Source organism: Coptis chinensis, chromosome 7 (assembly GCF_015680905.1).
Source record: "Coptis chinensis isolate HL-2020 chromosome 7, ASM1568090v1, whole genome shotgun sequence".
Lineage (NCBI taxonomy): Eukaryota > Viridiplantae > Streptophyta > Magnoliopsida > Ranunculales > Ranunculaceae > Coptis > Coptis chinensis.
Genome location: NC_141462.1, coordinates 26,933,836 through 27,004,578, shown reverse-complemented (window position 1 = coordinate 27,004,578; position 70,743 = coordinate 26,933,836). Strand labels below are relative to the sequence as shown.

The 70,743-nt window shown below is 36.9% G+C and overlaps 5 protein-coding genes, 1 long non-coding RNA gene and 1 pseudogene across 27 annotated transcripts; 3 read left to right on the top strand and 4 right to left on the bottom strand.

Moving 5' to 3' along the window:
• Window positions 1-20,083: 20,083 nt before the first annotated feature.
• LOC147486876 (E3 ubiquitin-protein ligase SP1-like) lies at window positions 20,084-26,226 on the top strand (annotated as a pseudogene). The gene is made up of 10 exons (XR_015200807.1): window positions 20,084-20,664; window positions 20,760-20,810; window positions 20,948-21,075; window positions 21,146-21,261; window positions 22,099-22,142; window positions 22,214-22,322; window positions 22,966-23,029; window positions 24,165-24,308; window positions 24,508-24,828; window positions 24,936-26,226. The product of XR_015200807.1 is annotated as an E3 ubiquitin-protein ligase SP1-like (transcript).
• Window positions 26,227-26,513: 287 nt separating this feature from the next.
• LOC147486875 (protein HEAT INTOLERANT 4-like) lies at window positions 26,514-32,712 on the bottom strand. Of its 10 annotated transcripts, none has more exons than XR_015200805.1 (13): window positions 32,520-32,712; window positions 31,556-31,856; window positions 30,690-31,338; window positions 30,374-30,565; window positions 29,855-30,235; window positions 29,434-29,609; window positions 29,245-29,297; window positions 29,109-29,162; window positions 28,946-29,009; window positions 28,742-28,800; window positions 27,696-27,820; window positions 27,487-27,574; window positions 26,514-27,150 (listed from the first exon to the last, which is right to left on the bottom strand). XR_015200805.1 is itself a non-coding variant. In XM_086570066.1 (13 exons), exons 6-12 carry the CDS (start codon window positions 29,434-29,436, stop codon window positions 27,502-27,504), a joined length of 417 nt encoding a protein of 138 aa, XP_086426192.1. In that variant the 5' UTR covers window positions 29,437-29,609; window positions 29,855-30,230; window positions 30,374-30,565; window positions 30,690-31,338; window positions 31,556-31,856; window positions 32,520-32,673; the 3' UTR covers window positions 26,514-27,150; window positions 27,487-27,501. The 10 variants fall into 10 exon arrangements, 6 of the variants coding, with proteins under 6 accessions (XP_086426192.1, XP_086426196.1, XP_086426193.1 ...); XR_015200806.1 differs by having other exon boundaries at window positions 29,855-30,230; XM_086570066.1 differs by having other exon boundaries at window positions 29,245-29,283; window positions 29,855-30,230; window positions 32,520-32,673.
• A 3,503-nt stretch (window positions 32,713-36,215) lies between these two features.
• On the top strand, window positions 36,216-42,005 carry LOC147486874 (uncharacterized). 10 transcript variants are annotated; one of them, XR_015201215.1, is made up of 11 exons: window positions 36,222-36,472; window positions 37,215-37,468; window positions 38,452-38,657; window positions 38,750-38,829; window positions 39,141-39,270; window positions 39,380-39,462; window positions 39,791-39,882; window positions 40,037-40,170; window positions 40,352-40,469; window positions 40,944-41,566; window positions 41,664-42,005. XR_015201215.1 is itself a non-coding variant. In XM_086571068.1 (3 exons), the coding sequence occupies exons 1-3, from the start codon at window positions 36,346-36,348 to the stop codon at window positions 38,192-38,194; spliced, it is 1,026 nt and encodes a 341-aa protein (XP_086427194.1). In that variant the 5' UTR covers window positions 36,216-36,345; the 3' UTR covers window positions 38,195-38,394. The 10 variants fall into 10 exon arrangements, 1 of the variants encoding a protein (XP_086427194.1); XR_015201213.1 differs by having other exon boundaries at window positions 40,352-40,823; XR_015201212.1 differs by having other exon boundaries at window positions 40,277-40,823.
• On the bottom strand, window positions 41,961-46,730 carry LOC147486873 (uncharacterized). 2 transcript variants are annotated; one of them, XR_015201217.1, is made up of 8 exons: window positions 46,444-46,730; window positions 46,290-46,365; window positions 45,983-46,149; window positions 45,580-45,890; window positions 45,284-45,436; window positions 44,705-44,753; window positions 42,731-42,861; window positions 41,961-42,629 (listed from the first exon to the last, which is right to left on the bottom strand). It is a non-coding gene; the product is annotated as an uncharacterized LOC147486873 (long non-coding RNA). The 2 variants fall into 2 exon arrangements; XR_015201216.1 differs by having other exon boundaries at window positions 45,284-45,890.
• A 2,186-nt stretch (window positions 46,731-48,916) lies between these two features.
• Window positions 48,917-49,900, bottom strand: LOC147486872 (protein FAR1-RELATED SEQUENCE 5-like). The gene has a single exon (XM_086573879.1). The coding sequence runs from the start codon at window positions 49,898-49,900 to the stop codon at window positions 48,917-48,919; it is 984 nt and encodes a 327-aa protein (XP_086430005.1).
• Window positions 49,901-54,008: 4,108 nt separating this feature from the next.
• On the top strand, window positions 54,009-56,172 carry LOC147486871 (heat shock protein sti1 homolog). Of its 2 annotated transcripts, XM_086571675.1 has the most exons (4): window positions 54,009-54,379; window positions 54,681-54,782; window positions 55,077-55,247; window positions 55,743-56,172. In XM_086571675.1, the coding sequence occupies exons 1-4, from the start codon at window positions 54,263-54,265 to the stop codon at window positions 55,926-55,928; spliced, it is 576 nt and encodes a 191-aa protein (XP_086427801.1). In that variant the 5' UTR covers window positions 54,009-54,262; the 3' UTR covers window positions 55,929-56,172. The 2 variants fall into 2 exon arrangements, with proteins under 2 accessions (XP_086427801.1, XP_086427802.1); XM_086571676.1 differs by lacking the exon at window positions 54,681-54,782.
• Window positions 56,173-56,462: 290 nt separating this feature from the next.
• LOC147486870 (uncharacterized) lies at window positions 56,463-62,177 on the bottom strand. The gene is made up of 6 exons (XM_086573878.1): window positions 62,039-62,177; window positions 58,444-58,508; window positions 58,302-58,353; window positions 58,152-58,210; window positions 57,910-57,955; window positions 56,463-57,737 (listed from the first exon to the last, which is right to left on the bottom strand). The coding sequence occupies exons 1-6, from the start codon at window positions 62,175-62,177 to the stop codon at window positions 57,706-57,708; spliced, it is 393 nt and encodes a 130-aa protein (XP_086430004.1). The 3' UTR covers window positions 56,463-57,705.
• Window positions 62,178-70,743: the final 8,566 nt, after the last annotated feature.

Sequence of the window (70,743 nt, the reverse complement as noted above, 5' to 3'; positions counted from 1 at the left end):
CATTAGCTCTTATATTAGAATAGTTTTTAGAAATTTAGGTTAATATATAGGTAATAATCATTGCATCTTTCTATAAATATATTGCATGAGTATCTATGATTGTTTGGCAGTAAGTTTCTGAAATCTAGGCTAGAGTACTTATTCTACAAATCTTATGAGAATATAGCCTAAAGTCTTATATGAGTGAAATATTTGAGAAATAACACAAGGGAGAAGTAAATTCCGAATAGAGAAATCACACGTCCACTTGTTTGATCACTATACCATATCCTAAGCGAGAATATATGCCCTCTTTGGATCGATATAGCCAGAAATTCAAACCTATATGAAATTATTTCTGCTAGTCGCCCCTCCCGAGCCTTTCTTTAGCATTTCATAAACCGTAAATCCTTTACCCTTTTATAAAACAAAATAAAAATAAAAATCAGCCTACCCATTTTTGAATGAGTCTGAGAATAGAGATGAAATGAAGAATGAAAATAAAAACCTTTGAAACCAATAATTTGTTAGTTGTTTCAAATAAGAAAAGAAAGTTTCCATCCAAAGAAAAATAATAATAAAAGAAAATAAAAAGTTAGAACTTCAAAAACATAATCAAAGGAGTCAAAAGCCAAAAGAAAAAAAAAAAAAAAAAAATGGCTAAGGATGGAAACAAAGTATAGAAGCAAAGTAAAGAACAAAGTTTTCTCTAGTTACATAATATGAAGACTGTATTATCTTAGACTGGTTCATTTTGAATATCCATTTCCTTCATTCTTAAACCATCTCCTAATCCCTGCAATACCTAATAAAGACCTCTAACTCAATTAGGAATAGGATAGTGTGATAGTAAGTGGCAGATGTGTTTGATCAAATAGGAAGTGCTACAGGCGTACAGTGGCAGTTCAAAGAAGAAATCGGTGATCTATCAGGAACTGCTAGCTGTTCTAAAGGGGCTGGAATGTGCGGAGCAGCTGAGGATAACACGAGTTAAAGTGCAATCAGACTTTATGCAGGGGGTACAGATTTTAACAAAGCAAGGTAAGCCACCGTGGTATCAGAGGAACCTCAGTAGCACCAGATTCAAACAGTGAGCTCAAAGTTTGACATAGTATCCTTTGTCCATGTCTTCAGGGAAGGTAATCAAGTAGCTGACTACTTATCGAAATTAAATAGAGACGAGTGTAATGGATTGGTACTCTTTATTCCCCCGATGGATCAAAAAATGCATGTACTGATCACGAGGGATAAGGAAGGCACTATGTACTTGAGAAGTTGAAGTTAATAAAGTTTGGGGGCTGACCCCTAGTTATTTCAAAAAAAAAAAAAAAAAAAAAAAAAACTTCGGCTTCCTTTTGTGTCATTGAGATTGTAAGGTAAAGTGTGCCCACTGCACACTGGAGTGAGCGAAACTTGATTGGAAAAATCAGAGTGGTTTTTATCTTGACATATATGTGAAGACCTATTTAAGGACGTTATTCCAAAGTTTCAGAAACGGACCTGTTATTGCATTTCATAGTATAGTTCATTATATATATGTTTATTCGTAGATGATTGATTATTATGCACGTATTAGCTTAGATTTCGACTTGATTATTCTGTATTCATTGCTAGTGAGATGTATAGATATCTGAGAATAAAGTTGGAAACAGTAATTTTATTTCTTAGTCGTTGTAGTATAGATGAAGTTTGTGAGTACCTTCTCTGGAAAACTCTCATGAGGCTATAACTCGTCCACTAGGGAATTCCTAGTGGTTTAAGACCTTGTTGCATATGGTTAATGCAATCGCACTCGATGAAAAGAGATTAGTTATAACTACATTTTTGGTCACTTATATTAATTTCTCATATTTGTTTGAGGACAAGCAAAATGTTGTTTGGGGGAGGTTTGCTAAAAGCCCAAAATTGTAGTTTTAATCCCTTAATATCATTACATTTAGACCAATTATGTGTATAATAAATATGAGTTAGTACTGTTTACGTGCGTTTATGTATTTCAAGCATTGGAGTCAAATATGTGAAGAAACATGTCACTTTTACGAGATAAAGGAGCAAAGGTTGGTTACTAAGAAGTTCTATGATTAAAGGCCAAGATTCCAGGAGAAAAAGTCTTTTTAAAGTCCGGTCAAAGCTGAAAAGTCAAGGTCAACGCGGGCAGAAATAGGACAGAAAAGTCAACAGAACTTCCGCAGGCCGTATCTTTGGACTCAAACCTCGGAATTGGGCCTATTATATGTCAAAACGACCGAATCGGAAAGAGCTTTCTAACGGTCTAGGCCTTGATCCAATAAAAGGAGAAAAAGTGGACGAAAAGGCTATTGTAGTAATTTCCAACAGAAAAACCCTTTTTGGACTTGTGTAATTAGGTTTTTAGCTTGATTTAAAGGCCCAAAACATGGCTCCAAATTTCATGCACGAAATTGTAAACCTAGCCTCTCTTATATAAAGAGAACTAAGGCATAACTCTCCATATACTTAGACTTAGATAGATATAATTAATTAGAGATCGATAGTTAGAACTTAGATTTAGTTATTAGTTTAAACTCAAGTTAGTTATTGTTTTTTAGTATTCATTAGATTAATAAAATAAAGTTATTGTTTTTCATTATGTCTTCTTCTTATTTATATGTTCATGATAATCTAATGACTTCTAGCTAAACCTCCATTAGAGGGGTTTGATGAAGCTTGATGAAGACTTGATGTGTTAGTTAGGATTATTGCTTTTAAGAGTTTCACTCTAGTAGGATAGTTGATTCGCCATGAGAATGGGTTGAACTTCCTCACATGCTAATTATTAGTTGGCAGAGATTGCCATGAGTAATTAGGGATCAACACTTAATCTTATTTTATTAGGATTGTAATAATCTATGCTAGTATATTAGGAGCACATCAAGTGGATTCAAATCCCCCTAATTCCTTCTCCATATTCACATCTTAGTATTGAATTATCGTAGTATAAATTAGAACATTTTAATTAGTATTCAATCACCATATTAGTATACTTTCATTTCATTATCCTCATTCGTTTTGTTAAGATCGATTAAACTAGTGGAAACTTACGTTTAAAGGACTAGGAGTGGAACGAATTCTCTACTCCATATATTGCATGATTCACGAGAGTAGAACTTTGATAGTTTAGAGTAAATTAGTATGTTTTACTTTTGTTTAAGTTTAATTAGTTAAGTAGGAGTAAACCATACTTTTTACATTTATCAGGTATTTATATTCATTACAGGATGAGGGGTTTGGTCTTTTTGTTTGGTTGTGAGGGCATCTATCTTTCTTGTGAGGGTTTCGATTAAAGTTTTGATTTCTGGATCGGATTTCATTTAAAAAATACCACTAGCCTTAGATGTACTAGGTTGGGTTGTTCTGGAATTGTTAATGTCGCCCCAATGGGTACTCTGTTCAACTTGGTTTTCAAGAAAGGTTAAGGCTTCGGTTGCACCTTTATCCAAAAAATTATCATTACTCATGATGTCGAGGGTGACTTTATGTTCTTAGAAAAGACCTTTGAAGAAAAATTGGACAAGAGTGGATTTTTCTGGTTTATGGTGAGGACATGAAGGGAGTAGGTCAGAGAATCTATCCCATGCTTCGGAAAATGCCTCACTTGTACTCTGTTTGAAGAACTGTATCTTACTTCTTATCTCTTCTATTTTCTTCGGCAGAAAATACTTCTTCATGAAGGAGAACACAACTTTGTCCCATCTATTAAAAGAATCGGGCTTCTGAGAAAGAAGTCATGCGTAACACTTACCAGCTAGACTGAAAGGAAACACTCGTAGCTTAACTTAATCGTTGGTGACGCTCGGATGGTGGAAAGTATTACATACTTCATGTACCCGACATAGATGCTCGTACGGTAACTCGTGTTCTAACTCGTGGAAAATGGGTAGCAGATTGAACACGTTCAATGAAATTCGAAAGTCGCTTGTGAGCAGTGTGAGTTATATACAAGATGGATGCACATCTTGCAATAGTGTGTAGAATTTGGAGAGAGGCTCTTTAGCTTGCACTACTTCGCCGGCAATCTTAGTAGATGGAGGACTAGAAATAGGAGATAGTCTGGGATGACATACTCTCCTACGTGAGTAAGTTTTATTCTTGCTAATACTTGTAGTGCCTGAACGCAGTATCATGCACTTTTAGCAAGACCACAAAACTATCATAACATGCGCAAACTATGCAAAGTATGCTCAAGAAATCGAAATTCATTTTTGCAAGTATAGAGTTTTGAAAACTTTACTTTTGTCTATACTTTACTATGCTCTGTTCAAGGGAACAATTGGGCGTGAGACTAGGATGGCTCTACTACACGTCTTAGAAGAGTAGGCAGTCACTTCACCAAGTGGTGTGCTACCAAGAATCTCACTCACGATGAATCTGGGGGAGGGGAGTGAAGAAGGTAGTTGGTCCACCGGAATCTAGTAACTGATTACTCTAAATCCTCGTGGCTATATTTTTGTCATTTTTTGGAGGAGCGTGACTACTTTGGGCTCTAGTTGATTGATTTTAATTCATTTTTTTGTCTAGGGCTTCAAGAAACAAGCAACGTTCAATTTATCTACATTGGGGAATGAGTTCCCAATGGTTGTTATTTGGCTCGGGTTCAGCCTTATACGTGAATGTATATTGCAGTGCAGAAATAAAATTTCAAACAATCACTGACATTTGCCTCTTTTTGTCTGTTGATGAGATATGGGATATGGATAGATGATGGTCGTTGAACAAAATAGAAGCGTATCAAAACCTAATTATCCCTCAATAAGTAAAGGATGAGTAGGGTATCGTTCCACTTTTAAGTGTATGTTTATATGAAGGACAGGACTGGAAAAGGGGCTTGAGGGATTAAAAACTATTATTATAGATATTGTAGATTATAATGTTAAACTAAACTAAACTAAACTATTAAGAATTTATAAGAGAGAGAATTCAAGAGATTAGAATCCACCAATACTTTTGATTCAATGACCTTTTACTTCATGGTTGTTCTCACAAGTAGATTACAATTAGGCAATCGAGCGAGTGTCGATGCCCTCTTGGATGAAACATCGTTAACAAATAACTCTACTTAAGGTTGTTCCTATGTTCATGTTACTAGTATCTTCTTTCCTTTTATGTGAGCTTGTGCAGCTATTCAATAAATCGCCATCTAAGGCAAACACAATGAATACTTCCCTTACTCTAAAACACTACACAACTAGAAGAAAAGTAGAGAATAATAATATAATATTCAATTACAATAAATAAAATCCTATTCTAGCATGATATTCGATTTCAATAAATAAAAGCATGTCACTAGCAAATATTCAATTGCAATAAATAAAATCCTAAACTAGCATGATATTCGATTGTAATAAATAAAAACTTTAATCTATACTTATATCCCCTGGTCTGGGCAATGGAACTAATAACTAAAAACATAAAGAACTAACCTGATTGAAGAACACCATGAACCAGAAGAATCATTAAACCTTAAGCACTGGCTTCATCTCCTCCCTTGAAGAAGATGATTAGCCTTCCATAAAGAAGGAAGAACACGAAGAATGAGAAGAAGAAGAGTCGAAGAACATAAGACTAGAAAGACTAATTTATTAAGACTCAGCTAGTTAAAACCGATCTTTTATTATTAATCTCTCTCTGCCTCAAGTTCTGGAGACAAGAGTATAAGTGAATTGGCAAATTACATGAGGCACTTAGGTCCTCTATTTATAGAGGTTACAATGAGCTCTAGAGGCATTCCAAACCATCATTTGTTTCCTAATACAAATAGACTTCTTTCAGAGTTCAACTTCATCTCCAAAACTAAGAAGAAATTGGCTACAGTGTCGATCCATGCATCTAGACACACTATTCATGCATCTCAGACGCGATCAATGCGTCTGGACACTTTATCCATGCGTCCCAGATGCATTAGCCGATTTTGTCTCTTCTGCTTTACCCTTCTATCCTCTTTTGCGGGATTTAGTCCAAGCAAAGAATCATTTGGCCTTGGGCTTCCAAATAGGCTTTAAAATAGGTCCAAGTCGCATTTTTAATAGCTCCAATTCCTCGGCCTTCTCCATGATTGTCCACGGGCTTCCCATGTGATCCGTAATGCTCCGAATTGCTCAGTTTTACCCCTTTTTCTCTAATATTCTACAAAACTCTCTTTCACCTGTAGAATCATAAAATATAACTTACAAACACTATTAGTCCACTAAGATGGCTAAACAAGTGGCATAATCGAGGGTTAAATAACACTTTTTGAGGAATTATCACAACTCCCAACTAGCCTTTTGCTAGTCTCTTAGCAAATAAGATAAAAAAAAATAGATAAGTGATCAAAATCACATCCTAATAACAAAAATAAAATCTTAACTCACTTTCGCAGGCATCGCGATTGCATTTACCATATGCAACAAGGCTTTAAACCTTTAAGTTCTCCAAAAAGGACGAGTTATAGTCTCGTGAGGGTTTTCAGGTGATATACCCACAAAATCAATCAATAGCATGTTCAAGAATGATAGTATTTTTCAGAGAGAAAATTTCCTTACCCACTTAGTGCTTACTCCAATAGACAGTCTCCATTGCTAACTACATTACTACAAAGACTCATAAATTATGATGGGAGATAGTAAAAATTGACAAAATTCTCAATCAAGGCTTATGTGTGTACTTAGTCAATCTCCTATACTCTCCTATCCAAGAAACGGAATCCCTAGTTTACCATTGGTAGATAATCTCGACTTTCAATCCTCACCGGTCATACTCTCAGAAAAGAATCTCTCTGAAGATGGTCTACTATTTTACCTCATGTATGTGGGGAAAAGAATAATGCATACGAACATCCCACATACTACCTTGAAAAACAGACTTCTGAATAAAAGTAGTCTCATGGAAAGAATGTCAATCACATATGAAGTGTCGGGTCCTTCACTTTAGCATCCTTTCACCTATTCTAGACTTTGTACCATACTGTAGTGATAAGTCATGGGTTGTAACTTGGCTTGGGTATTAGTTTATGAAGGAAAAGTAAAAAGGATTCTAAGGTTGTTTCTGAAAAACACTAAGGGTTTTGGTTCATTCTTTAGAAGATTTCTTCAAATTCTGTATTACAGAGAAAATTCTTCCTTTGTCTTAGCTTTTCCATCCATTCTGTTCAACATTTTTTTTTATTATTATTTTTTATATTAGCTCAGTGGTATATCCTTGATTAGTACTGGATATGCTTGTTTTCCACTAGCTTCTTTCACTTAGAACAAAATGATGGTCTTCATTGTATCTCTCTGGTATTTCTTTGTAATCTTCCTTTTGTGCTCTTTCTTCCTCTTTATGCCCCTCGTATTCTCAGAAACATATTGGTATGGCTGATAAATATTTCGGCTATACTCCTTGTCTGGAGTTGGGTAAAGGGTAAAGGGTTTTATGAAAGAAAATGGCTTATTGTAAGGCTCAAAAGGGTCTAACATGATGGTCCTACTAGGTGGGATAAAGGCTGAATGGGTTCACTACTTGACTTATCAGTATGATACTCTATTTTAAATAGACTACAAGACCTAATGGCTATCTTCCCAGTTGATGTCACTTCGTGATTAACCATATCAACGAATAATGAGACTATATTATAATGACATAAAGAACGGAAAGATGTTGAGTCACTAAGACTCGGATTTTTCATAAGAACTCTCCAAAGAATGGGTATAAATCTTAAGTCTCACGAGCTAAGTCTAAAAATTCTACTTCCAGTTTACTAGGGGTTTAAATCTCTCTTCTAGCAAAAGTACACAAAACTGACCAAGTATTATGGTGGTGGTGCCTTGATAAAGAATTCTATCAACAAGAACTATGTCCGAGCATAATAAATAGTCTAAGCGGTAATGAAATCAATAATATCAACTATCTATCAAACTCAACACTAAGCAGTATAGAATCTATATCCCAGACTCATTATTAAAATTCATTTTTCTCATGCTACTGATATAGAAACAAAAATATTTTTGTTTTTGAAAACTAATTTTCGAAATTCATTTCTCAAGTATTTCTCAAGTACACCCTCCCCCAACTTAACATATGTATTATCCTCAATGTATAGAAATTAAGTAAATGAAATGAATGAGAAAAAGGGAAAATGTTACAATTGATGCCGAATATCAAAATTAATCCCAAAAATAAGAACATTTCCTTTTACCAAGATTTTTTTTTTTTGTTAGGTATTTTTAAGTCAGATCCCTAAGACTATATATCATGCATTATTAATTTGGAGTGAGGAGATCAGATTTTCTTACCCAAATCTGACGAATGTTTGGAGGACGAGGAGGTCTCACCTTGTGGGTTGTCAAAAATACTCCTTGATATGCTAGAAAGATTGCTAGTGAAGTTACTTCTCTACCTTGAACTATTTTAGGTCTGATGATTGTGTGATAGGCCTTGTGGTTCCTCTGTGTAGAAGATTGATGAAAATCTTTCTTTCTAACAGGACAATAGTATCTGATGTGCCCTTTACCACCACAGTAATGATAATGGATGTCTGGCTGACTGCGCTCAAGGTGGGCGGTAGACTGGTTCACATACTTCTCTCGTTCAAACTTCAACAGTGCAATGCTTCTTATCAATATGGTCCACTTTCTACTTCAGAAGACTCATTTCAATTTCTAGATTCTGTTGTTTTTCCAAAACTTCTTTAAGCTGATTCTCTAGTAACTGATTTTTCTGGGCAGAAGTCTGTTGTTCATCTTGAAATGTAAAGTTCATCTTCTCAAGGTATGATACTCTCTCTGTCAATTTTCCATTTTGCTCACTTTAAATCCTGAATTTTCTGTAGAGATTCCAAGAACATGGCTAGCAACGTCTCTGTGGTGGGGTTCTCAGGTTCATCACAGTTTTCTATAGATTGAGCACTTACAATTGTATCTTCGAATGGGACGAATTCTTGTATCCTGCTATCAAGGAAGTACACCGCTCCACCTTCGGTGTCATCACAATCCTTATGCAACAAGTGAAAGATATTTATGTCCATGGACATCTTACTAAAGTTGATCTTCATTTCACCGTTGTGACAATTTATCAAAGCTTTTGCGGTAGCGAGGAAAGGTCGGCCTAGAATAATTGGAATTTTATCAAAGGCCTCCTGGGTGTCTATCACAATGTAATCCACTGGATAGTAAAAATCGGCTACTTGAACAAGAACATCCTCAACTATGCCTCTGGGAATCTTGGTAGAATGGTCAGGTAACTTCAATTTGACTTTGGTAGGCTTTAGGTTCTCCAGGCCCAACACTTGGTAGACATGATATGGCAAGAGATTAACACTAGCACCAAGGTCTAAAAGAGCATTACCCGTGAATTTTTCTCCTATCTTGCATGATATTGTAGGACTTCCTAGATCTTTGAGCTTGACTGGAGCTTGCTGATGGATAATAGATGTTGTTTGTCCAGCTAGAAACGCTTGCTTTGGAACATGAGTATTTCTCTTTATGTTGCATGCATCCTTTAAAAATTTGGCATATGATGGCAACTGCTTGATTGCTTTGAGAAAGGGGATATTGATGTTATCTTTCTCAAATGCCTCCTTCATCTCTAAAAATTGCTTGTCCGTTTTGCTTTGAGTAAAAAACATAAGAAAAGATGCTTTTGGTACAAACACATCAGCATATGTCTGCTCTTCTTTCTCTTTGGCATTCTTGCATATCTTGTCTTGGTCATCTTGAAAAATGGGAGTGGAAAGGATTTCCCCCACTTCATTTGAAATCTTGATCGATTGCTCTATAGCAATGTCATCATGAGAAGGTAAGTCAACCTTGCTGTCTATCTTCAATCCTGATCTGAGAGTAGTAACTAAGCTGACATAATCATGGAGGTGATCAGTACTAGAAGTTGTCCCAATGTGGCATACATCTTCACTCATCAATATTGGTTCCAATAAGCTAGGTTGAGTGGCTTGTGTCTTTAAAGACAAAGCAGTAGTGAGTTGGTCGACCTTAGCCTCTAGAGACTCCATTCTAGAACATTGACTTGCCTAAGATTGCTGGAGATTGAGCTGAGACCGTGCAAGAAGCTCTAGAACACTTTCAAACTTCTGATTTTTCTGTGATAGCAAAGTAATTGCATTATCCAGGTTTGCAGGTGCAGCATAATTTCTCCTAGGATCAAGCACTAACTCTCCACTTGTATTGGAATTCTGTTGAGAGTATAATTGTTGTTGAGGGACCAACTGTGAAGCTTGACTTGTCTGTGGAATATAACTTTGATCTTGAGAACTTGGGGGTCTAGCGTTCTGTCTCCAATAATTGCCTTGAAAGTTATTACCACCTTGGTTGGGCCTTTGAAATGGGTTCACATTGTACCCTCCAACTGATGCCTGTTGACAGTAACCAGGACATTCTAGAGTTGCATGGGAAGTGTCTGAACAGACTTCATAGTATTGGCTAGCTTGCATGATTGGGAGAGATTTAGCTTGAGACTTGTTAATCTTAGAGGGATTCATAAAGAACTGGTTAAATTTCTTACTCAGAGTTTCAATGCTGGTGGCCAGGCTGGCCAATGTAGACTTCAGTTCTTGATCTGATTGTTCATGTGCTTGGTAACCAAATTGCTTTGGCTCCCCCTCCATTCTAGCTACATCCTCGTTGCTAGTAGTCTATTGTTGTGTTTCTTTAGCTAAATTCTCGAGAAAGTTGTAAGCTTCCTCTCCATCCATTGATGTAAACTTGCCTTTGTGCATTGATTGTATCATCTGCTTGTTTATCATCGAGAGTCCTCGATAGAAAAAATGAGCCAGTGTGCTCTTGTCATATCCATGATGTGGACATGAGACTAGCAGATTATTGAATTTCTCCCAGCTTTGATGATATTCTTCAGTCACTTTTCCTTTGAAATTGCTGATAGCTTGCTGCATGGCATATGTTTTCTAGGGTGGGTAGAACTTGTTCATAAACTTTGTTCTCAACTTCTCCCAGTTATCTATAGAATTGATCGGCTGTGCAGTTAACCATTCAGAGGCTTTACCTTCGAGTGAGAGCAGAAAAAGAATCAACTTGATACTCTCATCTTTGATATTCTGATTCTGGAAAGTTCTGAAGACTGATAGAAATTTGTTCATGTGAACATATGGGTGAACATTGTCTAAACCATTGAACTTTGGAAGCATAGAGATTATTGATGCTTTAAGTTCAAACTGGTTAGCTTCTGTCTCTGGAAAAACAATACTGCTTGGTGGGTCTCCAATGATTAGTGAATAGAAATCACTAAGCTTCTTCCTTTGTTGTGCTTGCATGGGAGAGATAGCTTCAGGATTATTGGTGTCCATAACACCTCCATCATTGTGACCGTCATTGTATCAATCCTATCTAGTATTCTTGCTATGACAAGATAATGAAAACTATCCTACTATGCTTGAATGCAATTAAACTAATATGCAAAACTACTTTCCTTCAACTGGGTTGGGCTTTGCAGCTAGTATCTCGCCCGTTGTCTAAAGCTGTCTCTTCTAGGGTTATGGTGAATCACTTGGATTGCTTAAGTACCACTGCCCACAGACAAAGTCCGTTTGTCAAGATTCAGACAAGAAACACTAGAGTTTGATGTTTCACTGTGTTGGCTTACAATTTCAATTGTTAAAAAGGTCCTAAATGCAATTATACTAGAAACCAATAAAACTAAACTAAGATGCAACTATACTAAGAAAGCAATAAAACTAAACTACGATGCAACTATACTAAGAATGGAATAAAAAGAATGAAGATTCGACCAACCTGGATGGTAGATCTTGTCTTCGAGATTCTAATCTTAAAAGAATGGATGATGCGGCTAAAATTACCTCAAGATCCAAAATTCTAATCTTGAAAAAAAACGTTAAACATAAACAACTTAAAACGGCAGCGGCGCCATTTGACCTTTGCCTCTTTTTGTGTGTAGATGAGATATGGGATATGGATAGATGATGGTCGTTGAACAAAATAGAAGCGTATCAAAACCTAATTATCCCTCAATAAGTAAAGGATGAGTAGGGTATCGTTCCACTTTTAAGTGTATGTTTATATGAAGGACAGGACTGGAAAGGGGGTTTGAGGTATTAAAAACTATTATTATAGATAGTGTAGATTCTAATGCTAAACTAAACTAAACTAAACTATTAAGAATTTATAAGAGAAAGAATTCAAGAGATTAGAATCCACCAATACTTTTGATTCAATGACCTTTTGCTTCATGGTTGTTCTTACAAGTAGACTACAATTAGGCAATCGAGCGAGTGTCGATGCCCTCTTAGACGAAACATCATTAACAAATAACTCTACTTAAGGTTGTTCCTATGTTCATGTTACTAGTATCTTCTTTCCTTTTATGTGAGCTTGGGCAGCTATTCAATGAATCACCATCTAAGGCAAATACAAAGAATACTTCCATTACTCTAAAACACTACACAACTAGAATAAAAGTAGAGAATAATAATATAATATTCAATTACAATAAATAAAACCCTATTCTAGCATGATATTCGATTGCAATAAATAAAAGGATGTCACTAGCAAATATTCAATTACAATAAATAAACCCCTAAACTAGTATGATATTCGATTGTAATAAATAAAAACCTTAATCTATACTTCCATCCCCTAGTCTGGGCAATGGAACTAATAACTAAAAACATAAAGAACTAACCTGATTGAAGAACACCATGAACCAGAAGAATCATTAAACCTTAAGCACTGTATTCATCTCCTCCCTTAAAGGAGAAAATTAGCCTTTCATAAAAAAGGAAGAACACGAAGAATGAGAAGAAAAAGAGTCGAAGAACATAAGACTAGAAAGACTAATTTATTAAGACTCAGCTAGTTAAAACCGATCTTTTATTATTAATCTCTCTCTGCCTCAAGTTCTGGAGACAAGAGTATAAGTGAATTGGCAAATTACATGAGGCACTTAGGTCCTCTATATATAGAGGTTACAATGAGCTCTAGAGGCATTCCAAACCGTCATTTGTTTCCTAATACAAATAGACTTCTTTCAGAGTCCAACTTTGTCTCCAAAACTGAGAAGAAATTGGCTACAGTATCGATCCATGTGTCTGGACGCACTATTCATACGTCTCAGACGCGATAAATGCATCTGGACGCTCGATCCATGCGTCCTAGACGCATTAGCCGATTTTGTCTCTTCTACTTTATCCTTCTATCCTCTTTTGCAGGCTTTAGTCCAAGCAACGAATCCTTTGGCCTTGGGCATCTAAATAGGCTTTAAAATAGGTCCAAGTTGCATCTTTAATAGCTCCAATTCCTTGGCCTTCTCCATGATTGTCCATAGGCTTCCTATGTGATCCTTAATGCTCTGAATTGCTCTGTTTTACCCCTTTTTCTCTAATATTCCACAAAACTCTTTCTTTCACCTGTAGAATCATAAAACATAACTTATAAATACTATTAGTCCATTAAGATGGCTAAACAAGAGGCATAATTGAAGGTTAAATAGCACTTTTTGAGCACTTATCAATCACGTAAGTATGCTTGAACACACAAGGTATCATCTTACATGGGCTTCGAGAAGGTTTAGAATTTACCTCTCAAGTCGTTCTTACATGCTGCTTGAGGAGAAGGCGACGTCGGTTGGTGCGTGATCTGAGAATCAGGCCCAACCTTATTTGCTTTATCCTGTTTTAAGTTACAATAAATGTCCACTTAAAAAGCCCACAAGTTGAGTTTTTTATAATTAAACAACTTTGCTTTTAATGACCCAAAACATAAAACTAAACAAATACTAAACTAATGTAGTAGATTAACTAGTTTAGAAAGATTATCTAGATTAACTAGAGCTAACTTAGTTAGAGTGTTGATTACCAAGTTGATTCAAAGTATGCGAGCGATGATTCACGACTTGCCTCGTACACTTGAACTTCTCAAGGCAATGAAAACTCTAATCTCTTGGTAAGTTTAGAACTTTAACCAAGTGTTTACCCAAGTTCATCCACATAATCAATCAAAAACCATTTTTCCTATTTTTTTTCGTTTTTCTTTTTATCTCTAACTATTACAAATAAGTTCCACTGATTTATCCTACTTTATTATAAAATTCAGGCTCTTAGATCAACTTAGCATAAAAAAAACATATGAAACTGGAAAAAACTGGACGCTGATGTGCTGACGTGGACGGGCGGTCATGCACAATGGTAGGTGTGGACGCGCGCGATGGTTGCTCGCTGGCTCCAACCAAGTTGCGTTGTATTCCGTTGACAGGTTTAGCTCCTCTCCATCTATTGATTGTTGAACCTGGTATTGCAAAAAAATAAGTCAGTAATGAAAAATAACGAAATAAATCAACGAAAATAAAAAACGATAAGTGAAAAGGATGAGAAAGATGTTTCCTTTCTTAGATGCTTAACCACTCATCTTTGCTCCTTCAATTAATGACGGCGGCGCCATTTGAAGTTGCAGTTGTGGTGTGTATCTTCAAAAGATTAGAAGTGAGGTTCACCATAAATTATTTGGAGTTAAATGATTGGGAGTTTTAGAGGAAAGGAAGGTTGTTTCTTTTTAGTACTTGTTTAGTTTCTAGTTGAATGAAGAACATTGAAAGCTTAAGTTGTTTTGAAGATTAAACTAACATGAACTTGGAAGGAAGGATTGAAATGAAAGATTGGAACAAAGAATAACAAAAAGAAGATTGATTGATTGAATAACAAAGCAAAATAACAATATTGAAATGAATCTTTTACGGTGTCATGTGAAAAAACATGTAAACCTCTAGAAGAGGGAGTACTGGGCATCAGGAGACTTAAGGATATCAACTTTTCAATGCTAATGAAACAAGCCTGGGGCTTGCTCACTGAGGAGAGTGATTGGTCTGCCTTCATGCGAGGCAAATACACAAACAGGTCGGGTACATGGACTGACTACAAGACCTCGACAGTCTAGAAGGGTATTGGATGGGCTCTCAAAGAAATGAATCACCTACATGGATGGGTGGTAGGAAATGGGGCATCAATTAATGTTTGGAGAGAGAATTGGATCCATCACAAACCGATTTGTGAATTTTTCCAGGAAGAATGTAAAGATATCAAGAAGCTCCAAGGCCGACTCAATGAATTCATACAAGGTAACCTTTGGAACTTCTCCAACAACATGAATCAAGTTCTACAGCTCATCGATATCAATCCCTCTCATCTGCAGCAACTTGACAATTCAAAGGAAGATGAGAGAGTATGGCTCTCAGACGTTAAGGGTAAGTTTTCAGTCTCAGCAGCGTATGAGGATATTCGGACGAAAGCACCGAAGCAAAAAGGATGCAAGTTCATCTAGAGCTCTAAAATTCTTCCAAAGACACAAGGTATATCATGGAAACTGATTCGGGGGGTCTCCATAACAGATGACATGATACAAAAATGGAAGACACAGTTGGCCTCTCGATGTTGTATATGTAAACAGGAGACAGAAAACCTTGAGCACATTCTCTATCACTGCGAATTGGCCAAGAGAGTTTGGGATCATGCTAGAAATATCTTTAGCATTACATCACACATTGATTCCTTCAATGACATCATGCAATAGGCCAAACAACATAGCTATTTGATTCTGGATATGTGGAAAGATTGCTCGCTGACAAGTCTGGTAAGCTTATGGAAGAATAGAAATCAGGTGCTCTATGATCAGAAAAACTCTAGCTTTTTTAACATTTGCTTTCTGACTAGAAGAGCCATCATCAGAGCATACCACAAATCGACAGGTACCATGAACAACACAGTGACCGAAATGAAAATTCTTCACACACTTAATCTCCAACACAAACTAAGAAGAGCACCCAAAATTCTGGAATGTTACTGGCTTCTCCCACCTCGTGGCATCATAAAAATTAATGTGGATGAAAGTTCACGTGGGAACCCAGGCAGGGCTAATGGGGGAGTGATTCTCAGGGATGACATGGGTAACATTTTGTGGGCAACAGTAGGAGGCCTTGGGGTATCTACTAACTATATGGCAGAAACTTATGCTATTATAGAAGGGATTCAGAGGGCACTAGATCGGGACTGGCGATATATTTGGGTGGAATCCGACTCTACATCGGTAGTTAAAGCCTTTCAGGAAGACACAGTGCATTGGAGGGTTAGAACAAAATGGAAGCAACTTAGGGTGAAAGCATCATGGATCAATGTTACAGCTACATGGAGGGAGACAAACTTAGGTGCGGATAGTTGTGCAAGACATGGAGCAGCATTGCAAAATGGAGAAAGTAAATGGTGGGACAATAAACCTCCTTTTGTGAGAAATCTGGAGAACCACATTACTACTTACTTCCGTTTCGTAAGCTAAATGTAGGATGTAATATGTAGGTACACAACTGATGATACCCATACTATACAGTTCTTAACACTTCATATTTTTTTTCTTCGTAACCTTTTATTCTTTTAATCAATTACCTTTTAGAGAAAAAAAAAACAATATTGAAATGAAGAACAATAAAGTAAAATGACTTGAATGAAAAAAGACTAGAAAAATAAATCCTACATGACACTAGATTAAGTCTACGTGCATTCTCTCTCCCTAACTTTTAGTTTATATACCCTTACTTTATGCTTTTGACTAATTTGCCCTTCTCCATTACATTTGAAACACCTCACCTGGCCTTTACTTTACGCTTTTGTTTTTTTTATTTTGCTTGTTGATTTCTTCTTGATCAACATAGGTTTTGGAGAATGCCATATTTTGTGTTAAGGACCTCCATCTCTAGTCTTCTGAGTTGAGGGCTTTGACCTTTGACCTTGACTTTTGACTTTAACTTTTTCAGCACTTTTTCATATCAGCTTCTGGTCTTCATAATAAGCGTGATTAAGGCTCTTTTTGGTGCTAAGACGCAACTTTTATGATAAGTTTTATGAATTTCTCTGTAACCTAAAAAGGCAATAAAAGTTATGAGTTGCATTTTCATTAAACGTAAGAATGGCTGCAATGCAGTAATAAAAAGGTAATAAAATACACATTTGGGAGCTGACCACTGGTGATTAACTTAGATTCTGAGAAAGTAGTTAACATAGTGAATGAGACAAAAGCTACTCCCTGGTGCTATATAAATATTATGCAGGCTATCAAGAACCACAAACAACACTTCACTGCGATAAAGGTGGAGCATATCTTTAGGGAAGGAAATAAAGTAGTAGATTGTGTCGCTAAATCTTATAATGAAAGAAATGAAATGGTTATGTGTAGTATAGGTCCATTAGAGGAAAAGCTATCCAATATAGTAGCTGAAGACGCTAACAGATGTTTCTATGCCAGAGTTAAATGAATACAGGTTAGGGTCAGCCAAAACCCGCTAATCTTTTCAAAAAAAAAAAAAAAGGCAAAAATCCTAACTCTCCTCTCCCCCATTAGTTTAATTTATTAGGGTTTATATTGTAGTTTATAAACTCCATTAAAATAAATTCAAGTTATAACTCAATTCATTTTCTAGTTCTATTATGCTTTCTTATTATTATATTGTTTATGATAGTCTAATGAATCAAAGTTTTTTTTTTCCACAACTAGGGGCTAAGGGGACCCCAACCTTTTATTAATGACAAAATCTCAAGTACAACTTTCCTTCTTTATCCCCCTTAATCAATTCACTAAGTTTTTTATCCATGGGGGAGATAAAATACATGCATTGGTTACAACAGTCTGTACTATGAGTACTACAAGTACTACTAATTCTTGACAGGTAATCCGCAACCTGATTTCCTTCTCTGAACACATGTTGGAACTAGACCACTTCAAATTTTGCTTGTTCGCACCCAATCTTAGCCACTAGATTCTTGCAATACCAAGGTGGAACTTCCCGCTTTTCCAAGATCTGTATCACTCTCAGTGAGTCAGACTGCACTACCACCTCCTTTATGTTCATTTTGGTCACTCCTTCAAGGCCTTTTAAGACCCCAAGTAACTCCTGATGTAAGACTGAGTGTCTTGTAGAGTTTCCACAGAACGCCATGAGAACCTCTCCATTTCGATCTCTTAATGCCCCTCCGTATCTTGCTTTACCCTAAACCCTAAACCCTAAAGTAAAATGAATCAAAGCTAGGGGAGTTTAAATGAAGCTTTAAGAGGACTTGATTTGTTAGTATAGAATTGTTGTTTAGAATATAAGTTTAGAATTTTTCTTGATTTAGAGATAAGAAGGGGTTAAATCTAAACTAGAAGATTGTGAGTTTTGCCATGAGAATGGAAAACAAACCTTTCTCTTATGCTAATTATTTTATGGCTAGAGATAGTATAATTTAATTAGGGATTTTAAAAGTCTAGTCTTTATATTTTAGCATTGTGTTTGAATATAAATACTAAAGTTTTCTTAAACAATCTATGCTAGCTCTTTAAGGAATCTCTCTCTCTATATATATATAAGTTTGGCTAGGTAGACAGCAAAAAACGAAACAGCCATCGAACAGCCCATACACAACCGTTAGATCATCAAAATCCTAAATCAGAAATCAAAGGCCGAAATCTAAACGTATCGAAATCATACTTACTAAGAGCATCTTTAGCAGTGATATCAACCTATCATCAAACACCAAATTCTTAAGAATTTAGTGTTTTTTCAACTTCAGGAGAGCTACATGTTGATGAAAACACCAAAAAAACACCAAACCAAACACCAAATCGACTAATATTTGGTTCCAAGTTTGGTGTTATATCAAATCACTTACGCGGTTGTAGGAACACCACGCGGTTTTGGCGAAACCACGTGGGCTTGGGCTGCTAAATGGGCTTCTATGACCCGATTTTGCCAAAACCGCGTGCTCTCAATTACAATAACGGGCCAAAAACGGCCAAAAAACGGCTATATCTTTCTAACCCTATAAATTGAAACACTCACCCCATTTTTTACACTCACTTCTTTTCTCTACTCTTTACTCTTTATTCTCTACTCTTTACTCTCTATTCTTAAAACAATAATGAGTCAAGAACCAAAATCAAAATCAAGAGGGGCTTCATGGATACAAGAAGAAGATATTGCTCTCACCAATAGTTGGCTACAAGTTAGTCAAGATGGTGTAGTAGGAAATGAGCAAAAGTCGAACAATTTTTGGGCTAGAATTCTAAATGCATTTCATGCAAATTTAGGAAGAATGACCGAACGCAACTTGACGGGTATGAAACACCGTTGGTCTATTATTCAAGCTAATATCAACAAGTTTCATGTTATTGTTTCTAAAATTCAAGCATCTCCTCCAAGTGGCTATAATGACAATATGATGGTAAGTATTTACTTTTTATTTGTTATTTTGATTAACAAATACATTTTTCAATTCTAATTTAGTTTTTGCTTAATTGGTAGGTTGAGGAAGCAATAAGTGCATATGCGATGCATAATGGGGTTTGGAAGTGGATGCAATGCTATAATATGGTGAAAGACTCACCCAAATGGAAGAGGCTATAGTTGAGAAATGATTTGCATCCCACCAAAAAGTCGAAGTCAAACAGTGGGGAAGGAGGTTCATCAATTCCAATATCAACTGCGACAACTTAATCAATGGATTATGATCCACACCAAGTTCATGGGCTTGAGGATAGACCTCTTGGAAAGAAAGAAGACAAAAAAAGAAGGCAAAAAGAGAAAGAAGAAGGTGATTCTAAAGTGGAGGAATCCGCTAAGAAACTTGATGCTTTTCTGATGGAACTTTCTAAAACCACCAAAGAAGGCTATGAATTAGAAGCTCAAAGACAGTTGAAGAAAGATGAGATGGAATTCGAAAAACTTCAATTGAAGAAAAGTTCGATGGATTGGAAGCTTCAAATCCAAAAAGAAAAACTTCAATTGAAGAAAGATGCGCTCCGAGTTCGAGAAGATGAAAATGATGCGAAAATATTAGGAATGAAATTAGAAGGATTACCCAAAGACGAGCGTGAAATTTGGCCAACTCAAAAGGGCTGAAATTTTACAAAAAATGAAGAATCGACTTGGCAATATCACTGGTAGTAGTCAAAGTAGTGCATAGTCTAAATTTAAGTTTATATGTCTTTTAATTTGAGTTTGTATGTTTTTTAATTTGAGTATTTTAATTTGTCTTTTAATTTATGTCTTTTAATTAATACCAAATCTACAATGCGCAGGGCTTTCAATACATTCCCATGTGCGCATATCTTGACCGTACATACGTAATCTTGGACATTTAAGATGAGAAAATGTTTAAAGGATAAAACCGGAAGAAAACTGGCCATAAAATTTGTTTACTTCTCTCGGTTCTAAGTTTCTAACTTGCTCTAAACTCGCGCTCTCTGTCTCCCATTATTTTCAGTTTCCTCAAATTTCAAATACTTTTCTCTCTTCTCAATTCTTCATCAAACTATGGGGATTTAGTAATGACGGCACCGGTCTTGGAAGAGACTCGTTTGCAGAAGGAGAACTACTATGGGCTGCGATTGAAAGATTTTTTTGGTTTTGAGTCTTAACTGTTTTGAAGATTTTTAGGCCTAAATTGCAATCACTTAAGTTAATGTAAAATTACTCCTCTTTTGAGTAAATTTTAAGTTAATTAATTCTGTGAATGTTTGGTAGATCAACATGACCCTTCCCTGTATTTTTGTTAAATATATTTTATGACAAGATGATGGGACTGGGTGTGTACATGTGGTGGGAGCTGGAGGTGCTAACGACCTGGTATTAGCTATGGGAAGAGAAATCTTTGAAGAGTCTGGTCGATCCCTTGTACGTGGGACACTGGATTATCTCCAAGGATTGAAGGTTTGTCTTATTCTGCAACATCGCTATATAGAGATGTCTCAGTGAATGTATTACCTATTAATTCTATTTACCATCTGCATATGCTTGGAGTGAAGCGCATTGAAAGAGCTCTTCCGATTGGGACTTCATTGACTGTTGTTGGAGAGGTGATATTAAATATTAAGAATACATCATTTAAAATGCTAAAAATATATGTTGTTAAACTGTTACCTCTTGTTATTTGTCTTCGACTCTTTGTTGGTGTTACCTATTATATTTTTGTGTTTCTTTTTTGGCTGCTTAGGCTGTCAAAGATGATATTGGGACAATACTGATTCAACGCCCACATAAGGGGCCATTTTATGTGTCCCCAAAAAGTATTGATCAACTCATTGCAAATCTTGGGATATGGTCAAGGCTGTTTTCTAAAATGTGGTACCGAAGTGTTTCATTTTTAGTACATTACCAGTTATATGTTATTGACTTACTACAATTGGTACAGCTACAGGTTCTACAAGTACGCCTCTATGGGGTTCACCGTAGTAGGTGTTTTTCTGATTGCTAAACATACTATTCGATACATCATGGAAAGAAGACGCCGGTATGATTGCAGCGAAGGTAAATTTATTTTTTTTTCTTTAAATCTTAAATTTCGTGGTACTGTTATGAGAATATGCATAATTGTCATCATCCGAAAGGCAGAAATGTACACAACCATATCAATGTTAGAAGGTTGGTACTATGAACATGATGTAACACAAAGGTGGAAGCAAAATATGATGATAAACACTGATAAATTTTAATGAAAAATGCACCTAAATGTAGGGATTAAATCTTCAATTAGAAGAACGATTCTCTTAAATAAATTTTCAACAACAACCAACCAAGAATGAAGGCTAACATGCCTTAAAATAATAAAAAGACTACTAAATGTCTATTATCTAATGGAATCCGAATAGGAACTCACCCTAATTCGTATTCCTATTTGAATATGGAAACCAAAGAAAATAGAAACTACTAAGTAGCATATTGCCAATTTAATAAAAATAATAAATAATCTACTTCTAATTCTCTGCATCTAAACAAATTAAAGATCCCCATCTTCTTTAATGAGATTGTAGCCCAGCATGACCACATAACTTCTTGGATGCATTTGATGGATTTCTGTTTCACTATCATGTCTCTGTAAGGCACTGATGGATTTCTGTTGCACCACTTGCACTACCTTTTTTACACCATGAGTTTGTAGGTCAGACATTAGTTCGCCACTATAAATCTGATACACAGAAGCATGACAGAATATTAATCAGAGAGGAAAGTCTGAAAATTAAACTTCTAGATTAAAATTTGTCTTGACTCTGCAGGGTGATTTTGTCAAGATGATATATTAGCAGGTTCTACTATGCTTCTTTGTTATCCTTCTGAAAAACATGTAATGAGGTCTTGTTCTTTCAGAGTCCTTGCTGCTGCTGCACAAAGATTAGAGCAGGATCATGATGGTACATTTCTCCAGTGTTTTATTTTTTTATTAGTTTATAAAAGTTTTTATGAGTTTAATTTTGACGAGTAGGTTCAGATGAGAAGACTGACAATGGACCGGAGAGTGCAAAAAAGGAGCGTCTCATGCCAGATTTGTGTGTGATATGCTTGGAACATGAGTACAACGCGGTGTTTGTCCCGTAAGCACCTTGCAAACTCTCCTTTTAGTTTGCCTAATTTGGTTAGAAAAATTCATTTGTTTTTAACTTTTTTATTATTGGTGGGGTTCATGTTTTTTCACCATGACTAGTATTCTTAATTCACTTCTGGATGCAAGGTGCTTACGGGAATAATACAATTTACTATTCTATAGTGCTAGCGGGAATTCAAAAGGAAATTTTTTAAAAACAAATAAGTAAAAAGTCTTGGAATTTTGTGATTTGATATAATAATTTCTTTATGATTATATTTAGACCGTGATTCTATTTTTGCTATAACAACTCCCTACCCTATCATTGTATATCAATTCAATCCCATTAGTAGTTGGTTAGGCATGTCAATACATTCAAGTATAGACATGAGTGATTAGGCTGGAATACTTGTCAATGACTTTCTAGTTTGCTTTAATTTAATCCTGGGGTTAGATGTCTACTGGAGTCGTTGTCTTCCTCATTATTATTATACCAAATCTACAATGCTCACAACTTTGTATGCAACTCAATGCGCACAACTTAGTAGTTAGTACTAAATGCCATTCTATGATTATACAAAGTCTGAATCAAATATGATTTTAATTGTACCTTCTAGGTGAGTGGGCACTTTCAATAGCATTTGTTTTTTCAGCAGATGGATTCCTTCGGTAATGTCTGGTCATCCTATGGAAATTTCCCAGTGTTACAACTTACACGTAAGAAAATGAATACCCTTGCAATGGGCAGAATAGTTGTTTGGTTGGACTGTTTTGTTCCATCTAGGCTCTTTGTATTAGCATGACATATCGCCACATCGTTAATATTTGTGATTATAGTTCAAGGTAGGGGTTTTTTGTTGGCTTTGAGGAACCTTTTTTGGAATCTGAATCATTTTTATTCTGGCTTGCGTACTGATACAAAGATGTTGCATAATCAAATCTATGTGCAGGGAATATATATCAGATAAAGTGTCTGGACTTTAAGATATCCGCACTAAATTCTAGGTGCAGGGTTATATGAGTTAATCTACAAACTCTTACTATTATAGTTTGCATGTTCATGTATATGAGTTATATAGTTACCAAATATCATTGAGGATAATTATGGCCTATTAATGCAAAGACAGAATCTGACTAGCTTTTAAAGTCACCTATTACATTACATCTGACAATGAGTGTCATAGATTAAATCTGCGGAATGGTTTTTTGCTGGAATTGCGTTTGCTTTTCTTCTTGATGTCATTGGATTATGTTGCTAATTGAATTGGTGACATGAGTCATGGAGTCTCCATATAATTGGATAACTTGTATTGTGCGGCTGTTGATCAGCAACTGTTTCCTGTTCTCGGTGTTACTGAATGCTGACTCAGGGATGTCGTAGTTCTTCGACCAAAAACTCATTTTGGGGCTTTTATCTCTCACTGCATAGTTCAGAAGCAGGAGCAGGATGGCTAGTATAAGAGGAAGTATCAGACAACCAACTACAAACTTATATGAAAGAGACAGAGAGAGAGTTCACTAGTTCAATTTCCGGACGAGGAAACCATGAAAGAGAGATTCGTGAAGTTATAATTATTGAATTTGCATTATCCAGTGCTTTGACGCTTTTGCTGGTATGGAACATAATTGTTGTGTACTATAATGTCATTAGTCTATGATAACTCTACTGCATTTTCTCTCTCTCTATACCGATTCATTTGCCTCATGCAGTATAACTGTTTGGATTTCATGGTACTGTTTATGGCACACCTTCAAATTAGAAAATCAGACTCCTCAGATCATAACCCTAGTTCTTTATGTTTTAACTAACTTAACACAAATATAACGTCCTCATAGCTTCCTAATGATACAGAAGTGCTGTAATGGGATTAGTCTTTGGAGAGCTGTGGAAAAGGGAGACAGAAAAGACGAGCAGATGCCAAAGAGAATTTGTTTTTGCCAACTACATGCTGAGCTAATTCATGCCAATCAGTACACCAATTGCAGGAGGCTAGAGGTATTTTTAAACACTAGTAGCGATAATGTTTATTGATATTTTAGAATTTATTAATAACAAATTTTATTTCTTTTGATCATGTAATGAGACCAAAAGTTGTTTCTCTGACATACATGTGTATCTTCCCGCACTTCAAAATACAGACTCTTTGCTTCTAGGTGCTTTGTTATCTTGCCTTAAGAATGTGTGTGTCATGCAGGACATTGCAGCACTTAAAAGTTAAAACAGAGTTCTGGCACATAGAAAGGGGAATAGGGCAGAAGGATGAATCAAGACGAAAGGCCAAGAAAAGCATGGGGCTTCTTTCATATCATGTCTATGATAATAATAGTCTGGTAGGGATAGTCTAACTAAGGAACCTAACAAAGTGTTGTCTGCTCCAGTGGAAATACTTGCTTCACGTGTAAAAACTGTTCTCTGACTGGGAGAGAACTGAGGCGCTGCTGGGATGCCACAGGAGCTTAGCAGATTTTGAAATAGACCAAACTTTCTTCACCATACCCAAGTCCAATATAACAAGGTTAGCATCAAAAGACTACTATTCTGATTGTATATCACACACAATGAGATGGTGTACATGTGATTATGTCCATTGACTGTCCAACCTTTTGCTTTATGAAATTACAGATTGAGCCCGAATCACAAACTCAGCTTTTGAATATGGAAGGAGTTTTGTTGGCAGGAGTTCCTGGAGCAGGTGGCTTTGATGCAGTGGGATATTGTTGTTGCAGCAGTTCTTGAATCTTCGAAATACCTCCTTGGGTTTATCTAAGATAGGCTACATTTGTCAGTAGCTTGTTCCAAATAGTTTTAGGAACCTACTTCATGTTCTGTATTCTTTGAGTTGTTTCAGGAACATCCATATGCTCTTATTTGTGTTAGTCTTGAATAGTTAATGTAAGGTGGTAAGTGACTGCAACCTATATTATGAAGTGCTACCTGTTATCTTATCTCCTCGGACCAAGGACTGTAACGTACAGTTCTGAAAATCATGATGGGTGCTCTTTTTGTGAATTTTTAGTATAATTTCTGGAACTATAACCCAGTCCCAGCATTTTATATATGCGATTGAATTTACAATACTAGCCTTTGTTTTAGCATTCTATTTAGAAGACCATGGGACAAGTCGTAAATGAAACCAGCATGGTATCTTGAACGAATATCTAGCAACAACAGCTGAAGAAACATATTGGTGGAAAATTTACAAACTTCTGGATATTGATGATGCACTGATATGCTAACATACTGCCTTGAACTCGTAATATGTTCGTCTTTTATATAAAAACAAGTACTCAAAATTTTTATGCATCTTTTGCGTAAGCTATATGATGATATGATGATGATGCATAGTGCAGTAAATCTTTAACGTGAAATGATCTCCAAGTTTTTTACACTTCATCCATTCTCTGAATTGTGAGGGATCTTACATATGATCCTAAGGGTTATTAGAAAGAGCCTCTGATACATCCCCTTGGTTTCCTGATATAGCTTGGTAAAATATTTCTCTATAATATTATTCATCTATTGATTCCATTGCTTTGTTTCGGCAGGATTTCGAGTTGAGCTGGTTCTTGTTGGTTACTGTTGTAGCTTGTGTAACAGTTGATGTCGAGGTCTACCTAGAGAGCATAGAGGGGGCCTCGGATTCACTTATTAACCATCAAGCTTCTTGAGTTGTCATGCTTCGATTTTGATAGAATGTCGGATTTGTGCTTATTAGCATTCAGAAGATATCAATTTGTCGGATAAAAGAAATAATGAAGGTTACTACACATATTTATCAGAAAAGTTTATGTTAGATTAGCATATAGTCGTGGGAATTTCCATTACTAGAGGATTGGTTCCAAATATACTCTTAGGAAGAATTGTAAACTAGAGAATAATTTTGATGAAAATATTACAAAGTTAATTCATTACATATACAGACAGATAGCTGCAAGCCTTAAAATTTTCAGAATATCAAACAGAATAGAGACGGCAGTCCACAAATTTGTTAAGGAGAAATGTCTATCTGTCTTCCTACTGGATGGGATTTTTCCGCGAAAAGGCGAGACTCGTCAAGTTTTGTGCCAAATCAGCACTTTAGCACCTACTTTTAGCGATTTTGGCCTGTTTAATGTAACCGAAATGGACTGAAAATTCTGAAATTGTGTCGTCCTCATGGAAGAAAAAGCAACTCTTAATGACAGAAATCAGACTACGATATATTCTTCTGAATCAATATACTTGATTTACTTGTTGAACTCAACATTCAAGAATACAATCACTATTTTTGCTTTCGAATTTCTATACATGAACATCAAATAGGCCAAGATTCTAAACCTTAATTGGGCAGTCATGCCCAATAAAAAAAAAATGACAATGGTATCTCCTTTTCTCACTCTTAACAAGTAACTCTAAACCTTAATGTACACCAGTGCTTGGGTAATGATCGAGAAAGACCGATGAGACCCAACATCAAAGAATTCCGTAGGATATATAGAACCACCTTCCAAACATGAAAAAGAAGCAATGGTACGTGGTGCTTGGTGCTTGGTGCTTGGACGAATAAGCAACAACACGTGGTTCACGATACTTCCACTTGGAGCTCATCCATGCCGGGTGGAGACAATGGTGGAACTGCTATTACATGAGACGCGTCAGCAATCTCAAGGACCTTCCTTGCAGTTGCCTGAGAATCTTCACTCCTGCCAAACTTTCTCATGGATAAAACATTAGACTCATCCGTTCTACAAGAATTGCTGCTCTCAACAGAGGATAAGAACTTCTTCGCTAGAGTCATTTGTGCAGACACGATAACAGAACTGAACATGCCTGACTCCCTTAATCCTTGAACAATGGCCTGAAGAAGAAAATATTAAGTGATGCATTTTACGCTAATTAAACATTAATAAGGTACATATCTGCACATGCTTATCAGTATAAAAGCATCACAGAGTGCAGGCAAAACTTGACAATTGATCCCATGAGACTTTCTGTAAGTAAATAACATACCCTAGTGGTAAGCATAAGTAAACAATACACGGCTTCAAGATTAAGTCTAAGAAACAGACTGAAACTATAGTGATTTCCAAATAATTGGAGTCAAGGCAACAGTCTTTATCTCTTAGGAAAGCAGTGATAGAAAACCATGTGCATGTTTCCTTGAAAGACACACGTATGTTGTAACTGAACGTACCATGGGAGCATATATTCAAGTTAGAATGCCCTTCCTGAGAAGTTTCAGGTTTAATGTTTTATCAGCCCATACAATGTGCTCATGGTACCTACAATAGAATAAGGTATTGTAAACTCGCATCAATTCAGAAATAGCTAAGAGATAGAATAGCAATTTCAAGAAATGATAATTAAGGTCTAATAAAACAACAAATAGTTAAGAGAGAATACCTATATGCTAGTGGGATGTATGGAACCCAGTCCATTTTCATTTTCTTCATGGGAAGTATTTCCTCGGCCTCCCTTTGAACCGAATTAATACCGATCTTATCGGAAGGCGGGAAAGGAGACACAGTCTGTCAAATAGAGGTAAATGAAGCATTGCATGAGATACAAAACGTATATTAGCTGTAACACTTTTTTATGTGATCCTACACTACGTCACTACTACATATTTATTGAATGAGTGGAACATGTAAAACCTGTGTATGTTAAAAGGTAACAGTTATCAGCTACGGTTATTGTCTATATGACTGTCCAGCAGAGCAGCACACAAGCTTCTTGTGCTCACAAGAGTTATTGTGCAATAGGAAGGTCTGCGATTAATGCTCTTAAATGTCTACAGTTCCAAGCAGATAAGTCATTTTGCAAGCTTCTACTTCAGCTTGCTTAAGCTATAGAGATCTAACGTCAAAACAAACAAGAAAACAGACATTGGAATTTTGAAGACAAAATATATTCCAGTCTTTATAAGTAAAAAGGCCAATACTTAATCAGTAAATGCCACCTCCCTCTTTTTTCATTTTAGGTCTTATAAATGCATTTATGAGTATGCTAATACTTACAAGCTACATAATAACAATTAAATCATCTCCGGACTTATAAGTTTATTCATAAGCAGATATCAAGTTGCCTGATTTATTTCCCCATTCAACAATTTATTTCCATATTCATTATCATTCATTATCAAAAATCATTTGAGTTGTTCTTTAATGCCAAAAAAGAAACACATAATACTATTTTAAGCGCATCTTTACTATTATAAGTTTACCCGTTTGTATTAGAAATTATAAGCGTTTCACTAGTAATTCCGCAATGATCTTATCCAAATTTGACCCCAAGTAATACCAGTCCCATCACAATTTCCGAAAGTCTATTATAAGCAACAAAAGAGAAAACCGCAAACAGCAATTGTCCTATAAAACATTCACACAGTTTCAAAACGAGGAGTTAACTCAATGATGTCCATAAAAAGAATGTTTGCAAAGGGAACTTACTGCCACCACCACAGGGATGCATATTACTTTATTTTCACCGTTCACAGGTACCAATTGAGCTGAAAAATAGAAACGGGAGACCATTAGTATGATATAATAATGAAGGCATTTACGATAGATAGATATCGATGTGCATATTAAAAATGCATATAGATAAGTTGAGACATAACCTAAGTAGATCCGGAAAGACATATGAAAACTTACGCTCAATACAACTGAAAAGATAAACTTTGTTGCCATGAAGCACTCCATTCTCTTCAAAGGCATCCTGAACAAAATATGTTTTTATTAGCGTTAAGTTATTAAGGCAAAATAAATAATAGAAAGTAATCCAACAAAAAAATATATAAGGAATTTTCATACTCACTTCTAAATTTGAAAAGTTCCAATTGAACCGATAGACCATATCAAATTGATCCAACTGCATTAAAATTACATAATAACAAGTTTTTCGCTGTAATAATAAATAAACAGACGAAAAATTTAACGAAACAAAAGCGAACCTCAGTTCCAACGGGGAAAACAGCTCTCCATAAATCTTCCTGCAAAATGAAAACTGAGGCTTTGATTAGATGAATTTCAATATAAAAATGTGGGTATTTGTGAATCTGAAACGTCTCACATTTCCAAGAGAAACACTAAAAACCCTAATTACAGTCAATAAAATTGAATATTGAAGAAAATTATTATACCATGTTACGTTTCTCTTGGAAGAATTCGTCGGGAGTAGTAGGAGCCTTAACACGCTTACGTCTACTTGGACCAGCTTGTTCTTCTGGTGGATCTTGTTCAGCCACCTTAACCTTCTTCTTCTTATTATTCTCTACCACTACTACTACTTCTGCTGCTGTTTAAACCATATATAGGCCTGCGAGAGAGAACATGCATCAAGCCTTGATAAAACTTATTTAAAAGCCAAGAAAAAGAAAGTCCTGACAGCTTTGAATGTAGCCAAACACAACATTGTGTAGATTTAGAAAATTACGAGTATCGAATTATGTCAGATCATAATAGATCTTTAGTGTTATGGGCTTTCAAATATATACCAATTATTTATTCTTCGAAGAATTGAAAAAGAATAAATACAGGGTGATATAAAGATTGGAAACTCACAGGTAAAGATATTGAGCATGCGTAAGCTGGATTGTCAGATGCCATAGAGCACTGCCCACCATCACAAGATATGTCAAGGACATCATCATTATCAACTGCAGAAACGGGATCTGCAAGCTTTCTGGAATTAGAATGAAACGACAAGGCACTCTTATTAGAATAAATATAATTATTGCAACTCTGTACGTTAATCAAAACCAAACTTCAGATAATAGTCAGCAAGAAAACAAACAGGACAGCTGTGAAAAGGAAAACACTTGCCGCAGAATAGCAATGGAAACACAAAAATGAATAAAGAAAGAAACTTATCTGCACCCAATGTAAAACACAGTTATGACAAACTTGGAGCACTAGTACCGTACGTCCTTACTAGATCCTTCCCTTGTATCAAATACCATTATTTGACCACCATCAATTTAGAACTTGATAGGATATCAACTTAGGCATAAGAAATAATAAAATTTTAACTTGTACATCACAATAACAACCAGATAGAAAATTCAATGTTGTTGCACTAACCGACAACATCAACAAGAGAATGTCTGTCAATAGTCTAATCCAGAAAACAAAAGCATACACTTCTACTCAATAACGAAAAACATTTTCTTAATACTAACTGAAAATATCAATAAGAGAATGTTTGTCACGTCGCTGGGATGACGAACCATCCTTACTACGAGATGGCGCCTAAATAATATATGAAATGTCTTCCTGCAGGTTTACACAAAAACCATATTAGTTCAAAATAAGTGTAAAGAAGTCATAAAGTTAGATGCGCAAAAAGTAGAATGAAAAAAGAAAATTTTAAATATCGCACAATGTAGGAGCCTCCTACCAAGTCAGTCTGAATCACTCAGAATCACATGGTCGCCCAAATGATCATCTCTGCAAGAGACAAGTGGAAATGCATCAAAGCGAGACATGAAATATAATTTCCACTCATTTGCGATTTCACGATGATGTTTTTCCCAAAACGACGCGATCTTTGGCATTGGACAATTTGCTTCCAAATTCAACTTTAAAAAGTGGTTTGGAACACGCCCAATACCAATGACTTTATAGTCATTCTCATTGAATGCTGACTTTAACGGCAGAAAAGTGTGACAACCTTGCCATTGAAAATACACAATCAACGCTTTTACTTTGACGCCGCAAGATACCCATGTTCGGTAGTAACAACATCTATTTCTCTTCGGAGCATCACCCTTAAAGTGTAATAGACTTCCCTCACAACGAGTCACGTTTTCATGACCGAACATCCGTATGTACTCTTCCTTACTTGCGTGCAACTCTGAAATCAGATTAACTCGTACTTGGACCTAGGCATCCTCGCCATACCCCAATGCCATGGCCAAGGCCCTAAATCCACATTCTTGGTCACCCTTTGGATCTTCAATATCCAAAATTAAAGGTTGTAGAATGTCCGGGAAGTAATCCAGATAGCGATAGAAGGAGCAATCACCCATATCCTTACCAAACTCAACCTAAAACAATAACAAATGATTATCTTCGTACTTGTAACAAGTAAAATGTGTATTATGTGAATGCACCTTTTTCGTTGTTACAATGGGGGTATTGTCTAAAGAATCTCTAGCACACACCGTTTCAAGGATATAACAACATCTCACTATGCAACTATTTTTCTTTTTATTAATATAGTTTCTACTTAATCATAAAATCCTTAGCATAGCATGAATTTACCTTCCTTGCTTTCATTGTCTCCTTCATCAGCTCAAGAGTGATAGGTAAAGCATCTTTATATCTAATAATTGGCGCAGGAGTATTCTCTAGTTCCACTAAAGCTGCTTCGAAACGTCTCATCTCAGGATCATTCTCCCATTTCTTTGCTGATATTTCCAACTTAACTCTATCCTCAATTTGGTTGGCATGGGACTCTAAACCTTTAAAACTCTCATCAAGATACGATTTCATTACACTTAAATCTAGCTTCACGCCAACCACCTCCTTATGTAGTTTTTCCATTGGAACCTGAAAATCAAAACTAAATAAATAATCATTAATATTTGAGGCTTCAACGACATATTGATAACTCTAGTCGAGCATAACAATTTACCCTTAACATTCTTTAAACGTTCATTTTGACTCGCAAACGAGACGGTGCAGTATACGAATATATGAGAACTAACATAGCCAAATTTAGAAAACTATCAAACTTCTATTACTTCTCAAGAAGAAGGTACGGGTATTATCTGAACAAAAACAATAATTACTACCTGGGAGACATAATGAAACTAAGTAACAAAACCAAGGAACAAAAAGAAAAATAACATTACAAACTAAAAACTTCTAAGCAACGGGAAATGGGTGTATATCTGGACTGTTAAGAGAGAGATGCATGGCTTAGAATATGAGAAAAAAATTAAAATGTTAACATACTTGAACTTGGTAATACAACAAACGAAATGGGAAATAAAAAGAAATCACAAGTCCATTAACCCTTCTTGAACAAGCAATTTGGCCTACAGTCCAGAAATGTATATAGGATAGCTTACCAGTAAAGAGGACATCACCGATTAAAAATAAAATTATGCATCCATAAAGTGATTTTGTAGCAAATCAAACATTTCTGGACTGTAGGAACAAAAAGCGTTGCAACATGAAAAGCTAAAAACTTCTAAGCAACGGGAAATGGATACGTGCATACCTCGGAAATGTTAAGTCGCGAAACAAATGAAGAAACGACTAGAGACGTGGGGGGTTTGAACCTTGAACGTGGGGGTTGGGAGTTCCGAAAAACCTCCAAAATAACCTCAGCAGTTTCTTTTCAGCTAGCGTCTGTTTACATTGAGTTCGTTTAACTCGTCAACGTTTTCAATATATGGATTCGCGGGATTTTCTCTTTCGGGCTTTTTTTAATCTTTTGGGCTTTTTTGTGGACTTAAATTTGAGTACTGCTACATGGACCTACTTTTTAGATCTACTATTGAACTCACTATTTGTATGAAGTTAGTTTGCATTGCAATACACACAAACACATATCTCTATGTAAATCAATGATTAGGACTTTTGACACATCAGTAAGTTCAAATAGTAGGTCAAATAAGTGGGTCGGTGTAGCATTACTTTTAATTTTTTTTTTTTTTTTTTAAACAAGCAAACAAAACCTGCAGACCTTGAGTATTACCAAACAACAGTTAACTTTATTACACAATGATTTTTATTTTTTTTATCAGATACACAATGAAATTACTTTAGTTAAATCAGGTCAAGCCAACGCAATATATTCTAAATACAATAAATTAGCCGCAAGGCACAAGTTCGTTTCAAAACAACTCTAGAAGATATGATTTTTTTTTATAATCACTCACAAACAATGAGCTATGAGTACGAACATACATCAACATGAGCTATGAGTACGAACAATGATTATTCATATCTATAATGATTGTTCATACCTATTTGGGGGGGTTCATACCTCAACCTGAGCTATGAACAATCATTGTTTATATGAATACTCATTGTTCATACTCATTCATACCTCAATATGAGTATAAACAATTATTGTTCATACCTTAACATTAGTTATAAGCAATCACTATTCATAATGTATAAGTTCATACCTTAATATAAGTTCATATCTTAACATAATGTATAATCAGTAAGAACACATATTGGAGTATGAATAATCATTGTTCATAAGTTCATATCTTAACATAATGTATAATCAGTAAGAACACATATTGGAGTATGAACAATCATTGTTCGTACATATTTGGGGTATGAATATACATCAACATAGTGTATGAAGCATAGTACAAAATATCGCGATATATATTGAGATTTTAGCAAAAGATAAGTAAATATCGCGACATGCTTAGAGATATTTACAACTACAAAAATCAGTAATATTATCGATATTTTGAGATATATTGCGATATTTATAGATATTTGGCGATATTTTGTATATGTAACAATTTTATTTAATATTTACCATTATATTTCAAATAAATATAAATTATATATCATGATATATCAAGAAATATCCATAAAATAATATATATTTGTCGATATTTTGGATATATCAACGATATTTGCATATGAAACAATGTCAAATATCTCCAAAGAAGGGATATATCCATGATACACATCCATAAATCGAGAATCGATATTTGCCATATCCCGATATTTTGTACTATGGCATGAAGTATGTTAACATACGGTCTTTTTTGATTAATATCGGTTTGGGATAATTCTACAAGTATTGCTAACAAGCAATTAGATGCTTCAATTAATTTGTGGGCGCTTCGGTCTCATTCCCTAAGTTCATGTTCATATTCATTGATCTTATGTTCGTATCCTTTCAAATTGAATGTTGTGTATCATATAACATTCAATTAATAGGTTTACATCACTTTTCTATCCTTTGTTGTTTTTTTCATTATATTTGAGTTATCTATATTACCCAAAAAAAAAACCAAGTTATTCATATAGTGCCTTTGAGATGGTTTTTTTTTTTCCTTTGGGTAAACAACTTATTCAACATTTCAACATAAAAAGTAAGACTGTAGTTCAACTATTCAAGGCCTTCAAGGTATCAAGGTAATGAGCCTGAGCTTGCACTGCACATACTATCTCAAGTTAATTCATATTATACATTGACAAATGCCACACTAATAAAACAAGTTTTTATTTTCATTTTTCTTTTATTTTATGAAAGATGACTAAACATGGTATACATTAGCTTATGCAACTTCAGTTTGAAACTTGATTAAGGTATATTTGATTTTCATTTCAAAAACAAAATCGTTTATAATTAAGGTATATATGTTTTCCTTTTGACTGAATTTGCCTAATTAGATCAAGGATTTCAACTCACCTTTTCTCCATCACTAGTGTTCAACGTCCAAAGTACATATCAAGGAATATAATCATGGATTCATGGTATTTCTATTGTTGCTCCTAAAAGCATGCTCATATATAAGGAATCATGTAACTTGCATATTCTCTATTAAGTGGTTTCTCAGTGCCAATGCATGAATGTCAATATCAAAACACATTGAAGTAGTACCACAATTGAACTTATTAGAAGATCAATGTTTTCAAAGTGGCATCCACGCTATGAAGAATGTTGTGAATTCCCCATTAAACTATTAATCTCCAGGAAAATTTATTTTATCCGAGTGATCATTGGTTTCTCAATACCATGACATGAACATCAATATCAAAAGAGCAAAAAGCACATTGAAACTAATTAGGAGCACCACAAATATAATTTAATAGTATTATTTTTAAGTGGCATGTGTTTTGCTGAAGTAATTAATTAGACATTCTATCAATAATAACGTGAGTGAACAAGTCTACGTACACTCCGCTTCTGGATGAACAAATTGTTCTCAATACATATACTCGGTCAGGAAGATTTTCTAAGGCATATTCCGTTAAGGGTATCACAATGACACTAACAAGTTCAATTTAAATATCAAAGAAAAAAAAAAGGGTAATTCTGTTGTAAAAATTAAATTTACATGTATTCATTTAATTATGACTCGAGTGGCATAGCCATGGGTTAAATTCTAGTTTAAGGACGAAATTAGCTGTGAACACTCATTGTTCATACTATACATCAACATGAGCTATGAGTATGAACAATGACTGTTCCTACCTATAATGATTGTTAATACTTATTTGGGGGAGGGGGAGGGGGGTCATACCTCAACTTGAGCTATGAACAATCATTGTTTATATGAAGACTCATTGTTTATACCTATTTTAGGTATAAATAATGAGTGCTCCTGCCTCAATATGAGTATGAACAATTACTGTTCATACCTTAACATGAGTTATGAGCAATCACTATTCATATTGACAATCATTGTTCATATCCATTTGGGGTTATTGAGCAAACACATAAGCTGATTTTACTTCCCTCCTAAACCAAAAATTATCAAATAAAAACGTTATTGAACCCCTAACTTAGTTATTTTCTCTTCAACCAAGGTCGAAAATATCGTCCGATATATCAATATATCGAAATATGGGTACACGATATGGAAATAATGTATATCGATTGACTTGGATCGATATATATTAGCAATATATATAGAATATTTGATATATATCGATTGACTTGTTGACTGTTTGACCGATTATATTTATTGTTGATAGATAATTCTGACATATGTCGTTATATATCAGCGATATATCAGATATATAATGATATATATTAAAATTTTAACTATTTCAAAAAAGCTGGAATCTCTTAAATATCGATATAGACCGTTATATTTCGGTTTTGGGTGTGTGTGGAGGGGAGGGGGAATATCGACAGATATGGAAAAATTGGGCCATGTAGATTTGCCCCGTTACCCACATTTCGGATGAAGTGCAATTTTCAATTTTGTTTCAGTTTATCGGAATTTTCAAAATTTCAAAACTTCACAAAAATACGAGAATTTATCTTCGCGGCTTCCCCACACACACCACGTCCAAACCCACGATCCCCACACACCACGTCCAAACCCACGATCACCATGTTTCCCCCCTCCACTTTCGAATGTTCTCCACTGCACATTCTCTATTTCCGCTCCATTTATTACCTCCCCTCCCAATTAGAGACATCAACCATCAATTTTTCAGCTCGCGTGTCAACACTAAAAGGTAATCTATCCTATGTTTTATATGTTTTATGCTTTAGTTCTTCATGTTTAGTTAATGAACACCTGTTATCAATTATTCTCTGCAATTATTCTGATATTCATGCATGCAAGACCATAGCATATTACCCAAAAATGTAATCTAGTTACGTAAGTGGTTTTTAGTTTGTTGTCTATGTTATAGTGACCAATTTGACAAGAGACGTTGACCATGGTAATTGGTTCATATGCTTTTGAGTTGAGTTTTATATGTTGTAGTCTCTAGTCCGAACCGATCTTATGTCAATGAACTCTTGGGAATTCAACATGCTGTCTGCGGAATGATGTTATCTTTGAATCTTGTTCCTTTCGGTTATTGATTTGAGAGAATGTGAGTAGTACTCTTGTAATTTGTTTAAAGAGAGCCTTTATTTATGTTAACATATCTTGTCTCACTTTTAAACAAGTCCCTAATTTATATTTGGATGGAAGGTTGTTTTCATAAGCATAATTTGAGACTAGAAAAGTGACCCGGAAATCAAGCAACTTCGGTCGCGTGTATGTTAGTCCCGACATAAACGAATCTAGTCTAAGAGTTAAAGATAGACTATACTTAGCTCACTATTCCCCGTGAAAATTTCAATAAGGTATGAAAATAGAGTAACTAGTTAACTATTTTTCTGATTGCTAAAAATTAAGCTAGATAGTATATGCAATGCTGATGTTGTCCTAGGTCTAAATGTTTCTTTATTTATTTTTTCTCTTAGATTTCCAAATTCCAATGGATCGACTAGAGGAGGAGGTGGCTGGTCTAAAGATGAATTTGTATGCAATAAAAGAGTACCTTGATGAGGCTTTTATTGGCATAGTGTCCCATATCAACAATATTGAGAAAAGAATTCAGTTGATTAAAAGAAAACAGAAATTTGCAAATGATGCAAATATTACAGATCAAGGTGCTAGCGATGCTTCACTCGTCACTCCTAGACTAATGAAGGAGGCAATGAAAAGAAAAGAGAAGGTAAATTCGTGTAAAGATTTTTATGATTAAGTAGGAATTAATAAAATAAAAAATTGTTGAATAGTGAGATGTTTTTTATAGGTAGAGTATCTCGGGGATGTTGAAATACCTTCCTATACTCATTGCTACTTTCACTATATGGATAAAGTTCCAGAAGTTGTGAGGCCATTCACTTTGGATATTAAAGAACCAATGGGAGATGGAACCGGTGGTTTTATGGCCTTGGCTTTAGCATTGGGTTATCGTAAAGAGAATTGGATAAAAGTACAAGCAGATCTGTTGGTAGAGTTGAGTTGCTTTAAGCAAGAGTATGTAAAGATGTTCAGTGTTCATGGGTTTAAAAATTGTGTGGAGAACCTTTCAAAATCTGGTATGGATGAATTTATGAAGATGCCTGAAGCTGGTTATCTTGTAGCTTCGAAATATCATACTGCCGTTGTCTTTTTCTCAAAGGCAAAGTCCGTCACATTTCTCCCACTGAGATCAGCTATCCCTAAAAATGGCCCTAATGTTATAAGTATTGGGCTTGTCGAGAACAAAATGTTAAAGCTCAAGCTCAAAACAAACTATCCGATGCCAGAAATTGCGAAGCTTTGGTTTGACTATCATTATCCTACTAACGGTGATTGGGAAACGTATTTTCAACCACACTTTGATGCATACAAGAAGATTGTTGGTACAAGTCCTGAATCCCGAGGGAAAAAGCGTGGTAGTGGTGGAGTTTGATGGATTGGATAGGAGCAGTTTTACTTCCTTGTTTTGGTTTCTTAAAATTTATTTCGTTGGTGTAGAGAAGTTTCTAGTTCATGTTGTCTTTATTTCAACTAGGTGTTTGGACAGATAGTCCTCTTTAGTGGTCTTTCATTAGTGTCAATAAGCACAATATTATAATTTTTGAATTTGAGTTATTTTGTTTGTTTATAGTTTTTCTTTAGTGTTGATGTATTAGAACCCTGTTTTCCTTGTTACTATATTTTCTACAGGTTGTTGCCTGCTATCATTCCTGCTGTTTCTACAGGTCCATTGTAATAGAGCCACCATTACTCGCTAGCACTGCAGCATAGGAATCTGCCTCCAATCAAATCCTAATCCAATTGCATTCCACAGCTTTCTCAACGCATGTATAAAGCTAAGACCTGACTGGCTGGAGGCGTACTATAGGAAAGGAGTTGCATGGGCCACACTAAAAGTGAGTGAATTTTCTTAATCTTTCCATCATCCTTGAAAATATGTGCTCATATCTCAACTGGGGATTTGCTAATCTATACTGCGGAAGTGCAGAAATTCAACTTGGCAGCAAATGCATTCTCTGAGGGTTTGAGGCGGGATCCTGAAGACAAAGAACTCCAAATTGCTTTGAGGTTTAAGTTATATCTGTACTAACCTTTCCTGTGTTACTTAATATAAATGAGAGAAAATAGTTCTAACTATGTTCTTGTTGACCTGAGAAGCACCAGATTTTGAATTCCTAATTAAATGAAAGAGGGTGGCCAATCAGCTTAGCTTCCTTTAAGCACAATTGTATTACTTTAAGTTATAATATTTTGCAATCTGTCAAGATTAGATACAGGTGGTTTTGTCTTTTCTGTTTGTGTATTGTGGCGCATGGACAATTCTGAAGTCATGGGCATGAAAGAAAAACTTCCTAATGCGCTGACTCTACTTGCTGCAGTCTGTTGAAGCTTGAAGGCATGAAAGCTGTTTGTCATGAGTTGGGAGTGGCTACGAATGACCCTGAAAGCACTGCCATAGATAATTTAATCTAGGACGCAGATAAACTTGTTTTATGCTTGGCAATTAAGGTTCAGTGAACTGACTTCATCAAATTAATTATTATCTCCTGAGGAGTTAAATTTCAATTCTTGGAGCAAGTATTTATTTCTTTTGATTTACAAATTTTAAAATTTACAGGTTCCCAACCTTCTGGCTGGAGGTTCTTCAAGATCATTGCATATTTATATTGGTCACTATTTGCATGGCATCAATTCTTCTTGGTAAGCCATTTGGCTGTTTGCATTCAACTTTGGTTATTGTTTGTCCATGGGTCTTTTGCTCTGAAAACGGAAGCAAGTATTTTGGAGAAAGAGAAGTCACTCAGAGTTTTTGTTTCTTGGTATTTTTCTCAATTACTCTTATGGTGGTTTCCTCTTCCCATGGTTTCATTATTATACAAGCTTTAGTATAAACTCTTTCTTTTGAGAGGATTCCACATCTCTTAATCTTTTCTCTAGTATATACTTTCAGACTGCATGTACGATCACATTTTATTTGCTTTCGTAGGAAGGGACTTCTTTGTGACATTTTATATTTGGTGCCTTTCAGTAACCTCAGTGAGGACACCCAGACAGATGATTGATGCTCTTAATGCAGAGGGGCCTGATATCGATATCATACTTGTCGAAGTTGACCTTCCGGTAACCAAAGGCTTAAAGCTGTTAAAGTACATTATGCGTGACGAATAATTACGGCGGATTCCTATCATCATTAAGTTCAATTTGATATTGTATGTGCTATCTTTGCATGTATGTGAACTGATTCTCACTTTTCTTATCCTTTTGACTCGCTCAGTGATGTCTGCTCAAGATGAGGTTTCTGTTGTTGTGAAGTGCTTGAAACTTGGAGCAGCTGATTATCTTGTTAAGCCATTACGCACCAATGAGCTATTGAACTTATGGACTCACATGCGGAGAAGGCGGAAAATGGTTGGTTTTTTCAACCATGTGATTTTTATTTTATTTTTTGACGTTCGGTTGGGTCTTTCTGCTTCTGTGTACTGTTTGGTTTTTGAAAAAGAACGGGAATGTACAGGCTCTGCCAGTTGACCTCGTGTTGTCTGCTAATCGCATACTGTTTGGTTTTTGAATTATGACTTTGATATGGTAGCGTCGGACCCAGTGATGCCAATACCAACAGCACAACTGTATTCTCAGATGACACAGATGAGAAGTTCCGCAGAAGCACCATTCTTGAAAATAGCATTTTGAATAATCGAGAGGTTGAGGTAAGAATGATTTGCATATGAATTTTCAAAATAATTAGGCAGTCCAAAGGTGTATATCAGATATGTTTCCAGGATTTGTTAATTTAGGCAGTCCAGAGGTGTATATCAGAACTTTCTCTTAGTTAGTTTAAGCACTCAGCAAGTGTGTTGTTATTTTGTACCTCCTCTGGATGAAACACTCTTGAATATTGTTGAGGAGGACAAAGCAGCGAAGGTCTATGTAAGAGCTCCAAAATTTTAATATAGGTTGGGGTCACCTTATTGGTTAAGCTCCAAAAGACAAGGGTGCAAAGTGTGAAGTCCAATCATTGGTTAAGCTGAATTTAAAATTGCTTAGTAAGGATAAACGGCTAGGTATGTGCTATTTGTTTTGATGGATTCTTTATTTTTGCTATACCCCTACATGTTTACCTTTTAATTGTAGTTAGTTATGTTGCACTTGCATTGTCACTGAAATTTCCTCCTTTGGTTTAGGTAAAGTCTATCTAACAACGACATGAACACGTGCGTTGAAAGTTTGTTCTTACAACTGAGAATACTACGGACAACATGAACGAATCAGGGGAGCAAGCTCTCCCACTGTGGATCAGTAATGTCTCTTGTTATATGTTGCCAGTGCATATACAGCACTTGTATTTTATTTTTTATAATATGTTGTGCTAATTATCTCATTTGAGTGCTCCTCGCAGTGTGTCGTGTTAATCAGCTCATATGAGCTGATTCCCTATACCGGATAATGGATTCCCCAAATCATAACCTTATTTGTACGGTCCTAAGTAAACTATATTTATCTTAATATTAGAAACTTTATCGATCTTGTCCAACACCACACCTCCAATTCCTAAAGAATGTAAGAATGGTACAAGCTGCTGGTTCCTCCATGCGCTGCCTCCCTATTCTTTTAATTCCCGGGTGAATCTGATGTCATGGGACACGACGTGAGCTTCTTAGACCCCAGGAGTCTAAAACATTGTCAGCATCATCAGCAGAGATTGAGCAACGCCTCCCAGCTACTTGCTTCTGGTTCTATCCCTTACAATGGCGGCAAATGCTCAAATTTCTTGTTGCAACAGCAGAAGAATGATACTCTCGATCAGGTGAAGTGTGTCGTTCATTATTATTTTCACTAGCATATAGCTCTATTTTGAGCATTAGATCATTTTGTTTATTGATATGTTTTTATTGTGGTCTTAGTTCTTTCAGGGCAGCAGCCAAGTTAGAAGGGGAAGACTTGCACCAGTATCTAGAATAGAGAAAAGTGATTTTTTAAGCATCACTGGAGGAGGAATGGCCAACTCGCGTGGCATCCAGGAAGATATACTTGACTTTCGCAGCTGACAACACTTTCAATGACAGAGAATTCTTGGCATGATGTGGTAGGCAGGTAGACGGGAAGTAGGCTACATATAATGTCACAGATTGTCTTTCCAGACCAAAAACATAAAGTTCATTCCTGTAAAGTATGAAATTTGAATTGCACAATTTGTGTGTAAAAGAACGTAACTCAATATTATCAATGAAGTCAACCTTCCAACACTATAATCTTCAGACCCGCAATGGATATAGAAGCATGGCTGAGTACTAAATATCTTCACTGCAAAACTTGATTTTACACTGAATTGAAATGTCTACAACATCAGATTAGTACATAGTATACATAATTTAACGAATTGGCATTATTTCTTTCCTTTCCTTACGAAACACAGTTGAGGCTGATTGCGAGACATGCTGGTGAAGTCCAACATTGCATGTCCTGAAGTGCCTTAACCATAAAGCACAAAAGTCATCCTCCTCACCTACAATAAATTTCTCTGTACATTCCCTCCTGAGAATCGTGAAGATAATCCTTTGACCATATTCTCTGAATCAAGATTGACGTTCTGTCGTCCTGCTGTCAGATCCTTCTCACGATCCCAAGGCTTCCAAGGGTGTTTCCCTACCCATTCTTCCTCTTTTTGCTCTTTTAAGTCTTTTTCCTTCGTTTTCTCCTGTTTGGACTTTCTTTTTCGGCGGTTAGCTGACTCTTCTTGGTGCTTCTCCACCAATGATTTAGAACGTTTGGTGATATTGTATTTGTCCACCAAATCTGCATCAGAACTAGTTCTTTTCTTTTCCTCATTGGAAGCAAGTGCTGCGGCTTCATTCTAAGCCTCTAAATAGCTGCAATACAGAAATAGATGTATTTACTAACAACTTTCAGAACATGTTAAAGTAAAGAACCACAGGATATTAACACAATCAGCACCAAGAAATGTACTTACTTCATTTTTGCTTTCTGGGTTTTGTCCTCGGGAGTATCTGTCCAAACACTAGTATTGCCTCGACCTTCTTTATTAGTCCGACTAAAAGACGTAGCAGAATGGACAGTAACACCTGGCTGAAAAAACACCGTCTGCACAAAATATTGGCGAAAAAGTACAAATAAATAAAATAGTTCTGAAGAGAAAACATGTTGCAGTGCGAGGAAAAATTTCTGGAGGACTAAAAGCTGCAATTGTGAAAGCTTACACACAATCCTTCATTTCATTTACTGAAGGTCTAAAGCCATTGTTTTTGATACATCAATTTTCTATATGCCTTTATCCAGATCTCTATATGCCTGTGTCTAGCTATTCTAAATGACCCACTGGAGATGCTCCTAGTAGTCTATGTGAGCACATGTGATCTCCATAGGGTTTCCCTTAATTATCTAGACTAGTACTACGCTATCCTAAATGCAGTTGTCCCAAATATGAACCTCTAAACACCCCCTCCTTTCTATACCAAGCCTTTGGCATGTTTATGTATCGTCCAATATTGCAATGAATGAGGCTGGTCTACCTTCTGTTTGGCAACCTCCTCAAAATAGTTGGTCAGCTCTTATTTAAGAACTCAACACTGGATCTATTCGCAACAACTACCTTGATCTCCATAAGAACTAAAAAAACCAAGATCCAAAAGCAGTTTGTCCAACAACAGTTTTTTTTCCTATTATCATTTTTTTGTTTTTGATAGTTAGAACTTTATTCACTTATCCACTTAAAACCTCATTTCCCCGGTGAAGGTGGCAATCGAACCTAAGACCTTGGGCACAACCTCCCAAGTTTTAACCAGCACGCCACTTGACACCTTCCTATCATCAATAAAAGTTAATATATTGATGTATCTTTGGAAGATCAATAGCCAAATGCTATTTTTTCAAGGACCAGAACCCCCAACCGCAGTACACCCACACGCGAGAAATACTTAAATGCGAAAAAGCCAAAACAGAAAAAGGGGCAAACGGGCTAACACCACCACCAATGTGGTAAAATCAGCACTGCAGCTAGCAAGTCAGATCACCCCCCACCCTCTCCCTCCCACCCCACTTCCATGCTGCCTCTCACGTACATAATCAGTCCTCGTCCACTCCCCCTCCTCTTCTCCATCATACTAAATAACCTTCATGTTTAGCAAAGCTTTATAAGTGTTGCGGTCATCCACAAACGCCATCGCTTTCTCTGCCGCAAAAGCATAAAGCTTTAGTTCCCGAGAAAACAGGAAGAATATGAGCAGAAAATCCACAACCTATGTCCAGCCATTCAACTATGAAGAGATAGAACAATGTATAGCCTTTTTTTCAAAAACTAGCTGAAACAGGTGTTTCAACTTCCCATATCTTTTTTCAAGGAAGACCCCTCATTGTTGTCCTCTTCCCTAGTTGGTTATGGACATGCCTCCCCACATCCACTAAACTACTCCTGATATTGTTCCTTCCTTCTTCCCCCCACCTGATCTCAACCAAGTTCTAGATCCAAGTCCAGAAGTCCCACAGCCACTATACAAAAGCAAGCCAAAGTTTACCCCTATCCTCTCAGGTACACACAAAGCTTCTGATTTCTTAGCGAAGCCGCACCAATTAAGACCAAAGAACGTCTTACTGATGGGAATCCTCATAACTCCTAGATCTTGTTCTAACGTTTGTAAGGTTAATAAATGGACAAAACTACATTTTGGTAAAATTATGACATACTTTACGTGCTGCTCAAACCTTTTGAAACCTCTTGTACTCTAAGAAAATTTAGTTAGTTTATTTTGGTCACATCACCTATGTATATAACAAACACAATACACCCTTTCTTATATGTGAGTAGAGTGATCCTGGTGTCTCATATTGTAATTAGAAAACAAAAATGGAGGAGAAGCGTGCTATATAGTAAAAGTTACAAAGAAAAAGATCTAATGAAACCCAATAAAACCAGCAGAAAACAGCTAACCTTGCAGCCTTCTCCACTGTGCGGCTTCACGCATCACTTTTAGCTCAGCCTAGAGCATCCAAGAAATTGTCAAACAAAATAATTAAACTAAAGAACGGAATAACATAACAATATATACTTTGAAGGGATCTTGCATTTGATGATAAGGTGCTATAGGCCCTACTTCCATCGCTTTAGTTTTAATTTTTAAAGAATATTTAATATAAGTAACACCACTTCCCTCACAGACCAGTAATACCTCTATGTAGCGGAAGAACTATGAGAATACTCATAAGACCTAGTAAACAGCCGGGGCTTGGCTAAATTAATAGAAAAGATTCAGCTACAAAACTAAGTCATATACATATGCTCAGTAACAATAGAGATCCCATGGAACGACACAGAGTGCACAAACACATCGGTTTTCTATGGGGATTGTCACAGCTTTAGTAATGCTGATATCTTGTAACTGATGATGGAGAAAAGTGGAAAACAAAATGTATCACAAATTGAGTACAACCACAAGCAAGATCTGCATACAAGTTTGACGACTGATATCACCTACATTGTTTTTCTTTATGTCAAAGATGTTTCTCTTACCAAAAATTCATGCCACATGGATCTGCTGCCTGAAAGGTTCCCAATTTTTTTAGCCCAAAATCTGATCCCTGCACGTCATATCAACTTTCTGCAGAAAATGATGGCGAGAGCGGAGGACGTCAAGTTGGTCTCTTTACTCCAGACCACAGTTTACTGCAAGAGATTTTTATTTTCAATCTTAACAAGGCGACTAAGCTAGAGAACCGGCAATTTGACTAGCCGAGATAATCAGGATCAAGCACTTCCGAAACAGCCCATATTTTGGACGCAAGGTTCCTCACTAGATGGAAACTTACACAAATGATTTACAATGACGTGAAGCCGATAACTCCAAAACAGCTCTAGTATTTTTTTTCCAACTGCCAGAAATTTGTAGCTATTTACACGAGCAAAATGCCAAGAAGCATGGTGCAAGGCCACGATTAAAACCTTGCAGTTGTCGTCTGGATGCTTGTCATGGAGGAATTTGAACTACTCCAGCCTCACCATTTCCACTGTAAGCAGAAACATTTACTGATAAAGCACCTGGCACGTTTCCTCCAAGAAGTTTGGGAAAACAATTTGTCACGTATATAATGCTCATTTAGATGGGACTTGCTCTTGATGCCTGCAAAATGTCAAGTTAGGTCAGTTTGTGCTTCAAACATAACTAATTAACTAGAATAACTAAGTCGGGGCGCTAAAGCTAACATGTAAAACCTGATTCTGGGAGGAAGTCGCAGAAGTCCAGCGCTGAGAATTATGCATCGCCACTGTTGTGTCACTCATGAAGGTCACTATGTTCGATTGTCTTTCACTATCAACTGCAACTGCAGGAGGCAATTCCCTCATAATCCATAACACATAAGCTGAGGGTACGGATGAACCTGGTGAACATCACAAAGATGGAACCTTAGATTCATAGAAATTTCTAAAAGTTTTTTGTTATCAGGTACACGTTCTTTGCTGAAGGAATTTTGATCATTCATTTAAACAAAAATGAAGACGTGAGAGAAAAACAACGTACCTATGAAGTAATACAAAAAAACCAGAATCGACGTTAGTATTCCATTCACATCACTTGGATGCCAATGGTACAGACGCTGCAATTAAGAAAACAACTTAGAGAGGGTATATGCATGCCAAGCTTAAAAACTGTAAGATAATCAAGATTGTCAGACCTCCAAAAGGCTTGTAACATTCAAGGGTCAACAAAGAACTTAAAATAAAAGACAGTAACGGATCAAGGGTGAAGGAATTAGGAGATAACAATAATGAAGGGATTCATTCACTTTGGTCGCTGTGGGGAGGAGTTGAGAGATATCCCACTCAAGCACTTCCTATTCAGATGGGAGATTATTATAGGTGGCTGAATGGAATCGAGGTATTATCGTATAAATGGTTGTTTTATTTGCCATTTTCTTTCTCCTTTCAATCTTTATACTGTAGGTCACCTCATCGGATAAATTTTTCAAACGAAAAAAGATTTGGTCACACAAACAGCTCCAGCAAATAAACGAAACTAAAAGTTAAATGTACAGAAGACGACATTTGCTCACCATAAACGGCTAAGGCTCCAGACATCGCTCAGCAGCACATTGGGCATACAAGCAACCCATTCTCATTGCACTGTGGGCACTGAACTGACAAGCCATCATCACTCCCATCTGGACTAATTTTACGACTTCCATTGCAATTATAATATAATATGAAGCACATTCCTCCACACCCGTCACACGGACTGGTGGACTGGTGGACTGATCCCTCGGCAATCCTTCTAATAACTGCAACAACTTCCCTTGCTCATGCAATGTCACAACAGCGTCTGCACCACCAATATATCTCCCCTTAATGAAAAGCCTTGGAGGTACTACTCTACTATCAAGGATTCTCCACATTTCTTCCCTGTACTCCAAATGCATCGATACATCTCTTTCGTGGAACAAAATCTTAAAACTATCCAACAGAAACCGAATACTCTGGCAATCCTAAAACCTCATCCAGTTCTGGAGACCTTCCCAACAACATCTAATCTCACTACTGATCACCCTGCAAAAACAAATACAACACAGTTAATGCCTTCTGAGTTTACATTCGTTTAGTAAATATGGTCGATTGGTGAGAAAATATATCCTAGAAGATAAATGTAATTACCTGAGAAGGCGGAGGAGCTGTTGGAACCTTAGAAGAAGAAGCTGTTTGAAAAGAATTCAAGCAATAAATTCAATAATGAAATACTAAGATTTTGAAAATACTAATATTAAATAAGTATATACATAGTTCAGGATATAACCTTCCAAATATAACTACTCAATATGCAGTACCTACCTTGTGATTGAGGTTTAGGCCATGTACACGTAGTCTTCGTATGGCCTGTTTCACCGCAATTTCCACACCTGCTGATTCGAGATCTTTCTTTCCTTTTATCAGAATTCTCCGTAGCAACAAAACCACACGCACCTATATTAGAACAAAAATTGAGAATTATATTGAGCTTTGGAAACCAAAATTGAGCAAATGGCAGTACCTACCACTCGTAAAATGTATCTCCTCTTCTTCGCTCAAATCGGCTGATTGAGCACATTTCCTCACACGTTTTGAGTTTGTACTTAGACCTATTACATACACATAGCATTGTAGTTATTAAAAAAAAATAGAAGTACTAGCAACGCAACATGTTTAAAAATTATAGTTCTTCAATAATATAGATACTTGTATTGGAAAAACTAAAGCGGTGAACATAACTAGTTACCCCCAATTTCTCGATGTAATTCTGGGCACGTGGGTTTTGTATGCCCAACAACACCACATTCACCACAACTTTTCTTCCTTGTCTCATTGTGTCCTTTAAGTCTTTTTGGTCGACCTTTAGGTGCTACCTGGGGTGGATCACGATGAGTTCTAAGTGGGCCGATCTCTGAGTATCGATGGCTCCTCAACGAACTTGAGGATTTTCTTCAAAGGGATTGATGGGATCTCTTTTGACATAAGATAAGAATGTAGGAAATCTTTGAACTCTTCACTAGCTTCTTTAGTTTTGGAGGCCTTCAAACAAATATTCTTGTAAATCCCCATAAGCTCACTATAACAAATAGCAGAAGTTGCTTCATTATGAACATTAACTGAAGTAACAGTAGGAATGACTGTTTTCACATGTCGCGTCCACCTCAATAAAATGCAACTAGAGGGTATTTCAACGACATCTTCATTTTCTAAGACGGAAATTATGTGTCGGCATGGAAAACCAAATGACTCAAATAGACCACAAGAACACTTGGCTTTTTTATCAACAACATTGTATTCCACAATAGACTTGCAGTGCCTATACAAATGACGATACAAAGTGTAGTAACGAATATTGTCACCTTGATGATCCGTTATTGAATCAACAATGTACAATGCCTCTTGCTGCAATTGCATCTTAAACACATTAAAAGCCGCCCGTGTATAGATGGAATTCGCCTGATTTTCATACTCAGTCAGGTGGGTCACAATTACCGGCTTGGTTGTCGAGTAATAACTTCTTCTTCGTGCTCCGCGGTGCGGATCTTCTCAAGTGCTAGCTCCATTTTTCCATAGAGCTCAACCATTTTTAAACCCGGGCTTTACATGAAGCCGTATAACGAGTTCATGCTTTCACAACGTTGGTTGGTTCTACAACCACCAAAGAATCGCCTCGAGATATGCCTCCGCCCACCTCATCCTCTTTTTGTATATCTTCTTCACCCACTCATGGTCATGGACTGGGTGTGCTTCTAACAAATGTTCCCACATTTGGTCAAACTCTTCTTCCGAACATTTCATAAACATGAGTGAACAAAAGTCCCTTTGAAACCCGAGACGGACATTGTCAATACAATTTTTCGAGCGTGCCAAGCACATAAAGCGATGTCTAGCACTAGGTAAGGTAGCTTTAATAGCCTTGCGAATTGCATGATCACCATCTGTTATGACCGACTTAGGTGCCTTACCGCCCATCGTTGTAAGAAAACGCTCTAACGCCCAAATGTAAAACTGCTCTGACTCACTAGTCATAACTGCAAAACCAAATACAATAGTTTGTCTATGATTGTTCACTCCAGCAAATACGACAATTGGCATTTTGTATTGATTTGTCCGGTATGTTGAATCAAACAATAACACATCACCAAAACAGCTGTAATCTGCACGAGACGTCGAATCTGCCCAGAACAATCTGACCAATTGGCTAAGTTCATTCAGCTCGTATGAGTAGTAAAATTCTGGATCAATCTTCGACTTGTTTTTCATGCAGGAAACAAGTGTGCTAGCATCTCCATTCATATAATAAATTTTCCTCATCCTGGTCATATAATTATACAAATCCTTTCTTATGTAACCAACTTTACAAAACTGGCCAGCCCTATAAACAAGGAAATCCATCACTTGACATTGTCTAATGCCCACATCAATTAGACTCTTTGCCAAAGCTGCATCTTCACTGCCCATCTTTCTATGTGAGCGACCAAATATCGAACTAGGATAAGGCACAAGTGGATGAGTGTGTTCAGCAACAAACTTATTAACAACCCACATATTGCATTTAATATCAAAAATCACTTCAAAAATCGCAAGACACTTGCATCTAGATAACTCACGTTGTTTTCTTTTGTGTTCCATATTCAAATATTTCACCTCTCTCTCACCTTGGCACGAGCACACAAAATTTCTTTTAACCGGGATATCTTTATGAAATCGGTAAACACCTTTTATGCGTACACTAAACCCAACAACCTTGGCATACTCGTTGTAGAACTCAAATGCCTCGTTCTTTGGTTTTAAAACGCATTGAAAACATGATTGCATTTTCATCTAGATCTTCCCCTCCCAACTTACCACTGAATAGATCGAAATCATTCTCATTAGTTTGTTCACTTCTTGCATCTGCTTCATTTGACTGTCCTTCAAAACCTTCAATTTCACTAACACTATGGTCATCTGATTCATCTTCGTCTTCCAAACTCACATTGGTTGAACCTTCCATAATATTTATTTCGGTGTCTGAAGAATCACTTTCCTTATACGGACATGCGTCATTACACATATTTGTAGCCCAATCTCTGTCTTCATTAGAGATATCCACCATCACTTGATCACTATAATATGGTAATAATATAAATATGCATTCATTACTTCTTGCACTATAAGTGGAAAATAAAATAAACAACAAACAAAGAGTATACACGTGAAGCAACGTTAATTTGAAGTTAAAATTTCATTTTAAAATAAAAAATAAAACAGACAATAGCATTTTAGGTTCACAAATAAATAATTAAAAGATTCACCTTTGTGTCATGAAGGGACAAAAGGTGAAGGTGAGTAATGCGTAACGATAATTTAAGCAACGGAAGCAAGTCAAAAGAAACTAGCAATAAAATTAAACTCTCCTTATTATGTGACATAAGAAGATAAGCAAGTTCAATATGTGATTAAACTCTCCCTATGGAGCTCAATATTTACATGTCTTGAATCCTAGAATTGAAAATATGATCAATTTCAATTTTCAAGGAGTAGAATACCTACATAATTGGCAATCCGGCCAGGCCAGGAATCTACTTATAAACTATCACTACTTCTCTCGTTATTACGTTGTATAGTACTATAGTTCTTTCAAGATGTGATTCCATAACTATAAAAGAGGAGGTAATACTGTTCCAACATCATTTTTTTTTTACATTTATGCTAGAAAAAGTGACAATTCAGTTTCTTTGGTCTCAAGGATTGTTTCTACTCTTGCATGTGTCATGTGTGCCACTAAAATTATAGGATCGACTAACAATGCCAGCAGTGATATCAGGATGAAAGTAAATCAGTTTAACTGGTACACTGGTACACTGTTTAACTGATCCACCCTCCCTCTCCGTATGCCTATGCCGAATCACATTTCTAACTAATAATTCTTTTTTTCTCACCACTTGCTCATTTATTTCCTCACATTTTTGCCATGAAGCATCGTGGTTCAGATCTCTCAACTCTTTTTCACTTGATCACATTATTACTATACACACTTTTAGCACAATCACATAAATATTCTAGATTATAATCGGTACCTACTTTAACTCAATTTTGCAATCCCCCATTCGCTCTCACATCTCAAGAGTTTACAAACAAATTTAGTGCAATAAGATAACTACTACTACACTTAAATTTCTGAACAGGCCAAGTTCATCAATAAAATAAGTGTTTCTTATCTAATATGCTTTTGTTTGGGCCAACAGGCGGGGGTTAGGGCATTGCCAAGACATCGTCTAGTAGCGATCAACTGCTCTTAGCCTTAGTAGATAGTACTCTCGCCTAGCACATTTAATTCGCGGATTCTCGATGGCATCGGTGCATTTATATAGAGGAAACCATGATATATGTGTGAAAGTCATAAACAAGCAAGAAAAGCAAACCATTGAACCAAAATATACATGTAAAAACTTGTGTTTGCCATTGAAGACCAAGCACCACCATATGTAAATAATGGATATTTTGAAACTAGATATTAATTCACTAATCAATCCATAGAAAAATTTCATGAACTAAGCCTAAATTACTAAATACTCATATCCAAACCTGAAGGAGTCTTGAAGGAGTATTTGAGAGATGCCCAATCCAGTTTGAAATCACAGGGATTTCTCTTAGAAGATAGTGAAAAAGAGAAACAATGGAGATGAACTCAGTTTAGTGGAGATGAACCCGAAAAGAGAATGAGAGTTTGGCGCTGCTAACTGGAGAGTTTGGCGCTAACTGTTTTCCTTTTCTTTTTTTCGAACAAGCCCGAAGTAAATACCGAAGTATTTATTTCACTTTCCAATTTTTCCAATTTGAACGATGGTTATTAGGTTGGGATTAGTTTTTGGATAAATTTGGTATTTCATGTATTTGTTTTTTTTCCAAACCAGTTTATCCGGTTAACAAGTTTGTAGTGGATCATGGATTTCCCAACAAAAATCAGATGTGGGGCTGAGATTAGTGCACATTGGAATGCATTGGAATGCCTGTGCATGGAAGCAAACCTCTTTAATTAATGACATACTTTAATTTAAGTTTGTATTTTAATTTTAATTAGAATGTACTTTAATTGAATATTTTCTTTTCATTTAAAGTTGGTACTTTTTATCATTCTAAAAAAAATTTGTATTTTCAAAATTCTCATATACAGAAATTCTTTCATAAAACCACAAATACATAGAAATAAACTTGGGACACAAATACATAGAAATTGAAACGATAAATAAACACAAAGTCTAAATGAAGTGCAAATAAAAATAGAAATCAAGTCCGCCCACGCCTACTCCACAAATGCTCGACCAAGTCATTCTTCAATCTATCATGAACAACTTTTGAACGAACCCTCTCGACACCAGATGCCTAACGAGATAGAACAAAGTGGCGTTCATCTTCAGGAGCACCTTCTCTACTTGGTATTTCCAAATCGAATATAATACGGGATATCCATTTCGCGTTCATCTTCCACAATCATATTGTGTAAAATAATGCAAGCCCTCATAATAGTAGCCATGTTCTCCAAATACCATAACCTGCATGAATTCGCTAAAATAGCCCAACACGATGTAATATACCAAACGCCGCTTATGTGTCTTTTCTAGCGACTTCTTGCTTCTTTGCAAAATGTTTGTCTTGTGCAATAGTCGGTTTAGCAATCGTTTGAATCAAGGTGACATAATTAAGATAAATACCGTCAGCCAAGTAATAGCCCATATCATAATGATGATCATTCACAGTGTAGTTACAAGGAATAGCTTCATCATTGACTATATCATCAAATATTGGTGAGCGGTCAAGCACATTAAGATCATTGTGAGAACCCGCCATTCCAAAAAAAGCATGCCAAATCCATGCGTCACGCCGGCAATTGCCTCCAAAATCACTGTTGGTTTATGCTTATGGCCAGTGTGAGACCCTTGCCACGCGGATGGGTAATTCTTCCATTGCCAGTGCATGCAATCAATGCTTCCTAGCATTCCAGGCCATCCGCGTTCCTCAGACTCTTTAAGCAAACGTTGAATATCTGCGGCATTTGGTTTTCGCAAAGTATTCACCTCCAAAATTCTAATAATTCCATCACAAAAATAAGCGCGTGCATTCATGAACAAATTGGCTCAAGAACATGTAACATATCATCTACTAGATCAGCGGCAGTCCCATAAGCAAGCATTCGTATAGCAGCAATTACTTTTATTTTTGGGTTAATCCCAAACTTACCCGCACAATTAACTTTTTGTTGAAAATATAGTACATTATGATTAAGATGATTGAAAATACGAGTAAATAATGACTGACCCATACGAAATCGGCGTCGAAAGTCGTGGTCACGAAATATAGGATTTGCGCCGAAGTAGTTAGCATTTACACGAGCTAGTGTTGCCTCGTACTGACGAGGCTTATATTTTCTTTCTTTCTTCAAACCACCATGTGGTCTATAAGAAGACTCCGCTTCTTGCTGACGCAATAAACTTAGACGATGTCGAACCAAAGGTAGAGCAATAGCCACTAATTTGCGAGTTTTAACTGCAGTGTTATCATTTGAAGAGCTCGAGTTCTGGAAAACTGCGCGGTTTTGGCAAAACTGCGTGGGCTTGGACCTGTAAGATGGGCTTCTATGGAGCGGTTTTGGCAAAACCGCGTGGGCTATATGGCGCGGTTTTGGCGTAGTTGCTTAGTGTTTTTGATGTTGCTCCTAAAGTTGTTTGGTGTTTTTTTGGTTTAGTGTTTTTTTGGTTCAAAATTTTAGTATTTTTTTAGTTGCTCTTCTCCAATGGTTTCCTCTCTCCTCCTCTCCTATTCCTCTCTCCAACACGGAAATCATTCCAGCAAATTCAACCCATTTCAGCTCCAAAATCAACCCATTTCAGCTCCAAAATCAACCCATTGCAGCTTCTCCAAAATTGAATTCTCTAAATTCAACCCATTTCAACCTCCAAAATCAGAGAGGGTGGTGGTAAAAGGCACATATCGTATTGGCTTAAGTTAGAAATGTTAGTGACTCTATGTCCTTCCTTGTCAATTCCATCAAATGCTAATACGATTCCAATCAATGCAGATCAATCAAAGTGGTTCAGTAAGGAGCTAGACCTAAGTCACCTAACACAGGTAATTCTTTTGGAAATCAGATCCTTTATGCTTGAATGTTCGTACATACACTAAAGTTAAGTTAGAAATGTGTTGTATGGTGTTTTACACGGTGCCTCTATAAATTTCTAGGGCAAAGGGGATTAAGTTCATGGCTTTCACTATGTATGGCTAGGGACTTCACTGTGTTTGATTAATTTGTTAAGCATCGCCAAAGGGCAACAACTCAATGCGCCTTTTAAATGTTTTTGCACTGGAATTTTTAAATGACATGATTTACAGTGTTTGAGTAATTTTTTTTCGATACATTTTATTCGTGTAGTGGGAGCTCGTGGTAGTGGAGAAGGTAGCCGAGGCAAAATCAAAGGAGGAAGATGCTTTCCGAAAAAATGATTATTTCGCAGCAACTTTTTGGTACACAAAAGTATCCTCGCATGTTTTATTTTCAACTGCCTGTAATGCACTGTTGAGGGAATACAAAAACTAAATGAAGTCACTTTTGTTACAGCTAAGGCATGCCTAAATTTGTTCTTGTCACTCATTAGAGTACTTCTTCTTGGATATGCCTGAACTCATTCTCAATGTAGGGCTTGATAACAAGCACGTATTTGGTCCAAAGTATTGTGTTAGAATCTCATTTTAGTCATAAGCTTGTTGTATTCCAAATTCCGCCACTTATTTATCTGAACTTAGGTTGTGTTTGTCTATTTTATTTTAGGCTATATTGAAAGACCCTCTCAATGCAACATTATTATCCAATAGGGGTCTTTGTTATGCCCGTCAGAAAAATGGGAACAGGGCTCTAGAAGATGCCATGACGTGTGTAATGCTGAAGCCTGACTGGCCAAAAGCACACTACAGGGCAGGTGTTGCGTGGAGTATACTGGAAGTATGTATATTTGTATCTTATATGATCTATTCTTAATTTTTACTTCTTAGGTTGCATATATGAGACTAAATATATTTGTATCTTATATGATCTATTCTTATTTCTTACTTCTTAGGTTGTATAAATGAGACTAAATATATTATAGATTTGCTGGTAAAGTTGTCCAGTCAAAACTTTGTATATAGCAGCTAGGTGGTTTGTGGTTCCTTTCCGTTCAAAGATATGTTCATATTTATCCTGCCATTGGACATTTATGGAAATTGGTTGTGTTTGGTATCCATGCAATGATTTTGCAGGGATTACCCGGGAATGACACATTTCATAGTCCATTCTTTCTGAATCTGTCGTCAGTTTTTCTGCAAGCATTATATTCTCTTTGTTCCAATTCAAGCTTCAAATGACCATTCTTTACAATTTAATTATTTGGTTCATAAATTTCTTGAATGTGTGCTTGACATGTCTTCTCTCCTCTTTTATATTGTATGAATGATGCAGAAGTTTGATGCAGCAGCCTTAGAGTTTGCTGCCGCTCCGCAATTGGATCCTGGAAACCAGGATCTCCGCAATGCATTTCAGTTAAGATCTGTATACAATCATTTAGTACAATGTTGCCATGTCAAACATACACTGATACACCAACTGCAACTCGGTGAAGATGATACAGCTCAGGTTGTAAGATGAAGGTTGTTTTGGTCATACTCGCCAAGAAAGTTTTTGAGCGATGCTAGTTCAGTTGGGATCCAGATTGATGACTGTCAGCTGGAATTTCTTTAGTATATGATAGTCTTCTTTTGTTTTTTGGTACTTGGTTTCAGCAACAGTTTTTGGTCTGAAATAATATAAGGTGTTTGCTTAGAAACCAAGATTGTATGAAAATCCAACGATCGTAAGCTAACTGCATATAAAACTTTAATTGACTGTAAAATAGTTAGGCTGTTTTATTGAATCTAAGTTGTATGATTGATAATGGAATTGCCTCAAACTGAAATTTGGAAGTAGGTTTTATACATTGAATTTTAGGATCTCCTCGTAGAATACAATAGAGAATAAATTTGATCAAATCTATCAATGACTTGTCGAAATGATTAGTAATCCTCAATTTGGTTTCCCATTTATACTTGAGTACTAGCTGTAGGCAACATCAATCTCGCTATTAAATCTGGAACAGGAGAATGAATTTCGCATGACATGGACCCGGTGCAGTGAAAATTCGACTTTAGATACAAAAGCATTCATTCAGCATAATTTAAAAACTATTTTCAAGATAAAGATACTTAAATATCTCCTAAGCCGCATAAACACAACTTTTTTTAAAGATTTAGTTCTCCCATGCTAGCAACAAACTATCCCATGCCTTTAAGATCTCCCCGCAATGAGATTGATCGTGTCAACAAACTTTTGAATTGCTTTGTTCATTTCCTTATTGCACATACGCATCCAGGAAACACAGCCAATCAACTCGTCAACCATTTCCTCCTTTAGCTTCAAACTAAAATCAGTAGCCTTCATCATAGACTCTTCCTGCTCCAACCCGATCTTCACTACATTGAAGGCAGCCACAGTGCCACTGTACAAATCAGCAAACCCGTTACTACTTAGAGATCCTCAGATTCCCATTTGCTTCATGATCTCGTTGAGAACCAGCTAGCAATACGTAATACATCAGCTGACCTGTCTCCCCTCCAAGTTGTGGCACTTCGAAAACTTGTTGCTGGACAGCAGTAATGCTGCGATATACAACCAATACAGGGAAGCTTTCGAAGCAACAAGCCTTCGAAGTGCCACAACTTGAGGTGCTTGATAGCTTCTTCAGCCAGCTCCACATTTTAATGAACTTTACATCCACCAAGGAGGGCACCCCACACAACCCCATTGGCCTTGATAGGCATGTTCTTAATGAACTCATGGGCTTCTTGAAGGAGCCCTGACCTACTAAGGAGATCAACCATGCAACCGTAATGCTCAATCTGAGGAATAATCTCATAATATCTAGTCATGCTACTGAAAAATCCACAGCCCTCATCTACTAATCCCATATGGCTACAAGCATGCGAAAGCCCAATAAAGGTCACCCCATTTGGTCGAATACCAATACGAGACATCTTAGAGAAAAGCTTCAGGGCTTCCTCAGCTTGGCCGTGCATTGTATATCCTCCAATCATAGCCGACCATGACACAACCGTTCGTTCTTTCATCTCATAAAAGACATCCCGAGCAATTTCTAAACAACCACATTTGATATACATGTCAATCAAAGTATTACAAACTGATTCAAATACTCATGAACTCTCCTACCAAGATCAAGTGCACCCAAATCCGCACAAGCCGCTAATACCACCACAACAATGACCTCATTAGGTGTTCCCCCAGCAGCTTCTAGGCCATGTCAGTAACATATGAATCGCCTCTTTCGGATTCCCACACTGAACATACCCCGCTATCATCGCAGTCCAAGACCTCACACTTCTCTCAGTCTTTCCATCAGTCTTTCTTTTTATTGGAATCACAACAAAAAACTTTTTCAAAAGGTATAACGGTATTAAAGTTCCAAAAAACAAGGAACTGCATCAAATACACAATAGTGAGGCAATAACAGCATGAGCCATCTAAAAGAATCAACAAAACAATGTGATCACTTAAGTACAATAGTTGATAAGCATACCTCCAAATGCCGCACTAGCAGTGGAAAATGTGAGCAATGGAGGAAGTTGTTCAAGAGAAGATAATTGTGTTAGTGCATTGATAAAGCAACCGTTTACTTGGGAGAAGTAATTTTGTAATTGTATCTATGTGAGTAAGATGTGTAAATCTGTACTTCAATTAGTATATGAAACAAACTATAACTTCCCAAAAAACGACAACAAAGAGTTTTATATATCTGTTCTTGTGTAGAAGTCAGCATACCCCAATAACTAGAGGAAGCCACTTAGGCCCCTTTACATACTTCTGAACAAATGGCATTCCTAGGACCGAAAAAGAAAATGTTTTAATATGTATCTTCATTTTGCAAAATGCCAACATCCACAAGTAGATATAAACCGCAAACAGTAATACCTGTATTGAAACCATGAACTGCACTTAGCATTGCACCAGCACCCGAACCAGCCTACATCATAACACGTAATAAATCAAACAAATGCAAAATATATATAAAAAATTCGGAGAATTCCCATTATCAGCAACTCAAATGAATTACGACGACAGTTGCGTCATGTAAGACTGAAGTTATGGCCCACTCTGCACTTTCCTGTTTAGCAAGTTCTGTTAGGCATTTCAACAAATAGAAATTTAGAATTTTATAAGTGAGAGAAAAAGGAAGATAGAACTCACGGAAGTGGGGTTTCAGAGAGAGAGACAGCGAGGGCAACAAGCGGAAGTGGATTGATTTTGGAGGTTGAAATGGGTTGAATTTAGAGAATTCGATTTTGGAGGAGCTGCAATGGGTTAATTTTGGAGCTGAAATGGGTTGAATTTGCTGGAATGATTTCGGTGCTGGAGAGAGGAATAGGAGAGGAGGAGAGAGAAAACCCTTCGTAAATATGATTTCGATACGTTTAGATTTCGGCCTTTGATTTCTGATTTAAGATTTGGATGAACGGTTGTGTATGGGCTGTTCGATGGCTGTTTCGTTTTTGGCTGTCTACGTAACCAAACCATATATATATACTAGCATGTGTCCTGTGCTACGCATCAGTTTTTAAAGAACTAAAATGTCTAGAGTTTTTTTGTGAATCTCAAACCAAAAATATACATATATATATTTTATATTGTATATAAATATAAAATAAAATATATATATATATATCATATATATATATATATATATATATATATATATATATATCATATGTCTAACTATTTAAAAATTTGTGTTCATTTTTGAATTTCTTATCTAACGGTATAAAAGTTTTGTGAGCATGTTCTAATGTTAGACTTCTTTAAATGAGCTAAAGTTTTGTGAGCATGTTCTCTATGGTGAGGAGATCATATCTACAAAAAATCAACCCTTAATTCAACTTTTAAGTCCATGATTTTGCTTGAATTAATTTACAATGTGGCTATAATGTGCGCATAAGAATGTGTCTCTATCCCTCCCTATATATATATATATATATTTCCATATTTGATTCTCATATTTATATAGTTTAAGTTAGTATGAATTTAAATTTATATTATAATCGTAATAGTAAATTCACATCTCAGAAATTACTCTTATCTTTGTTTCTTCTTGATTTGAACTTGTTGAATTAGTTATCGTCTTATTGCTTAGGTGTGGAATGAAATCCGTACTTGTATATTGCATTGATATGTTTTTGAGAGTAGGAAATTGATCTAAACACAAGATTTGATAGATTAGATATTCGTGTTTAACACTGATATCTAGTTTACACTTTTTGTGTTTATCAGCTGACAAGGTAAAAATCCCATGTAGCACCATTTTAGCAGCTCCTTATTGGGCTTGCTCAAAGATATATATATTTTTTTGCTTGGTAAGTTAAGTTATATTAAAAAAGAATGTAAAAAAGAATTTAAGTTTTTTGCATCAATGCTAATGCCCATAGTCACTTATGCATGTCTCTCTCAAATGTAGCGGCATTTATATTTCTCACTTACATGAATGACGTCCAAAGGAAACCGAGGTCGATTGATCACACTTGCCACTTACTATCACACCATCGTATTCCTAATTAAGCTAGAGGTATTTTATTAGGAGTTACAGGGCTAGGGTGATGGTTTAGAAAGAAAAAGGAAGGGAAAAATCAAAATATGATAAGTTGAGAAATTAGGTTTTCAAGATACTTGTAACTAGAGAAGATTCTTGTTTTGTTCTTTGCTTCCGAATTGTGATTCATTCTTTAGTCCTTTGGCTTTGTGACTCCATATAATTTTGAAAATTTTGGGAGTTCTAACTTTGCTTTTGTTTCTTTTTTCTTTTGTTTCTGATATTGTCTCATTTTTTATTTTGAACTTTTGGGAGATTCGATTTTTGACTCCTTTGATTTTTTTGGAGTTTTGGTTTTTGATGGTTTTTTCTTTTCTTCTCTTTGTTTTCGAAGCAACTAACTGATCTGTTTTTGTACAAGGTCTTCTTTTCTTTTCTTTTATTTTTTCTGATATCCATCCAATTTTCAACTCGTCAATTAGGTAAGCTTTTTATTGTGTGTTGTGACGAGTCAAGGATTTATGGTGAAGAATAAAAAGACTTCTAGAATTTGGTGAAGGCTCGAAAGCTGTAACTAGAGGAAAAACTATCTTTTTGGGGTTTTAACGTTTATTTGGCTATATCGATCCAAAAAGGGCCTAAATTCTCTCTTAGGATATGACGTGATGATCAAGCAAGTGGACGTGTGGTCTTTCTATCCGGACATCTTTTGTGTTATCACTCAATAATCATTCAGATGAGCCTTTTGGCTAGATTCTCACAGGATATGTAACTTAATTGTTCTAACATAGCTTGGTCTCGGAAACTCATTGCTATATACAATTAAATGATTATGCATGTCATTCATGAAAAGATACAGAAACTATTGTACGTATATTAGTCTAAGTTCGAAGAATGAATCCTTACTCTATTGCTATAAAGAGACTTCTAAACTTTTTATTCATCATGGAAAAAGGAAACAAGACTTTTAATACTAAATAGAAAAATATTTTTGGTCTTTTTTCGAATTTGTTTTTAGAAAGGAAGAAATATACTACTATAGAAAATGTCTACTTTTTGCAAAATGTTACTATACCACCCACAAATAGAATTATGCTTTGTCCTCGAAATATGAAGAGATAAAGAAAGAGATTACTATAGAAATATGAGCAAAAATGGTGATACACCTGTATTCTATTCTTCACAATGAAAATATGTCACCCCCAAATAAGTTTGGGGCATGGGTTGTTTGATATAGAACGAGAAATACATGGTTTATTGTACTAGAGATAATTATTCTACTATGAACTTTTTGGGTTTTTGTATTTTTGAAAACATATCTAATGCAACAAAAATGGAAAATGGAAAATTTTGGCATCATATATTTGTATTACCTTCTACTCATATACCAAATTCCAAAAGAGAAACAAATAAAACAAGCAGACAATATTAAAATTACACTACTAGTTATAAATATACATAAGTACGAAAAGAAAACCAACTGAAAATAAAACATATATAAACTATAAACTATCTATACGGACACTAGGGAGTTACCTAGTCCGAATCCGTGCATGACTTATCACGATGTCAAGAAGATCCTTCACCTGGCTGACATCCGGTCCTAGGTATCTATCGCTATGCGGAAGTGCATCTCTAATGCTCTGCAGTGTTCTTGTGACACTGTTCTAGAAACGTTGCTACTCCTGCTGCTCCTCTCTGAGGTTTTGTTGAGCCGTTCTAATAACTTGCTAACCTTGCCTAAGGTGGTGGATGTGCTAGTGTAGAATCTTCTGGCCCTCATGGAGGAAATGAATTCCGTCTATGGGCTAAGTGAACTGTCAAGTGGCACCTTCAGCAGAGTAATCCACAGGCTCGGTAGGGTATGCTTGCTCGGTGGCTCTGGTTGCAGGTGGATGCCAGAGTTTTTGGACGCAGTGGGCATAGATAGGACCTCTAGTAGCGTCTCTTACCTCCACTGAAGCGTCTGTAGCATCGAACCCCCAGTGCTGTGTGATCCTAGTGACCAGCACTGGTGGAAGGGCAGTGGACCTCCTGGGTTTGTAGAGTTGCTCCCAAACAAAGGTGGCAATGCTGAAGTTGTTCTTCTACTCTTGAAGAATCCACAGGATGTGGAGCATCGCCTTACCGATGTTAGAAGGCTTGGCTGAGCTTATCAAGTTGAAGGCTGTCCACTGAGATATTGCCAACTGATTCCTTCGCATCAAGTTCTGAAACCCGCAGTGTGACGTGGGGTTTTTCCTACCCTCGAGAAACGTTCCTGCCATCATAACATCGATGGTCTTATTGTCTGGGGACTATTCTATCTGAGTATAGACCTTCAGAGGTATCCCCAGAGCCTCACTCACCACCACCTTAGTAAGCTCAAACGTGTGGTCATCCCTAACAACCATGATGTGGTCATCCTCCCCTCGTTGCATATGGTTATAAAACGAAAGAGTGAGAGAGGGAGAATAACTCGCACCTTCCAACAAAACCAAAGGTTTCCATCCTCTTCTTCTAATCTCAGCCTTGAAGTGCACTTCAAATAGATCGAAATTGAAGAGGGTTTGAAAATTTTGCTCCGGCACGATTTTAAGAACTCGAGCCATTTAGAGTAGGGATTGATGAAATTAGGGCTTTTAGTTGGAATGGGGGTTGAAAATAAAGCTTACTGTAAAAATTTGGAGTGGTGATGTGTATAGGTGAGTGAGCAGTCGCGAGTTTATAAGGGGTGGGCCCGAGCTAGGTTGGGGCGACTAGGGTTTGGGAAGTTTAGGGACGATGATGTTGGTTAGGCAGTCGCGAGTTAAAAATAGGTTCGATGGCACATGCGAGATACATGCCTTTTTAAGTTAATTCAAAATTTTGGCCCAAACCCAAATGAAATCAGGTAATTCCGATCATGTCCTTAGTGCCTTGCCAACTTCAAAATTTGATCCGCACTTCGTTACTAGTCTAATTCTGACCCATGAGATACCAAAACGATCAACATAAAAAATATTACACAACAGTATAGGGCACACTCACATCCAATGGTGGATGAAAAACAAATAAAGGAAAGAGCATAAAAGAACTGAAGGGAAATATATACAAACAAAAGAAAAAAAATTAATTTTTTTTTTTTTTGGGTTTTGAATAAATTTGGATTAAAATTTTAAAAGGTGGGTCATTTTAAGTTAGATTCTCAAGACTTAGAAGTTTTTGAAAACTTGAGTCAATCCCAACCAAATGGCTGGATTACTCTCTTCAGTTGTGCTCGGTATGCAGGCGGCTGGCACATGAAAACCTTGAAAACTGAATTTTCACTATGAGGTTGAAGACTGGGGCAAGTTGGTGTTTCACAGTTCGAGCACCAGCCTTCTCTCATAGCTCGTCTCTTACGAGCATTTGAACTCTTACCCAAACTAGGAATGGTTTTTGGTATATGTGTCCATATCTTCAACTATAGTTCTCTAGGAAGTGCTTGCACACTATAGAGGATTTTTCGAGTTTTCCCTGATCTTCCTCTGTGCCTTGCGATCTTGGAACCTTTAAATGAATGGAGAAGGGATAAGATGATTGTGAGTTCAGGGTTGAATCGTCTAATGGCTACCTACATATCTCCTTGTTTATTATGGAGAATCAAACCCTATTTTGCGTAGTTCCTAAGAGCGAAATCCCTATGGTTTATATAGGAAGAGCTTTGAGAGTCCTAGGGTTAGGGCTGTCTTCACCGCTTGTGAGTTCCCTTCCACCTTTGGACTATATCTTCCTATTAGGAATTCCCTCTTTATGGAAGTTTGAATCTAGACCATATCTTATAAGAGGTAAGTTTTCTTGTGGATCATAATGTCCCATCATTTACGGGAAGATTATATCTAAAAGGTAATTATCCAAGATATGCAATCACGATTCCTTCCTTATTATCAAAGATCGCCATCTTCAATTTCCTTTTGTTCAGGAACTGTCTATATTAATTCCTAACGACTGGGGTAACTGTTATGTTTGAAGGCGGTCTATCATGTGCCTGACACATATCCACTAAACACGAGATTACTTACTCACATAACTGATCCAATGGTCCTCGTCTTATTCTGGTCATCTATAGTTTTAGGTTATTTCCCATACACATGTCATCTGTTCAGTGACGGGAAATACCCCCTACAGATGCCCCCTCTCATGCCATCTAGCACGTGGGCGCTTGAAGCGACACTACTTTTGATGCGAGAATCCTTTTTCCAAAACTGTTGTTGGGAACTGCTGATGTACCCAACTAATTAAGGCTCTGAAAAGACGGCTCGAACAGACACGCCGTTTCCCAAAAAAGGTAATGATAGCAGTTCAATCCCGAAAAGACGCACCGCTTGGGCTCATCCTAACCATCCATCTTATCTGTATATAAGAGATCTGGTGAGAGAACTTGCATTATCTCTTCTACTACTTTTTTTTGCATACTGAACCTTTTGATATCCCGTTAAGGTTTAACCAAAGCTTGAAACTTTTCATCTTTCTCGACCATTAATCTCAACTGGTCACGTGTAAACTTCAGAGATCTTTCCTCCCAGGAATTGATCCGCACAAAATTTCACATCCTTGAAGATGTTTGCCTGGAGTGGGGGAGGTTATCTGATGAGTTGGCCTACAAAGAGGTGGCGCTCATCACCATTGGTCAACTTAGGGCGGACTCACTCTTCCCCTCCACCCATTGCTACGAGAGTGTCTGATTCACTTTAATCTTGCTCTTGGTCAGGCAACACCCCTGTTTTATAAAACTCTTATGTACTCTGCCCTCCTCGCCAAGAGACATGGATTTGCTTTCAACAGTTGGGTGTTCGATTACTTTTATGAGGTCCGGCGTATTCGAGACCAATTGTACTATTACCTCATGACCAGAGACAAGAATTCTTTGATCTCCTTTTTGAGGGGAAGCAGAGTGACGAAGGCTGGGCTGATCACCACCTTTGTGTATTGGGTGATGCTTGGGACATTCGCCCCTCCGATGATGATGGTGAGCCCATGGGAATTCCTGTGCCCAGAAAACACACCCATGCTCCAACCAGTAAGTCTTCCTACTTAGGTACTTTATAAATTGATATAGGAGTCTTTTGCTTGAATATCTTTTGCTATTATTCCTTGGATGACTGTTCCCCCTGGAATCAACTAACTGCAACTGATGTTGCTACGGTGGACATTATCAAGAAGATCTCCAAGGAACAGAGGATGCCTTTGGTGATAGTTCCTGATCCTACCCGTCTTTTTGAATATCTCAACATGTCTACTGAAGAATTACTACAACTTATTCATGGCTCTTCCCCCTTTAGGATAAATACTGTGAATTCTGGGCGCACAACACTTTCTCCTCCTGTTGATCAAGATGCCAGACTTCTTCCTCCTCCAGTTCAGGATGAATCTCTGATTACTAGAAGAAGAGAAAACTGCAAGGAGAAGAGTTCAAAGGCCGTTTCCAGTGAAGCTGCGACGTTGGGTTCAGTTCAGGAGCCTGTTGTCAGTGATGATTGTGTGATCACTGGCGGGAGGGACCCTGAACTACCTCATGAATTGCTGGTGGCCAGCAATTTCAAAAGGGGAATGCATGTGTAAAGTCGTTCTAAAGTGAAGAGATCTGATACTGCTTCTGATGTTGCCCCCTCTGGTAAGAAAACGAAGTTTCGCCTTCTCTATGTTAGTGAAGATACACTTTTTAAGGTTCCTGCTAATATTCCCCCACCTATTAAGTTTTGTAAAAATGTAGCTGTACCTCCACCAGTTCCAATTCCTTCTACAGGTTTTAAACAAACTGGTGATAATGTCCTTCTGACTGTTGACCTTCCCCTCCCTGATAATCGCAAGGGGAAGGGTATTGCTGAAACCACTGCTGTAACTGTCGCTCTTCCTCCTCCTCGATCTGGTGATAGGAGGGGTTGTGACGACATTCCCTTTTCGCCAATATCTCCAGATTCCCCGAGAAGGAAGATGAGGCTGACACGCGCTCCTTTTGTGTTTATGAGATGCTATATGGATGATGTAGATAGATGATGGTCGTTGAACAAAATAGAAGTGTATCAAAATCTAATTATCCCTCAATAAGTAAATGATGAGTAGGGTATCGTTCCACTTTTAAGTGTATGTTTATATGAAGGACAAGATTGGAAAGGGGATTGAGGGATTAAAAACTATGATTATAGAGATTTTAGATTATAATACTAAACTAAACTAAACTGACTAAACTATTGAGAATTTATAGGAAAGGGAATTCAAGATATTATAATCCACCGATACTTTTGATTCAATGACCTTTTGCTTCATGGTTGTTCTCATAAGTAGACTACAATTAGGCAATCGAGCGAGTGTCGATGCCCTATTGGATAAAACATCGTTAACAATTAACTCTACTTAAGGTTGTTCCTATGTTTATGCTATTAATATCGTCTTTCCTTTTATGTAAGCTCGAGCAGCCATTCAATGTATTACCGAGAGCAACATCAAGGAGTACTTCCTAATAGGGCAGCCATTCAATGAATCACCACTTAAGGCAAACACAAAGAATACTTCCCCTAGGCAGCCACTCCCTGAGCTACCCCTTCTAAGGCAAAATAAAGAATACTTTCCTAACTCTAAAGAACTATACTACTAGAAGAAAAGTAAAGAACACTAGCATGATATTAATATTGCAAAACATAAACCCTATTCTATACTTCCATCCCCTGGTGTGGGCAATGGAAGTAATAACTAAAAACATAAAGAACTAACCTGATTAAAGAACACCATGAACCAGAAGAATCATTAAACCTTAAGCAGTGACTTCATCTCCTCCCTTGAATGAGAAGATTAGCCTTCCATAAAGAAGGAAGAACATGAAGAACAAGAAGAAGAAGAGTCGAAGAACATAAGACTAGAAAGACTAACTTATTAAGACTCGGCTAGTTAAAACTGAATATTTTATTATTAATCTCTCTCTACCTCAAGTTCGGGAGACAAGAATATAAGTGAATTGGCAAATTACATGAGGCACCTAGGTCCTCTATTTATAGGGGTTACAATGAGTTCTAGAAGCATTCCAAACCGCCATTCATTTCCTAATACAAATCAACTTCTTTCAGAGTCTAACTTCGTCTCCAAAACTGAGAAGGAAGTGGCTACAGTGTCGTTTCATGCGTTTAGACGCACGATCCATGTGTCTTAGACACGAGAGTCGCGTCGCGTCTCAGACGCGAGACTATATTTTTCCTCTTTTTCTCCATCCTTCTTTCCTCTTTTGCGGGCTTTGGTCCAAGCAATGAATCCTTTGGCCTTGGGCTTCCAAATAGGCTTTAAAATAGGTCCAAGTCGCATCTTTAATAGCTTCAATTCCTTGGCCTCCTCCATGATTGTCCACGGGCATCTCATGTGATCCTTAATGATCTGAATTGCTTCGTTTTGCCCATTTTTCTCTAATATTCCACAAAACTCTCTTTTTCACTTGTAGAATCATAAAACATAACTTACAAACACTATTAGTCTACTAAGATGGCTAAACAAGAGGCATAATCGAGGGTTAAATTGCACTTTTTGAACACTTATCAGAGGCATTGGGGATGAATTGATGAACTACCTGTTACCAACAAACACTCTGTTAAAGATGTTGATATCGCGCTAGGAGTTCTGGAAGCTGCTCGTCTTCCTATTGACAAGGCTGAAGCCAACATAGTTGGGACCTTGGACCTGTCCTTTTGCTGGTTTGTTGTTCACCTTGCCAAGGTAAGACTTTCTTCTCTGTTCAGTGTTCAGTTTCTCTCGTTGTGTTTCTTACACATCCTATATTCTTCTCTAGTTAGTGAATAACTTTTTGGCTATGAAAGACCCCATCTTTGCGGCCTCCACTGATTCATCCACTGATGTCATGGCTACCGGTAAGATAATCTAGGTGAAAGAGGCCACTGAGAAGAGAACTGCGGAACTGCAGATCTAGGTCGACCAGCTCTTGGCGAAAGAGAAGAAATCTGATACTGGCTTTAGGAACATGAGAGACACTATCTCCAACCTTCGGAGCTCTCTAGAGAAAGCCCAAAAAAGAGCTGCTGATGGTGCCGTTTGGAAAGTGAAGTTCTTGGAATTACGTGCCCATTTCACTACCCTGCAAGCAAATCATGACCAAGTCCAAGGGGAAGTTAACCGAAGGAACAATGAGATGAGGATACTTGGGCAAGCCATTGCCCGTGCAAATGAGGTCATGTCAGGCTATGAGAGGGATCTAAAAGAGAAACACCTTCGCTCTGATAAGAAGACTGGTGACCTCTTGGCAGAGACCTCTGAGTTCTATTCTCAAGTGGTGAAGGAGGTGAGGAAAAGGTCAGCTAAAAATGTCGTTCGGTTTGCTCTGAGAGTACTTGATGTTTCTCAAGAGTCGTTCGAGGCTGCCAGACAAGTTAAGTTTGAGGAGGCTATTGAGGCTACTAGATATGTCTCTCGTTGGATGCTCAGGGGCGAGTGACCAACCCTTTCATCTTATTTCTTGATCTAGACAACAGTATCTCAGCTATCCAGGAAGAACTTATGCCTGATGCTTCCTCATCCTCTGAAGAAGACACCGATGATGACATGCCTCCCATTCAACTTCCTTTTCTACCAGTTCCAGTTTGAGGTGAGTGTTCTGTTCAGTCTTCAACCGTTCCAGTTAATCCAACCACACATCTATTCCTAAGAGTGAAGTACGAGTTCCTAATGCTGGTGCAACAGCAAACACTGATGGTGAACCAAAGTTTTACTCTACCCCTGCTTCATAAGCTTTTCAGTTGATGATTCACAAAAATAATTTTTAAACAATTATTCTATGTGTCTGTAATATTGAGCTATGTAGCTCACATACAATTTACTTTACTGAGCTCTGTAGCTTTTCTATTTTATGCATGCTATTTACTTACTGAGCTCTGCAACTCTTCTATTTTATGTATGCCTTCGAAGTATTTTATGTTATATTACATATATTATTGTGCATACTCTACCCCTGTTGCCCCAAAAGTTCATTTGGAACAACAATAAGTGACCCTAGCAGGCTAAACAGATTAAGATGAGACATAACCAGAATCTGATCACGATGTCATGGGAGCCATTTCACCTTAACTGTAACATAGAGTTCAATCACATAGAGGCATATGCCTTTGCGAAAGCAACTCGGTGCCATGAGCACAACACTGTGTTTAATAACGATAGGTCCAATTTATTTTTAAAAAATAAAAAGGGTATCGCCTGAACAGCAATAGAGGAGTCTTCCTCAGCACCATCATGCCGATATAGTTCTAGGCCAATAATGGTGTGTTAGGATCTGGATCCCACCCATATCTTCCTAACAACCCCTGCAATTGATGTTTTGAGAGTGCCCAAAACTGGCATACAGTTCAGGCTCGCAAGAACACTATCTCTTGCTCCAAGTCAGACCAGCATACAGTTTACTGAACAATTATTGTGGTTATATTCCCTAAAGGCTTAACCCATCGAGGATATTTGTAGTTTAAAAGAACTGGCATACAGTTCCAATTGGATGGGGCTGAGAAAGGAACTGACAGTTCGACTTCCCCTTACTCAGTATCACTGGTTCCATAGAAAATTGGCATACAATATTCTTGAACAGATAGTGAGCAAATAATTCCCTAAAGGCTTAGTCCATTGAGGATAATAAAAAAAATGTGCAAGGAATATATTCGATTGCAAGGTGAAGAACTTTATTGATGATAAAATATGCATAACAAAGTATGAAATAACAATTTACTGATAGTACTTGCGAAGGTGTTGTCCGTTCCATGGTTTGACAAGAACGTCACCTTTAACAGTGCGTAGGTAGTAAAAACCAGTTCGACCAACCTTGTCGATGATGTATGGTCCTTCCCAGTTAGGTCCAAGTTTGTCGTTAGGCTCTGGGATCTCACAGAGAACCAGATCGCCAGTTTTAAAAGATCGAATCCGGATTCTCTTGTCGTATGATCTTTTCAAAGTCTGTTGGTTAGCAGCTAAGCGAAGTGCGACACCTTCTCACTTTTCATCTAGGAGATCCATTTCTCTACATAACAACTCCTCGTTGTCTAGAGTGTGCACAACATCTGAGTTCTGAGTGGGAGCTACTAGTTCTAGAGGTATGACAACTTCAGTTTTGTAGGTCAGTGAAAATGGAGACTCACCAGTTGATCGCCTGGGTGTAGTTCGGTACGCCCATAGGACCTTAGGCAGTTCTTTGACCCATAAACCTTTCGCGTCATCTAATTTACACTTCATGTTATCCAAGATAACCCTGTTAGAGGCTTTAGCCTGGCCATTGCCTTGGGGATACCTTAGAGTTGAGAACAAATTGGTGATGTGAAATTCCTCACACAGTTCAGCAACCAGTCTTCTAGCGAACTGTTGCCCATTATCTGAAATGATAACTTTAGGTATGCCAAACCTGCAGACAATATTATTCCAAATGAACTTTCTGACGTCCTATTCTCGAATGAAGACAAGAGGAACTGTTTCTATCCACTTGGTGAAGTAATCCGTTGTGACTAGCAAGAATTTGACATTGCCAGGAGCAGGTGGTAGGGGTCCTACAATGTCAGTTCCCCACTATGCGAATGGCCATGGGCTGGCCAATGGGTGCAGTTCTATTGCTGGAGCATGGATAAGTAGAGCAAATTGTTGACACTTTTCGCACTTGCGGGCAAAAGCTTGTGCATCCTTTTGCATATAAGGCCAAAAATATCATTGCCTTAAGATCTTGAGAGCTAGAGTTCTGCCCCCAACATAGTTGCCACAAATTCCTTCATGAACTTCTCGCCTAACCTGTTTAGCGAGATCTGGGGAGAGACATCTGAGATGAGGTCCCAGAAAGGACTTCTTGTATAGATCGTATCCTACAAGGGTGAA

What these genes read in the sequence shown, in the direction of transcription:
- LOC147486875 (XM_086570065.1), bottom strand. An exon ending in TCTTTTCAGTTGTATTGAGC is followed by an intron (nt 28,801 to 28,945) that starts GTAAGTTTTCAT and finishes TCTATTTTTCAG; the next exon opens with CTCAATTGGTACCTGTGAAC. An exon ending in GCATCCCTGTGGTGGTGGCA is followed by an intron (nt 27,821 to 28,741) that starts GTAAGTTCCCTT and finishes TCTATTTGACAG; the next exon opens with ACTGTGTCTCCTTTCCCGCC.
- LOC147486874 (XM_086571068.1), top strand. Translation starts at nt 36,346, where the DNA reads ATGTTTCCCCCCTCCACTTTCGAATGTTCTCCACTGCACATTCTCTAT. An exon ending in TCGCGTGTCAACACTAAAAG is followed by an intron (nt 36,473 to 37,214) that starts GTAATCTATCCT and finishes TTTTTCTCTTAG; the next exon opens with ATTTCCAAATTCCAATGGAT. An exon ending in CAATGAAAAGAAAAGAGAAG is followed by an intron (nt 37,469 to 37,549) that starts GTAAATTCGTGT and finishes TGTTTTTTATAG; the next exon opens with GTAGAGTATCTCGGGGATGT.
- LOC147486872 (XM_086573879.1), bottom strand. Translation starts at nt 49,900, where the DNA reads ATGGAACACAAAAGAAAACAACGTGAGTTATCTAGATGCAAGTGTCTT.
- LOC147486871 (XM_086571675.1), top strand. Translation starts at nt 54,263, where the DNA reads ATGTTAGTGACTCTATGTCCTTCCTTGTCAATTCCATCAAATGCTAAT. An exon ending in ACCTAAGTCACCTAACACAG is followed by an intron (nt 54,380 to 54,680) that starts GTAATTCTTTTG and finishes TTATTCGTGTAG; the next exon opens with TGGGAGCTCGTGGTAGTGGA. An exon ending in CAACTTTTTGGTACACAAAA is followed by an intron (nt 54,783 to 55,076) that starts GTATCCTCGCAT and finishes ATTTTATTTTAG; the next exon opens with GCTATATTGAAAGACCCTCT.
- LOC147486870 (XM_086573878.1), bottom strand. Translation starts at nt 62,177, where the DNA reads ATGGCAGGAACGTTTCTCGAGGGTAGGAAAAACCCCACGTCACACTGC. An exon ending in AGTTCATGGTTTCAATACAG is followed by an intron (nt 58,211 to 58,301) that starts GTATTACTGTTT and finishes TTTCGGTCCTAG; the next exon opens with GAATGCCATTTGTTCAGAAG. An exon ending in TGCTAGTGCGGCATTTGGAG is followed by an intron (nt 57,738 to 57,909) that starts GTATGCTTATCA and finishes TCCAATAAAAAG; the next exon opens with AAAGACTGATGGAAAGACTG.